We start from the raw sequence: 72,089 nt of genomic DNA, 5'->3' as shown, positions 1-72,089 counted from the left end.
CGGCGATCCATTCGGGCCATCTCTAGTTAGCAGTTTGAACTGGATCCTTTGGATGATTGGTAGCCAATAGGGGGATTGGGAAAGACGGGTGGCATCAGAGGAGTGGGAGGAGAGTTGGGTGTGACGAGCAGCAGAGTTTAATAAGGACTAGAGAGGTGCCAGTCTTCTTTTTGTTAGGCCACAGAACGGTGTAAGAGTAATCAAGATGGGAAACAATAAGACCATGTTCAAGCATTTTAGTACCCTCTTGTGTAATGCTGGGAATTCACAGCTCAATTCTGAGCCATTAAGATGGCTCAATAGATCATTTCTGACATGTCCGATTGAAGTGAATGGAAAAAGATAAGAAAAACGAGTGGAAGATAAGAAAATTGACTGTGGAATAGAGCAGCTAATTGATAAACCAGGAGAATCGAGCGGCAAAATTGAGCCACGTATGCCCAGCATAAGGAGGGGACAAATTCTGGAGGTATTTTTGAGATGGAAGTAGCAGGAGGTTGTTAATGTGTTAATATGTGGTTTAAATGAGAACTCAGAGTTCAGAGTTACCTCCAGAAAGTGAGCTTTAGGAGTTGAAGTTATTGGGGAATTTTCTACATTAATGGTAACTATTGGAGACAGGGCAAATATCACAATCTTTGTTTTGCTCATATTAAAGCGGATCTGAGATAAAAAAAAACTAACTATAACAAGTAACTTGTCTATATATCTTATCTAAAGTTTAGATAGTTTACACAGCAAATCTAGCTGCAAACAGTTTTAATAGAAAATGATTATTTCTTTCTGTGATACAATGTTAGCAGCCATGTTGTTTGTAAACATTACACAGAGGCAGGCTTATCTGTATCTTGAGCAAAAAAACCTAATCCCCCCTCCTCCTCCCTCCTCCACTCTGCCTCTGAAATCAATGGCTAGTAACACCTCCTCCTCCTCCTGCCCAGACTTAGCTCCCGTGAGCCCTTGCTGCCGCCAAGGCTCTCTGAAAACCCGTGGGTGTGCTTTATTTAGTTTATAGGGAATTAGAGTATTAAAGCAAAAACAAAAAAGTATTTGGCTTGAGGAATGCCCTATAAACAATAGGAAAGGAACACAATTATGCAATGAGTAAAAGTTCACCTCGGATCCACTTTCAGGCCTCTTGCACACTGCAAGCAAATCAGATTCAGATTCAGATTTTTAATCTGTTTTTACATCCGATTCCGATTCAGATTTTTAATCTTAACTGCATGCTGCGTTTTTTGATCCGTTTTTCTGTTGAATGTATTCAGGGAAAATCGGAAACGGAATCGGAATCGGAAACGGAATCGGAATCGGAAAACGGATTTGCAGTGTGCAGGGAGCCTAAGTTTGAGGTAACAGGATGACATGAATGCAGAAACAGCAGACAGTCAGGGAATCGAGATGATAGTGTAGAGAGGACAGGAGCTGAGAGGTAGATTTAAGTGTCACTCATCAGCCAGATACTAGAACTAAGGCCTGGAACCCACTGAAATCAGCAAACGCGAAACGCTACCGCTAGCGTTTTGTCTGAGCGGTTTGCAAGCGGATTCATGCGCGTTTTCGGTCGCGTTTTGCAACATTGTATTTTTTTGCTCAGCGGTTGCGTAGCGTTTTGCGTTTAGCATTTTTATCCTGATTGGTCCTGTGAATTATTTTTCATTTTGTTACAGTGCGCTGAACCGCAAAACGCTAGCAAAACCGCTCAGTTTAGGTTTTGCTGAGCGTTTCAATACTTTACATTGAAGCGCTAACGCTCCCAAAATGCTGCAGGTCCTGCGTTTGCGTTTCTGGGAAACGCAAACGCTCCTGTGGAAGTTGCCCCATCCATTAACATAAGCCCAGCGTTTTGGCAAAGTGCTAGCGTATCGCAGCGCTGCAAAAACGCTGCCAAAAGCGCTCCTGTGGGTTCCAGCCCTTATAGAGCGTATTACTTGTCACATGTCTGTTAAATATGTGCAGTTCTGATTTTTTTTTGTTCACTTGCAAACCTTTGCATGAGTTCATTGACTTGCTAGCCTTTGCATGAATCCATTACCCAAATGCAGCAACTATAAGAACTATATATTGCATGAAGAGGTTTAAATTATTTATATACACTTTGACCTACTATGCGTATCTTTTACAGGCCTTATGTAACCCTTTCATGGATAAAAAATATTTTTTATATTAAATTATGTAAGCCTTGTTTTTAAACTTTCTAAAACTATCTAGTTGGTTTTACACTATTATGTCACCCTTAAAATTACTCAGTCACCATTGTTTTGTTTTGGTCTTAATTTTTTCACTCACCTTGGGGTTGATTCACAAAGGTTACTTATTTTTCACCTTAAAGAAAACCTGAACTGAAAATATGAAGTCAAAATAAACATACACAGGTCATACTTACCTCCCATGTAGTCTGCTCATCAATCTCTTTATCCTCTCCTGCATCCTGTTTGTCCAGTGTGATCTATGGAATTCTTTGTCCTCCATTTTGAAAATGGTCATTACCTCATAACAGCTTCCTGGTCAGCACTCTGTTTAACTGTTATATCGCCCACTTGAGCCATAGGGAAACATGTAATTTACCTTGCACAGTCAGTTGTAACTGACAGCTGCTGATATATAACTGACAGCAACTGTAAAAGAACAGGCAAATGTTTGTGATTTCATGGGGGCAGCCAACTTTTTGGTTGAAAGGGGGTGGCAGGGAGCATGAGACACAGTTCCAACTGTCCTGTGGCCTGATAACCCTTCCCAGCTGTGCGCGCTAGGCTTCAAATCTCAAATTCAAAATGTAAAAAAAAAATTGCACCAAAACAGCAGAATGAGAACAACATCATCAGAAATCCCATCATGCTTTGCACAGCATCAGGGGAAAAATGCCCGGGCAGTTTGCTTCTGTGCTGCTAAAAATGAGATTTGGGTAAGAAAAACAAAGTTCTGAACCTGTGAAACTGTTAAAGAAACACCAAGCCTTTTCAGTGCTGCTGAGTAGATTTTTAGTCTGGAGGTTCACTTTAACTGTAAGGAGTGCTAATGCATGATATAAACAAAGAAGGAAAAATAATTCATGAGATAAATAGATAAGGAGAGCTAAACCATGATTTAAGTTAGATAAGGCGAGGTAAATCATGAGTTAAGACATTTAAGGAGAGATAAATTGTGAGTTAATAAATAAGGTGAGATAATTTAACAGAAAAGCTTTGTGAATCAGGCCCCTTGTTTTGTTTTTCCTGGGATATCTCTGGCACTTCTTTGCTCACTGTTTCCATGGACTGTATTGATCACTTCTAATTCTTGCATGCACTGCTGCGTTTTACATATGCATTTATGATGTCATGAATATACTGTACACTACTGTCCTTTTTTGTATCATTATCTTGCTTCCCAATGAATTGATGCCCACGTTCTCACATTATCCACTTGTCTTGTATTTACGAATATTCAGTAATTATTTATAGGCACTGCTGCCCTTTCTTAGGACTAATATACTGTATTGTAGGATCATATGTATCTTTGGTTTGAGTTTGGTGCTGGATCAACACCACAACGTTATGTAACCCAATTATTTAAAGTGGACTTGAACTCTTGCACAGGACTGAATAAATATGTAGATAAATGCACCCTGTATGTATTTAGAGAGTTTGGCCTGTTTAATTCCCCCTCATTTGTGTCTTATCACAAGTTGTAATCTGATCTCTCCCGTGTCAAATTGACCTCATATGGTAGAGATGGCAGATAAGGCCATTTGTAAGCACAGGATGTAACAATATGTCTGCTTCCATGAATCAGAAAGTAGAAACAGTGCAGATTTATAGCAGGATTTGTATCAGCTGTAACAAAGAAACATTTTTCTTTCAAGGTTATTATGCTGTTGCTTATCTTTTTTGAGCAGAGAGGGCGTCCTGAGTTCAGATCCGCTTTAACATATTTTGTTTGTGGTGAGATATTTTATTTTGGTCCAGCCCATTCAAAATCTAAAGTATAGTATGTACAGGTAGTTGTATCTTTGTCAGACGTATCAATTATGGTTTTCCAGGAGGACCTGGGTGGTGTCTGCCTTGATTTAAATTGTTTTTATTTGGTTGGCTAATAAAGTTTTGTACATTGTCATTATCTGCATGTTCAATACTTAAACACTAATACCATTTAAAGGGGAAGTCCTTTTCTTGTTTTTGAAATTCATATGTTGTTTGGGTCGATGACCCTACTTTCCCCTTGAGACACAGTGTTTCCCAATATGGCATAGCCAATAGATTACTGATCTAGCTGCTCTTTCTTTGCTCATTCAGTAGTGTTTTGTATAAAAGATCTCCTTGTCGGCGCTTGTCAACGTGTGTTCAGGCGCAGTAGAGACTCTTCGCTCATGCTCCAGCGGAAATAGCCGAGCCCGGTCAGCATCTTGCACCTGCACAGTAGGGTGGATCCAATCGGGTTTGGCTATATCCACCAGAGCCCGAGCGGAGAGCAGCTATGGTGCCTGCAGTGGCAGGCAGAAGTAAATATTGTTATCAGCTTCTGCTCCAGGCTGCCAGCACTGGATTGGGCTGGCGGAGGATCCAGAGGCTTCCCCCTCTCAGGCCTAGTGCACACCAAACGGTTTTGGTCGCGTTTTTACAACCGCTTATGGATATGGAAACGCTTGGGTAATGTATTTCAATGGGCTGGTGCACACCAGAGCGGGAGGTGTTTTGCAGAAACGCATACTCCCGGACTGCAGCATTTTTTGGATTTTGGAGGCGTTTCCGCCTTTAATGTAAAGTATAGGAAAAACGCAAAACGCATGGTAAAACGCGGTTTTCCAGGCGTTTTTGTTACAGTAGCTGTTCAGTAACAGCTTTACTGTAACAATATATGAAATCTGCTACACAAAAAACGCTACACAAAACCGCAAAATGCTAGCTTAAACGCTTCATAATAATAAGAAAAAACGCTTCCAAAACCGCTAGCGTTTTGTGGATCTGCTAGCGGATTTTGGTGTGCACTAGGCCTCAAGGTACGTACCCACTCAGGGGCAATTTTTCCCTTACAGGTTTACTTTAAATGTATATGTTATTGCTTTGTGAATTTGTGAATTGAAAGCATTAATTCACTTGATTATGGCCAATCATTCATAGGTCATATCTGAGAACTTCTAATTGAAATCAAATCATCTCAGGTCAAGAACCAAAATTGAAATTAAATTTATCAATTGCGAAATTAAATTAGTAAATTAAAGTGACATTACTTGACTAGATTGCCTAAATGTAATTTCACACCACTGTGTAGCAAGGAAATAAATATCATGAAAGTGAAATCTTCCAACAGAGCAAGATGTTTTATTCTTAGTAATGCATACAGTACTTTAACCATTTCAGGTTCCAGGGTTTTTCTCCCCTTAAAGTGGACCTAAACTCTTGAATAGGACAGAAGGAAAACCTAGAGAAATGCACCCTGTATGTATTTAGAGAGTTTGGCCTGTCTCATTCCCCCTCATCATTGACTAATCACAAGTTGTAGTTTGATTCCTTAGCTGTGTCAGTTGACTGCCAAAACTGAGAGAGTAATCTGAAAGCACAGGATGTTAACAATGTCTGCTTCCATGAAAGCAAGAAGTAGATACACTGCAGATTTATTGCAGGATTTGTATCAGCTGTAACAAAAACAATTTTTTGTTTAAAGGTTATTATGCTGTTGCGTATCTTTTAGAGCAGAGAGGAAATTCTGAGTTCAGACCCACTTTAAAGTTCCTGACAGTTCTGGCATTTCAACTGTGTCGCTATTAATACAATAATAACTTTTATAATAGTTTTGTGATCAAAGTGATATATATATATATATATATATATATATAATTTTTTTCGGGAAAACATAGGCTTTCTTTGGGTATTGAGTATTTTTTTCAAGAATTGTTTAATTTTATAGTCATTCTACAGAGAAAAAAATTGGTGTAAATGCAGAAATTGCATGTTTTTTTCCCCTATTTTTCACATGATAAGAGCCACTGTTATAAAACTACTCAAAACATATTTTTTGGCTTTTCCTGATTAAACTGATACCATATATTCCATATTACGATACCAGTTGTGCATGTATTGAACCATTATCTCCAGGATGTGCGTCTGTAGCGACTGGATACGATCGCTAGTGAGCACAGTGTGGGGACCACAGTGCTGTACAAATAAATTGCTAGGCAACAGCACAGTGATATATCTATACAGCATTGTGTTCCTGAACTGCCATCCTAGTGATCACATCCGATTGATATGGGCTGCAGCCTATACAGGTGTCAACAGGTCTTAACCTGCCTGGCGTTCTATTAAGATCGCCAGGCAGGCTGCGGGAGGGTTTTTTTTTAATAAAAAAAAAACTATTTCATGCAGCCAACTGAAAGTTGGCTGCATGAAAGCCCACTAGAGGGCGCTCCGGAGGCGATCTTCCGATCGCCTCCGGCGCCCAGAATAAACAAGGAAGGCCGCAATGAGCGGCCTTCCTTGTTTTGCTTATATCGTCGCCATAGCGACGAGCGGAGTGACGTCATCGACGTCAGCCGACGTCGTGACGTCAGCCGCCTCCGATCCAGCCCTTAGCGCTGGCCGGAACTTTTTGTTCCGGCTGCGCAGGGCTCAGGCGGCTAGGGGGGCCCTCTTTCGCCGCTGCTCGCGGCGAATCGCCGCAGAGCGGCGGCGATCAGGCAGCACACGCGGCTGGCAAAGTGCCGGCTGCGTGTGCTGCTTTTTATTTCAGCCAAATCGGCCCAGCAGGGCCTGAGCGGCAGCCTCCGGCGGTACTGGACGAGCTGTGCTCGTCCAGACCGCCCAGCAGGTTAAAGAGGAACTCCAGTGAAAATAATGTAATATTTACAATAATTATGTATAAATGATTTAGTCAGTGTTTGCCCATTGTAAAATCTTTCCTCTCCCCGATTTACATTCTGACATGTATTACATGGTGACATTGTTACTGTGGGCAGGTTATGTAGCTGCTTCTAGCTGTTCTGACCGTTACAGACAGCTGTAAGCAGCTATTTCCTGTCTGTGAACATTGTTACATTGGGGCAGTTTGCCCTGAGTACCGCGGTCCCAGAGCTTCTTGTGGGAGGGGTTTCACCACAATATCAGTCATACAGCACCCCCTGATGGTCTGTTTGTGAAATGCAATAGATTTGTCATGTAAAAGGGGGTATCAGCTACTGATTGGGATAAAGTTAAATTCTTGGTCGGAGTTTCTCTTTAAGGCCAAGTATAGGGGACACAAGGGATTCAATGATTGGTAGGGGTTAAAACTTCAATGCAGGGAAAAAAAATATATATATATACATACAGTGGTTTGCAAAAGTATTCGGCCCCCTTGAAGTTTTCCACATTTTGTCACATTACTGCCACAAACATGAATCAATTTTGTAGGAATTCCACGTGAAAGACCAATACAAAGTGGTGTACACGTGAGAAGTGGAACGAAAATCATACATGATTCCAAACATTTTTTTACAAATAAATAACTGCAAAGTGGTGTGTGCGTAATTATTCAGCCCCCTGAGTCAATACTCACCTTTTGCTGCAATTACAGCTGCCAGTCTTTTAGGGTATGTCTCTACCAGCTTTGCACATCTAGAGACTGAAATCCTTGCCCATTCTTCTTTGCAAAACAGCCCCAGCTCAGTGAGATTAGATGGACAGCATTTGTGAACAGCAGTTTTCAGATCTTGCCACAGATTCTCGATTGGATTTAGATACGGACTTTGACTGGGCCATTCTAACACATGGATAGGTTTTGTTTTAAACCATTCCATTGTTGCCCTGGCTTTATGTTTAGGGTCGTTGTCCTGCTGGAATGTGAACCTCCACCCCAGTCTCAAGTCTTTTGCAGACTCCAAGAGGTTTTCTTCCTAGATTGCCCTGTATTTGGCTCCATCCATCTTCCCATCAACTCTGACCAGCTTCCCTGTCCCTGCTGAAGAGAAGCAACCCCAGAGCATGATGCTGCCACCACCATATTTGACAGTGGGGATGGTGTGTTCAGAGTGATGTGCAGTGTTAGTTTTCTGCCACACAAAGCGTTTTGCATTTTGGCCAAAAAGTTCCATTTTGGTCTCATCTGACCAGAGCACCTTCTTCCACATGTTTGCTGTGTCCCCCACATGGCTTGTGGCTTACTGCAAATGAGACTTCTTATGCTTTTCTGTTAACAATGGCTTTCTTCTTGCCACTCTTCCATAAAGGCCAACTTTGTGCAGTGCACGACTAATAGTTGTCTTATGGACAGATTCCCCCACCTGAGCTGTAGATCTCTGCAGCTCGTCCAGAGTCACCATGTGCCTCTTGACTGCATTTCTGATCAGCGTTCTCCTTGTTCGGCCTGTGAGTTTAGGTGGATTGCCTTGTCTTGGTAGGTTTACAGTTGTGCCATACTCCTTTCATTTCTGAATGATCGCTTGAACAGTGCTCCGTGGGATGTTCAAGGCTATGGAAATCTTTTTGTAGCCTAAGCCTACGTTAAATTTCTCAATAACTTTATCCCTGACCTGTCTGGTGTGTTCTTTGGACTTCATGGTGTTATTGCTCCCAATATTCTCTTAGACAACCTCTGAGGCCCTCACAGAGCAGCTGTATTTGTACTAACATTAGATTACACACAGGTGCACTCTATTTAGTCATTAGAACTCATCAGGCAATGTCTATGGGCAACTGACTGCACTCAGACCAAAGGGGGCTGAATAATTATGCACACCCCACTTTGCAGTTATTTATTTGTAAAGAAATGTTTGGAATCATGTATGATTTTCGTTCCACTTCTCACGTGTACACCACTTTGTATTGGTCTTTCACGTGGAATTCCAAAAAATTTGATTCATGTTTGTGGCAGTAATGTGACAAAATGTGGAAAACTTAAAGGAGGCCGAATATTTTTGCAAACCACTGTGTATATATATATATGTGTGTGTGTGTGTGTGTGTGTGTGTGTGTGTGTGTGTGTGTATCACTGTCACTTTAATAAACATAGAAATAAAACTTTTTTTATTTTCAACTTTACTGATTTACTTGTACTGCTCCACTTGTAAAATGTGTATACGAGCGTGCAAGATCATGATAGGGTCTTATGTCCAGGAACCTACAGTAGCACCGCAAACGCATGCAAAACGCATGAAGACACTTCGCAAACGCACCAAAAACATAGTAAAAATGCACACAACAAAAGTAAAGTGTTTTATTTTATTTTTAAAAGGGAACTGAAGTGAGAGGTATATGGAGGCTGCCATATGTATTTCCTTTTAATAAATACTAGTTACCTGGCAGCCCTGCTGGTCTATCTCACTGCAGTAGAATCTAAGTAATACCAGAAACAAGCATGCAGCTAGTCTTGTCAGATCTGACATTAATGTCAGAAACACCTGATTTGCTGCATTGCTTGTTCAGGGGCTATGGCTAATAGTATTAATACAGGGGATCAGCAGGAAAGCCAGGCAGCTGGTAGTGCTTAGATGAAAATAAATATGGCAGCCTCCATATCCCTCTCGCTTCAGTTGTCCTTTAACCCCAACCTAGCCTATTAACCCCTGCAATACCTATACCTATTTATAAACTTTGAATGACTGCCACCTGTAGCGATCGGATGCCAAAGCTCTACAGATGTATCGCTCTGCCGATACATAGCGATAAATCAGCACTATGGCCCCCACACTGTCGCCCTAGCAAATGCATCCAATCACCACAGACGCGCAGGCTGGGGATAACGGTCTGCCACATGCTCAATATGGCATATATGGCATAAGGGGTATTGTTTTAACCGCGAATGGCCAAATAATTCTTTTTTTGTGCATTTTATAACTGTGGGTCATGTCATGTGAAAATTAGGAAGATTAGGAAGGGTGAAAAATAAAAAAATGGGTATTTTCTGCATTTATGCTTCATTTTTTCCCCATAAAATGACTATAAAATAAAATAGTTTTTGGGAGAAAACTATTACCCAAAGAAAGCCTAGATTGTACTGAAAAAAAGATATTTATCAAAAAGATATTTATTTCAAAAGTAATTAAAAAGTTACTGCTGTATTAAAATGACACAGCTAAAGTGTCAAAAATGTCAGGGACCTTAACCACTTGCCGACCGCACGCTTATACCGTGCGTCGGCAAAGTGGCAGCTGCAGGACCAGCGACGCAGTACTGCGTCGCCAGCTGCAGGCTGATTAATCAGGAAGCAGCCGCTCGCGCGAGCGGCTGCTTCCTGTCAATTCACGGCGGGGGGCTCCCTGAATAGCCTGCGGGCCGCCGATCGCGGCTCGCAGGCTAAATGTAAACACAAGCGGAAATAATCCGCTTTGTTCACATTGTACGGCGCTGCTGCGCAGCAGCGCCGTAAGGCAGATCGGCGATCCCCGGCCAATCAGCGGCCAGGGATCGCCGCCATGTGACAGGGGACAGCCTGTCACTGGCTGCACAGGACGGATAGCGGGGATCACCGGGGGTGGACAGGTAGGAGAGGGAGGGGAGGAATCTCGCCGCGGAGGGGGGCTTTGAGGTGCCCCCCCCCCGCAACACCCAGCAGGCAGGAGCGATCAGACCCCCCCAGCAAATCATCCCCCTAATGGGGAAAAAAGGGGGGGCGATCTGGTCGCTCTGCCTGCACCCTGATCTGTGCTGGGGGCTGCACAGCCCACCCAGCACAGATCAGCTAAAACAGCGCTGGTCCTTAAGGGGGGGTAAAGGGTGGGTCCTCAAGTGGTTAAGGAGTAAAAACCGTGGAACGCAAACCAATTAACTACTTATTTACCTAACAGCCCCAGGACCGCCTAACAGCAATTGGCATCAAGTTCTGGGGCCAGCTACTGCAGGAGATCGCACGCAGGCTGCATGCACATCTCCTGATTAGGGGGCGGAGCTCCGCCTCGCCTTCAGTCTCTGAGTGGCGATCGCCACTCGGGAGACAGTTAGACAGTGAAACCGCCGTCTTTTGACTAAGTACAGCACTGTGATCTGCGCAAGAGAGCGATCGGCTCTCATAGGCAGAAGCCTATGACAGCCGATCGCAGGGGAAGGGAAGGGTTTTAGAAAAAAAAAATTGCAAAACAAGTAGGATTTTTTTCTGGTATGGGGCTTTCTTGCATGCAATGCCTATTTTAAATCAATTCATAATATCTTAATTTCACATAGGCAATCCAGAACTCACTGTGCCATTCATTGGTGGATTTACTAGAACATTTAGAGATTGTCATGATCTCTGTGTTTCACCTAGTACCTGAACTTAGTCCTGTTTCAATTTTTTTTTTGTCTGTGCATTATCCCTCCCACACTGACAAGACAAGACAAATAACATTTATATTGCGCTTTTCTCCTGGCGGACTCAAAGCGCCAGAGCAGCAGCCACTAGGGCGCGCTCTATAGGCAGTAGCAGTGTTAGGGAGACTTGCCTAAGGTCTCCTGCTGAATAGGTGCTGGCTTACTGAACAGACAGAGCCAAGATTCGAACCCTGGTCTCCTGTGTCAGAGGCAGAGCCCTTAACCAGTACACCATCCAGCCACCACTGTGTTCATTTCTTTAGTTGTTTGTTTCCAGTTAACTATGTTTTTGTGGCCTACTCTATTTATGTCTTTTGCTCACAGCTGTGGCTCAGGTGGAATCATTAAAGGGGAACTGAAGAGAGAGAAATATGGAGGCTGTCATGTTTATTTCCTTTTAATCAATACCAGTTGCCTGGCAGCCCTGCTGGTCTATTTCTCTGCAGTAGTATCTGATTAAAACCAGAAACAAGCATGCAGCTAGTCTTGTCAGATCAGACTTATAAGTCTGAACCACTGAAACACCTGATCTGCTGCAAGCTTGTTCAGGGGCTATGGCTAATAGTATTAGAGGCAGAGGATCAGCAGGGCTGCCAGGCAACTGGTATGGTCTAAAAGGAAATAAACATGACAGCCTCCATATACCTCTCTCTTCAGTTCCCCTTTAAAGGAAACCTGAGGTGAAGTAAAAATTGAGTTTTACTTGCTTAGGGCTTCTTCCAGCTCCTGTAGTCTCTGGGTCCCCTCCATTGTGCCACTGCCCCCCTCTGAAAGAATGGCAACTAGTCGAGTCTCGGGCTGCTGTGCATGCGCGGTTCCATCCATGCACTTCCATGGCCAGGAGCGTTCTGTGCATGCAGAGTTTGTTAAGACTTGTATTCAGGGACGGGAGCGTGAACGAGGAGTCGCGTGGAAACCTAGCATTGTCCAGTTTGCTGTAAACTGAACTTGAAAATCCCTTCAATAGACTACACGGTGTAAATGGTGTAAACAGTGCATAGTATTTATAATGTTATATTAGTTTTATTCATACAGTATATATTTTTTGGAATAACGATCAAATTACTGTGTGTTAAAATGTATGGAGAATATGAAATATTTCTCTGCAGTGTACTTACTTTTTCATATGACTGAACCTCGTTAGTAGAAATTACAGCAGAATTTCAAGGTTATACATTTTGAGCTTTTATTAAAAAATGTTTACAGGAAATTATTTTAAGATTATTTTACATTTTTTTGTCTCCAATCCTCAAATTACATTTCCCATGTACAGTATTTCTATGGAAATTCCACTAACCTCTGGTGATAATGTCACTCAGATGGAGTCCCGTATTGGAATGCCTAGATAACCCACATCAAAGACAGTGAACAAGACGTTCCGCCTACAGCTGAGTGATCGGTGTCACTAAGGGCCGGTTCCCACTTACAAACCTGTTCAAGGCTTTTTTTTTAAGCTTGGTTCATAGCAGGAAACGGATTCTAATGTTAAAAAAATGATTAGCTTCCACTCAAAAAAAAAAAAAAAAAATAGATCTGTTGATTGCGTTGCAGTAAACATTACTCAGAGTTCGAACTTGCTGCATTTTTCCAAAAACAGCCAAGAAAATGTACGCAATGAAAGCCTATTCTCACTAGGCTTGTCGCTGCATCCACTTCACCCGCAACTGTCATGCAAATGTTCATGTGTCTCCCCAGTTCCAGTGTAGTTAACTCCACCTTTATTGTCTCCTATGGGGAACCACGTGCCCCTACCAGCCTCTGAGCTGTGTAGAAGGGACCGAGTGGAGCAGTCATTAGCGGCACAACCGAAAGGACACGTGAGTGGTGATTGTGATGGTTGTAAAATAGACAGAGAGCTTATTGTGGTCATATTGCATCCGCTCCAATGAGAACCAGGGCAGTTTCTAGGCTAAATTGCACCTAGGGCGAGGGAGAAAAAATTGCACGCCCTTCTTTCCCACCCCCATGGCCTTGCGAGCCCATACTCTTTAGGGACAGTCACCCAGCCACAGGTCACAAGTAGGTTTGCCTACTTACTAGTGCCCTGCCCGCACTGCCCAAGAAACGTTCCTGTTCTTGTTAAGGACAGAGGAATGTTCTTCTAGTAAACAACAGTTCTTTGTAGATGATTAATCCTATAGCTGTACATAGCAATACTTTTCAATACTCCATAGAATAAAAGGCTATCGTGCACTGTTGTACTTTCTTGTCCTTTCCTTATTAAGTCTTCATGATCTGTGCTAAGCATGTTGACAAATACAATCAATAAAGTAATGCATGATGAACCAATGAGTGGGCTCTAGATATATAGTTACCATGCAATTATTGCACAGCTACACTATCATTTCTCTTTAGATTAAAGTCTAGCGACATGTGAACTAGAATCAATACTCCAGACCTCGTTAACTAGCATTTGTTTATATTAAAAAGGGATACAATTTACTGCCTATCTATGTTCTTTAGAAAGAATGCAGCTATAAATATCTTAGACTAGGTTCACAGTGGGACATTATGGTTCCACGCTAGAAAACCTTATAACACTGCTTACTGCACTGCAATGTATGCAACGTTTACAGTGCGATGCTAGCATTGCTGTGTAACATGTTGTGTTATGGGAATGCACTGCTGCATTGCGTTACCTCTAAATGCACACGTTAACAGATACAGGGAAGCATACTTTCATTGCCTGTATGATTCACTGTACCTACTGTATACGACATTCATGCAACAGTAATGTGTGTTACGACTTTTTTGTTGCATTGCGTTATAATTTTGCGTTGCGCCGTTAACGTTGCACCACAATGCAATGGCTCACTGTGAATGTATGCATTTTTGAATGCATTTTTGTTATAACTGTGTCACACACAGCAAACCAACCCACTTCCTTTTTATTTTATTTTTTTATTTTAATTTTCATATTTTTAAAGTTTGTTTCCTTCATAAGGTGAGTAGTGCTGTTTCCTGGCTGGCTGAATAGCGCATTCAGCTACCTAAATTGAATCTTTTTATTAACCTCCCTGGCGGTAAGCCCGTGCTGAGCACGGGCTATGCCGCCGGGAGGCACCGCTCAGGCCCCGCTGGGCCGATTTGCATAATTTTTTTTTTGCTACACGCAGCTAGCACTTTGCTAGCTGCGTGTAGCATCTGATCGCCGCCGCTACCCGCCGATCCGCCGCAATTCCTCTCGCCGCGGCCGCCCCCCCCCCCAGACCCCGTGCGCTGCCTGGCCAATCAGTGCCAGGCAGCGCTATGGGGCAGATCGGAGTCCCCTCTGACGTCACGACGTCGATGACGTCGGTGACGTCATCCCGCCCGTCGCCATGGCGACGGGGGAAGCCCTCCAGGAGATCCCGTTCTTTGAACGGGATCTCCTGATCTCCGATCGCCGGCGGCGATCGGAGGGGCTGGGGGGATGCCGCTGAGCAGCGGCTATCATGTAGCGAGACTTTGTCTCGCTACATGAAAAAAAAAAAAAAAAAATTAAAAAAAAAGATTTGCTGCCCCCTGGCGGATTTTTTGCAAACCGCCAGGGGGGTTAAAGGAGTTCTTTCGCGAAAAAAGTAGGCAGTTAAAAAATGTGACAGATGACAGGTTTTGGGCCAGTCCATCTTTTTAAGGGGGGTTCTCAGGGCTTTCTTTGTTTTCAACAGCATTTCCTGAACAACAGTTTAACTGCCAAAATAGAAAGATACCAGCCGGCCTCCCTAATCACCTGCACACTATTATGTCAGTTAGATTTTGCAACTGTTGTTCAGGAAATGCTGTTGAAAACAAAGAAAGCCCTGAGGATCCCCCTTAAAAAGATGGACTGGCTCAAAACCTGTCATCTGTCACATTTTTTAACTGCCTACTTTTTTCGCGAAAGGACCCCTTTAAGTAGCTTAATTTTCAACTCTTACTATTTATTCCATATGCTTCCATATGCAACAGCCGTTCAGGAAATGCTGTTGAAAAAGAAAACCCCTCAGGGCCCGTTTCCACTAGCCACCGCTCGCGGTAGCACTCTCGGGTCTGCGGGTACGCAGACAAATCCCAGAAGCCATGCCATGCACGGCTATGGGATTCACTGCCTCCTGCACGGAAACTGATGGCAATGTCTGCCGAATCGCTAGGGCAATCGATTCGGCCGGCGGCGCCATTATTTCCTATGGCAGAGTTTCCCCGAACGATTTGCCTGCTTGGAAACTCTGCAGATTAGGCCCAGTTTCCGCGCTAGTGGAAACGAGACCTAAAGGTGGCCACACACCAAACAATTTTCATGCAATCTGGCTGTACAATTAATCACCAAGTGCTGTTATACTAAATGGATGTTGGTAAGATTGTATAAAAATTGTACAGTCAGATTGCATGAAAATTGTATGGTGTGTGGCCACCTTAAGAATACCCCATGAGGAGATTTACCAGTATCTGTATGTATGTGGGAATAAACTGAAGTGCCGGAGAAAACCCCACGGGAGAAAGTACAAAAAAAGACAGGCTCTGTCTTTTACACTGTAAGTACTCTTTACGTTTCTTGGAGTAAGTTGATTCATTGTTTGTTGATCCAACAACCACCTACTAGGCCTTTTATACAACTTTTATGAGGTTCCCTTACTATATGGCAGAGTGCCTGGCTTATATAATGTTGTACAAATATATTATTATTATTAATATTTAGTATTTATACAGGGCCGACATCTTCCGCAGCGCTGTACAGAGTATAAAGTCAAGTCACTAATTGTTCCTCAGAGGGGCTCTAAATCTAATTCCTACCATAGTCCTATATACATTATTAACTACCTTATCTGTATGTGTGAGGAAACTGGTGTGTCCGGAGGAAACTCATGCAAACCAGGGGAGAACATCCAAACTCCGTGCAGATAGTGCTCTGGCTGGGATTCAAACCGGGAACCAGCGCTTCAAGGTGAGAGTACTAATTAATGAATATTTGATCTAACCACCAACATGTTTTTTCAGGTTCTGGGCGACATTTAAATTAGTTCTTGTAGGCCCTCTGGGCCTCACACACAGTTTATAGGTTTGATAATTAAGTAGTTATGGCTGTGTCTGCATTATATCTACTATTTCTGCTCTTTCCAGTCTACCCCTGTGATTCCTGACAGTAAATCTACACAGACATACTGCACACGATTTAGACTATTTGGACTACAATTATGAGGACTGTCAACCAGTAGGGATTAGGAGTCGAGGCTGTGGAGCCTCTAGACTAGTGACGTAGTCTGTTGCTATGCTTAGGGGAGGAGGGCTGATGGAGAGAAGGGAGGAGGATGGAGGCAGGCATCAGCTTGCTTTGCAGGAACTACAATAATATTGTCAAAAGATTTGACTTCAAGGAAAAGCAGGATTTCCTGCTGAAATCCATTGAAAAGCAATGTGCTGTTTGTGGTAGGAATCAATCCATTTCTAATCAGATTTTGATTGGATGGCAATCCATGGCTAGCTTTATAGTCTCAGATCTGGACTTTTTGTTGTCCTTGGGCTTTTCCATTCAAAACACATTTGTAGCTGTGAAAGATAATATAAAAGGTAGAAAACCGAGTGCCCAATATAGTGTAGCTTGTATTGGAGGAGTGCGAATGATAATGATGAAACGTAAGTATTGTACTTACAAACCAGGGTTACCTCCAAGGCAACCACTGAAAAGGCAGGTGGGGAGACCAAGCCTGTCCCCACTCAGGATTAAGACGCCGCTCTCTGTAGATAGAGGAAAAAAAGAGGGTGTACCACCCTTCCACCAAGGGTGGATTCTTGATGTATAGAGCTGTACAGAGGCGCTAGTAGGATAAAAGTCACTAAAACGTTTAAAACGTTCGGGATGCGGTGGTGGACCAGCCAACCCAAAACAGACACAGGTACTGTCGATTTAAGTAATAAATAATTTATTTATATACTCCAAAGACAAGTTGACTTTTTGTTGTCCTTGGGCTTTTCCATTCAAAACACATTTGTAGCTGTGAAAGATAATATTCAGCAATATCATTAACATCTAAGATCTAGTAAAATGCTTCATGCTTTAATATAACGTGTGGCAGATTGTCTGCCTTAAGCGTAGAGCTGAACTGGTATTACAAGTTGGTTTGATAAATTCATGGCATTTTATGGCTGTTGAGAACTATTGCTCTGCTTAATGCAGCACTTTTTATGGGTTACAAATCAGCTAACACAGAGAGCACGGTTACTGATCCATAAAACACAAAGCCTGGAAAGGAATATCTGTAAAATAAAGGTACAAGTATTTAACAGGAATAGAGGACCTTTCATGTTCAAAACTGTTAACCATCTAAAGAAGGCGAGAAGTAGCTGAAAACCATGTGCAATTAATAAAGCATTATTATAGCTGATTGATACTTTGATGGAATATATTAAAAAGACATTTATGAGGTTTTTTTTTTAATACTAGTGCATATGATATGAATACTTTAGTATAGTAGAGATTTTTATGCAATGTTAATTTCTTTACTATGTTATTCCACTTTTTATAAAAAAAAAATAAAAAGTCACATGGTTACATGGCATATGGAATATCATTAATCAAGAAGCCATTTTGTATGTTAATGAATTACTGCTCTGATGCACTGCGGATCCAACAATTATTTTTGGATATGTCATATGCTTCAGATTATGCTTTCTTGCAACTATGGCAATGGGTCATTGCAGGGCAGTTCTTAGGCATAGGCAAACCAAACAGAAACCTGGGGTGGCACTTACAAGAGGGGACACCACAGAGGTGTTTTTACCATATAGGGCCAAATTCATTAAACTTCTGGTAGATTGCTGTGCGCAGGCAGTGCACAATTTACCATTACCTACTGTATGAAGACTACATAGAGCCTGTTGCGCACATTACCTGGGTAAAGCTCTTATTACTTGGGTAATGCGTGCTATGCACGTGCCCCCTCCTAAAGTTTACTGAATTTGGTACTTTATGGAATTAGTATATACAACTACTAGTTCCATTAAAGTGAACCTGTACTGAGTAAAATATTAAAAATAAACACATGAGGTAACTTCAAATGAACATTAAATAGTTACCTTGCCATCAGTTCCTCTCAGAAGCTCACCATTTTCTTCTGACAATAATTCCTTCCAGTTCTGACAATATTTTGTCAGATCTGAAATATATCAGTTGCTGTCAGTAAAATATCAGTTGCTGTCAGTTATAACTGAGAGGAAAACTGATGTACCAGGTAATGTCCATGTTTCCCTATGGCTCAAGTGGGCGATGTTACAGTTTAACTGTGTGCTGACCAGAAAGCTGTTATGGGTAATGGCCATTTTCAAAATGGAGGACGGAAAATTCCCTTGATCACAGTGAACAAATAGGACGCGGGACAGGAGAAAGACACTGAGGAGTAGACTACATGGAAGGTAAGTATGACTTGTGTATGCTTATTTTGACTTTTAATTTTCAGTTCAAGTTCTCTTTAAGAAAGGTATGAAAGGCAATTTTAACAACAGGTGCGCCCAGATATCCTATCAATTTCATGCTGAAAGCTATTGAAAATCTGTGAGCAGTGTGTGGAGGGATTCAATCCCCGTCAGTTCCTCTCAGAGGCTCACTATTTTCTTCTTACAGTGATCCTTTCCAGTTCTGACAGTATTTTGTCAGAACTGAAATATACCAGTTGCTGTCAGTTATATATCAACAGCTGTCAATTACAACTGAATGTTCAAGATAATGTCCATGTTTCCCGATGGCTCAAGTGGGTGATATTACAGTTTAACAGTGTGCTGACCAGGAAGATGTTAGGGGGTAACGGCCATTTTTAAAATGGAGGACAAAGAAATCCATTGGTCACAGTGGACAAATGGGACGCAGGAAAGGAGTAAGAGATTGAGCAGTAGACTACACAGGAGGTATGACCTGTGTATGATTATTTTGACTTTTTATTTTCAGTTCAGGTTCTCTTGAAGTTTTAAAATAAACAATGGTACCATAAATAAAACCAATACATTTTATTTGCCCATTTATCCTGGTTATCCCAACCTTTAAATTATGTCCCTACTATAATGTATGGGGATAATATATTATTTGGAAATAAAGGTGTATTTTTTCTATATTGGAATTTTTAAGCCCTTATTTGCATACACAACAATAATATACCCTTGTGGCATACATACGGTATTTAAAAAGCTGAGTCCCTAAGGTAACAAGTTGTGTATTCTATTTTAAATTCTGTCACTTTGTTTTCTTTTTACAATTTTTTTTTATTTTGGTACATAATATATGAAAATATTTTTTTTTATTTTGCTTTTAATTCAGTTTGTCATAGTTTGTCACTATAAGGAATTCACAAGATATAGGCCTCAACCCTAAAACACTCTAAAATGTACTCTACAACTTATCATGGTTGAAATAATACCACATAGCTCTCAGATGATGGCTAGTAAGGCATCTAGCTAATGACCCTTTCAACTTCCCTGCAGTATAAACGCTTATCAATATCTGTCTCTGACTGTTTCTTTGATGTATAGGTGTTTCAAAAAACAGAGACCCAAGTTTGGGTCAGAGACTTCAGAGAAGCTCTTTTGCATAGATAACAACTGAAGTTTCTTAAAGAGACTCTGTAACAAAAATGTCATCCTTTTTTCTACCATCCTACAAGTTCCTAAACATATTCTAATGTGCTCTGGCTTACTGCAGCACTTTCTACTATCACCGTCATTGTAATAAATCAATGTATCTTTCCCCTGTCGGACTTGTCGCCCTGTGTCTGGAAGGCTGCCAACTCTTCAGTGTGATCTGCTATGCACGCCCCCCTCCAGGCCCCTCTATGCACACTCCAGTGTGTGTTATTTACATAAGCCAGCAGCGTCTCTGCTCTCTTATCAGTGAGAGAAGAGAGCTGGATAAAAATTCTCCTCTATTAGAATGTGAAAGGAGCTGGCTGACACATGCTGAGGAATTACAGACAGGGCAGAGCTGTCTCCAGGAAGAAACGATCAGCCTGTCACTAGTATTCAGTGGATGAGAGCTGCAGGGGGACAGAAGGTAAACACACAAATGATCTCTTGAGATTCAAAAGGAAGGCTGTATACAGCCTGATTGTGTATGGATGTATTTTCTATGTGTGGACATACTGTACATCAACCTACTTCCTGTTTTGGTGGCCATTTTGTTTGTTTATAAACAAACTTTTTTAAAACAGTTTTTGACTACTTTTAATGTGGCGGGGAGCGGCGAAATTGTGACAGAGGGTAATAGGAGATGTCCCCTAACGCACTGGTATGTTAACTTTTGTGCGATTTTAACAATACAGATTCTCTTTAAAGAGGAACTTCAGCTTAAACAAACATACTGTCATTAAGCTACATTAGTTATGTTAATTAAAATAGATAGGTAATATAATCTCTTACCCACCCTGTTTTAAAAGAACAGGCAAAGGTTTGTGATTTCATGAGGGCAGCCATCTTTTTGGTTGAAAGGAGGTGACAGGGAGCATGAGACACAGTTCCAACTGTCCTGTGTCCTGATCACCCTTCCCAGTTGCTAGGCAACGAGAACAACAACATCACAAACCCCATCATTCTTTGCACAGCAACAGGGGAAAAAAGCCCGGGCAGTTTTATTTGATGGGGCGGAGCTTAGCTAAAAATGCAGCTTCAAATGATTCTTAGGTAAGAAAAACAAAAGTCTGATGCTGTGAAACTGTTAAAGAAACACCAAGGCTTTTCAGTGCTGCTGAGTAGATTTTTAGTCTGGAGGTTCACTTTAACTCTTCCTGTACTGAAAACAATATGAGACTCATATCTGTGCTACTAATGTTCTATTTCTTAGGTGTACTACACATACAATTCATTATATCATAAGTTTATTTTCACAGTGACACTTTAAAAGGAAATAAATGTGGAGGCCTCCATATACTTCTCGCTTTAGTTGTCCTTTAACTGGTTAAGCAAATGTTAGTAAGTTAACAATTGTATATTTGCACATAGGCTGTCCATGATCTTTCTGGCAATCAATTTTTATTTAATCCAGTCGAGGTTTACTGAATAACTTATGGCAGTCTTTTTGGAAATGCATGGAAATTTCTGGGGATGGTTTACTAAATCAAACCCAGTTAGTTTAAAGTATACCAGAGACGAAATATTATAAAAGATTTATACAAACCTGGGCTGCCTCCATCCTGATCGCTTCCACGCCGCCGTCCTCCGCCTTCTAGATCCTCAGTAACAGCTCCCGTAAGTTCAGCCAGTTGGCGCATGCACAGTGCGGCTGCGTGCGCCCGTCTCACTCCCATGGCTGGGAGCGTTCTGCACCTGTGCAGTAGTACTGCACAGGTGCAAGAGTGCTCCCGGCTATGGGAGCATGGCGGGGCGCATGCACGCACCGGGTCGTGCATGCACAGTGCGCCCCAACTCGCCAAACTTATGGGGCTTTTACCGGGACCAGGAGAAGGCGCAGGAAGATGTGGGAGCGATCGATGCGGTGGGGGCTGGAGGAAGCCACAGGTATGTATAAATTATTTATAATATTTCGTCTCTGGTTTACCTTAATATATAACATGCATACTTCCCCTCTTTCTCTTTGTTTTTTCTATATACTGTATATTCCTATACAGTTCATTTTACTGTAGGTAGTCGTGCAATTTATTTTACTGTACATGGTCTTATAGTTAGTTTCTTCTATTGTATTTAGTCATAAAATGACAAACTCTCTAACCAGCTTTGCAGGACATTCAGTATGCAGCTGACATTGACTTGATGTTTATTCTTTGTGTCAAGCCGGTATTTTGAAGTTGGAAAAGCCAAAGTCTGTTCTGGTTTCTTCTTCATATAAAATCACTTTGATAGATCTGCAGGAAGAGATTTAGTTTCAGAAGGCGGAGGTCACTGTATTGTGTATTCAATGTAGTCAATAATAAAGTCAGGTCTTGTGCTGCCAGCATGTTAATAAGCCACTGCAAGGACTTTGGAAAGTCATTATGTGTGGTCATTTGCTTCATTATGTTGCTCCAGCAAGACTTGAGAGGTCAGCAATAAGAGATTAAAACATTTCAGTATAAACTGGCAGCATATTGATAGAATAATACATAATGTGTTTTCCTTGCTAAATCCATTGACATGATTTAAACAAGCCGTTAGACATATTAATAACTATTATCTACAATTAATAGAAATGATAATCAAAGGGATTACTTAAGAATACTGCAAAGCTTCCATAAAGGGAACTGTGCTTTAATATATAATGAAAGTATGCAGTATCATGTGACACAGAAATTAAGAATTGGGGTGTATAAAATGTCTACTGTGCTGTATTCCAGTTGTTCTGTGAACGTTGAATATGTACTCATGCTGCAACCATTAACCAGATATTCTTGGTGAAAAGGCTACTATGTACTTATATATGGTTTTAGGTGGTATAAAATGTATACTCAAAAATAAGCCAACTTTTGGGACCAAAAAATGTCCCAAAAGTGGGGGCTCTGGCTTATATTTGAGTCACGTCATGGGCCATATACAGTGCACGCATTGGAAGTGTACACTGTATCTATAATTGCCTCTCCTCATTCTGGGCAGCCATCTTTTCATCTCCTGTGCAGCTCTTGCCACTAGAGGTCCAAGGCTTCACTCTCTTCTTGGCCTGTGCAGGCATCTTCCCGTCTCCTTTGCAGGTCTCTACACGCCACTAGAGGTCAGCAGGGAGTACAGAACTGCAAGGAGATAGAAACATGGCTGTATGGAGAACAGTGAATCTTAGACTTTTAGTGGCAAGAGCTGCATGGGAGACAGGAAAATGGCTGCCCGGAATGAGGAGAGGTAACTATATGTACACAAGCATGACACTCTGCATCACATACACCTTACATACATGCACATGGGGAGGCCCTCTGCACTACGTACATGGGGAAGGGGGGAGACAGTGGGGGTTTGGCTTATATTCAGGTCACTCATTATTTGTATTGTTGAGTGGCAAAAGTTGGGAGGGTAGTCTGGATGGATTATACTCGAGTATATAAGGCACTTCTTGAAAAGAAACAGATAATAACCTGGCATTACATGCGTCTTTATAGCATACTAATTATGCAGAGTCGATTCAATATGTACAGTATATAGCCATTTTGGAGTTCTAGCTCCTCATCAATAAATGACATGGATTATTATGGCTCTTTGTGGAGGAACTTGGGCACTTGAGTGTTACAGACTCAGTACCCAGAATGCTCATGGTGACCCAGAACCACATTTGCTCATTGCTCAACACACCTAGATATGACTTTGGAAGCTTACCAAAGTTTTTAAGGCCTGTTGTGGTCCTACTATGATGAAGCAGGAAATTATGATTTAGGTGAAATTAGGATAGAAAGTAAAAATCCATCTGTGACACAATAAACACATTCTTTAAAGAGACTCCGTAACAAAAATTGCATCCTGTTTTTTATCATCCTACAAGTTCCAAAAGCTATTCTAATGTGTTCTGGCTTACTGCAGCACGTTCTACTATCACCATCTCTGTCAGGGGCGCCTCTAGCCATTTTGTCACTCCAGGCAAGAAAACCTGTGGCGCCCCCCCCTCCCGTGGTGCCCCCCCCCCATGACAATAATCTTAAAGTACCTAGACCTTGGTCCCGATATTTTTAATATTGATTACGTTATTGGTGCGGTGCGACTAGCACACAGCACCATCCTCCCCCTCCTGTTCCCCCTGTAGACCCCATTCTGCTCAGTCGTAATCTTTGACTGAGGCAGAACGTTGAATATGGTCAGATAGGAAGTGGCAGTTCTTTGTCCCCTCTGCCCGTTCATAATGCAGCCCCCTCCACCTGCCGCTCTAGTTCCACTTATGAATCACTGCACACAGCGGGCTGCGGAGCTGGACTGTGTGCGGACTTGTGATTACTGAGGTCGGATATCCCTCCAACCTCAATCACCATAAGACCGCACACAGCGCAGCTCCCCTACGTTCTTTGTGCAGCAGATCATAACGGGAACTGAAGCAGCAGGTGGAAGGGGCTGAGTTGAGGACTGGCACAGGGAGGAGGAACTGGCACTTCCTCCCTGCCCATATGTGATGTCAGAACGGGGGCCGCAGGGAGTGCTGAAGGTGGGAGGATGACGCTGTTTGCTAGTCACACAGCACCAGGGAGGAAAACATATTAAAAATACTGGCGTCAGGGGTACATTATTGCAGCAATGTTTCACCATAAAATAATCCTAATGCAGCAATGTATGTGAGGCAGAGCAGAGACGGACACTGCCAGGTAACCTATACTGCACAGGGAACCTGGGGACACAATTTACATTACGGGATAGCATCGGGAGGTCAGATGCGGCGTCACAAGACCAATTCCTGATCAGTTTCAGCATGAAATTGATCGGGAATCAGCCTGTGGTGTATGGGCAGCTGACAGATCTCTCTCTGATCAGATTCCTTCAGAGAGAAATTTGTCTCTTGGTTGACCTACCTATCATGGCTAGATGTATGGGCACCCATAGCAAAGTCCTAGATTGTTGCTCTAAGGGGCGTAGCAACAGGGGGTGCAGAGGTAGCGACCGCATCGGGGCCCTGAATCTTCAAAGCATTATTGGACATCTCCCCCGTCAGTCAAATACTTGCCTGGAAGTTCCCCCAAGTGACATAGAGCGATTCAGAACTGCACAGGCACAAGTTCCAAAACATGTGTGCCTAAAGCACTTTATTTCACTGCCCATGTGCAGTGAAAAGGGACCCTGAGCTGCAATTAAAAAAAGGAATTTGGGCTTACCTTGGGCTTCCTCCAGCCCGCGATGTCCTCTGACATCCTCTTCTTTCTTCTTCTGGTACCGCTGGTGGCTCGGTAATCGGCGGCTTTGCGTGAAGTCACATGTGTACACCCCCACCACACGCCTCTCATGTCATCACGCCGGTCGCCATAAGCCTCCTGCGCATGCGCGCCTCTCTAAAGAAACAACCGCTCACAGCAACTGGCGAGATGACGTGACAGTCGCAGCAAAGTCGTTGATTACCGGAGCTTCCAGCCAGACCAGGAGAAGAAAGGAGGATGCTGGAGGATCTCGCTGGCTATGGGGGGCTACATGAAGCCCCAGGTAGGTCCAAATTCAGTTTTTAAGTACAGCTCAGGGTCCCTTAAAACCAGCTCTTGTGCAGTTTAGAATTTCTCAGAGGGATTTCTGGAAAGGCTCAGGAGGTAAGTGGACCGGGAGGGACTCTGAGGAGGAAAACAACTTGCATCTGGACATGTAGGAAAAGGTAATCTAGCCCACCATGTTTTCATTATGTTTTTCATGGGTCAGGTGTACTATAACGTTGTGCATTGTATAAAAGTGTAGAAAAACAGCAGTAAATAAAGTTGTCATGACAAAGAGCCCCCATAAGAAGCACAGGCATATGAAACAGTTGTAGGGCCATCGTTCTGCTTAGTCAACCACAGCCCAGGTACCAAACTCTATTTAAAGTAAATGTGAAGCGATGTGGTAAAAAAAAAAAAAAAAGCCCTGATACCTACCTATGGACAGGGAAGGTTCTGGATACTATAGACCCTTCCCTGTCCTCTCTTGCACCCCTCGTTCCAGCGCTGTCTCCCCCCTTGTGCGTACTCAACCAACTGGTCGAATACACGACTGGGAGGCTTGGGAAGCACTTGGGTCCTCAAGTGCTGTCGAAGACTGGCGGATCCATATTCGTGCATGAGTATACTGCACATGGACACTCAAACAGTACTCAAACAGTACAGAGCCGCACGTCCTCAGAAGCACTTGGGAAGGGGACACAAGTGCTTCTGAAGCCTTCCTCTGTGGCACATTTAAACGGGAGTGATGGCGCTGAAAAGAGGGGAACAAGAGAAGTCAGGGAAAGCTCTATAGGATCCAGAGAGCCTTCCCTGTCCCTCAGTATCAGTCTTTTAGATTTTACCTCAATTTACATTTACTGTAATGTACACTAAACAGTCCTTTCTCCACAGTGTTCTTTGTCTGTCTGCAATTCAAAGGCAGTGACAAGAAAAAAAAAAAAAAAACACAAGTACCGAGCTAAACTGGAAAAAGTATAGTCACTGATGAGCTTATTCAAAGTGCTGCCTCTTTCTATTGTGTGATGTTTCATTATCACACTACAGGTCTGCTGCCTGTCAGCGTGACTCCTGTGAGCTGACCTTATTGATAACGTTCCTCTCTGGGTCTCCTCTGCCCCCTCTCAGCTGCCTGCAGCTGCTCTGACTGTCACTGAGGAAGAAGATATACACTACACATCATACAGAAGCATGGAGCTTCCCTATTCTGTAGGGCGGGCTTCGTTTCTAAATTGTGTCCCTCCCTCCTCCACTCCTCATTGGATAGCCTCAAGCAGCAGCTCCAGCATTGGCTAGTGGAAAGCTGGTGCTGCTGCTGCTATTGGCTAGATCTTTCCTCCATATTAATGACACTTTCCGGCCCCAGTTTTTGAGAGAAAAAAACGACCATATACCGGCTGGGTGGCAACCGTACCCTCACCTCTGCCTGTGCTCATCACACAGGGGAAGCATGGTGGATGGGTGAGACAGCGGCAAGCCTAGGGACCCGAACTTCTGGCTGGCGGGGGGCAGAGTTAGAGGCAGCACCACACGCAGCAGTAAACAAATCGTGCGACTGCTGCTAGGGAGAGGGGCGGGACAGGGGATTAGGAGGAGGTGGAGTGGGTGGGACTCTAGTGAGAGGTTCCTGCCTGGCTAAAAGTCTATTGGCTGAGCCTGGGCGGGGGGCGTGCATACAGGCGGCAGAGCCAGAGTGTAAATAAACCAGGATTGGAAACGAGCGCAGCTGCAGCTGATTGCAATAGCGGCGATTAGCTGCAGTTCCCCCCCCCCGCAGCAGCGCGCCCCCCCCCCCCCCCTTCATGCCGCTCCAAGCAGCTGCCTTTAGTGCCAGTGGCTTTAGGCGCCCCTGATCTCTGTAATAAATCAACTTATCTCTCTCTTGTCAGACTTGTCAGCCTGTGTCTGGAAGGCTGCCAAGTTCTTCAGTGTTGTGGTTCTGCTATGAACTCCCCCTTCCAGGCCCCTCTCTGCACACTGCCTGTGTGTTATTTAGGATTAGAGCAGCTTCTCTCTTCTCTCTTATCTTTTACAAGCTGGATAAATCCTCCTCTGAGCTGGCTGGGCTTTCACATACTGAGGAATTACATACAGGCAGAGCTGTCTGCACTCTGCAGGAAGAAACAGCCTGACACTTCAGTGGAAGATAGCTGCAGGGGGAAAGAAACACACAAATGATCTCTTGAGATTCAAAAGGAAGGCTGTATACAGCCTGCTTGTGTGTGGATGTATTTTCTATGTGTGGACATACTGTACATCAACCTACTTCCTGTTTTGGTGGCCATTTTGTTTGTTTATAAACAAACTTTTTAAAACTGTTTTTAACCACTTTTAATGCGGCGAGGAGCGGCGAAATTGTGACAGAGGGTAATAGGAGATGTCCCCTAACGCACTGGTATGTTTACTTTTGTGCGATTTTAACAATACAGATTCTCTTTAAGTAGTTTAGAGTACCACTATAACTTCTGGCAGGCTTGTATTAGCTTCTGCATTTAACTATGAAGAGAACCTCATTTTCCAACATTATGCTCAGACATTAACCACTTCAGGACTCAGCCTTTACCCCCCCCCCCCCCCTTAAAGGGGTTCTTTCGCGAAAAAAGTAGGCAGTTAAAAAATGTGACAGATGACAGGTTTTGGGCCAGTCCATCTTTTTAAGGGGGATTCTCAGGGCTTTCTTTGTTTTCAACAGCATTTCCTGAACAACAGTTGCAAAATCTAACTGACATAATAGTGTGCAAGTGATTAGGGAGGCTGGCTGGTATCTTGCTATTTTGGCAGTTAAACTGCTGTTCAGGAAATGCTATTGTAAACAAAGAAAGCCCTGAGAATCCCCCTTAAAAAGATGGACTGGCCCAAAACCTGTCATCTGTCACATTTTTTAACTGCCTACTTTTTTCGCGAAAGAACCCCTTTAAGGACCAGCGCTGATTTCTAAGATCTGTGCTGGGTGGGCTCTACAGCCCCCAGCACAGATCAAATAACACGCAGAGCGACCAGATCGCCCCCCTTTTTTCCCCACTAGGGGGATGATGTGCTGGGGGGTCTGATCGCTCGTGCATGCGTGTGGGTGGTGGGGGGGGGGGGCACCTCAAAGCCCCCTCCACCGCAGGATTCCCCCTCTCCCTCTTCTCCCTCCCTGCCCCGGAGATCGAAGGCTGCACAGGAACGGATCTGTCCTGTGCAGCCTCTAACAGGCTCCTGCCCGTCATGTGACAGCGATCCCCGGCCGCTGATTGGCCGGGGATCGCTGATCTAGTACAATGTTGCTACTGTTAGCAGCGTTGTAAAAATGTAAACAAAGCGGATTATTTCCGCTTGTGTTTACATTTAGCCTGCGAGCCGCGATCGGCAGCCCGCAGGCTATTCACGGAGCCCCCCGCCGTGAATTGACATGAAGCAGCCGCTCGCGCGCTGTTTCCTGATTAATTAGCCTGCAGCCGGCGACGCAGATGTGCGTCGCTGGTCCTGCAGCTACCACTTTGCCGACGCGCATTATGAGCGGGCGGTCGGCAAGTGGTTAATCATGTAACCAGCACTGGAATCTAAAGGGCTTAAGAAAATATGAGAATATTTCAGATGTCTTAATTAGGCTTAGGTCACAAAGGCGACTGTCGGCATTCAGGGATGTCATTTACGGCCAGTATCAACTGACGCCCACATTCAGACGTCAATAAAATGTCTTTTAAAGGAAGCCTGAACTGACATAAAAAATGCATTTCTGAACTCACTTGGGTCTTTCTCCAGCCCCTCTTGGAGTCGATGAAATCCCTCGGTGGCCACTTTGTCCCCTCTGTTCTCCTGCTGGCAGCTCGGTTAACTGCACAACCCTGCCGGGAGTGGTGTGCAACTGTCATCAGCAAGCAAGAAAATATTTAGAATAATTTGACAATACGTTGTCACCTACTTTTTGATACTTTTTCATTTGCTAAAAACTAGTTGTTTTAAAGTAAACCAGAAAGGAAATAAAGATTTGATGCTTACCCACAGAAGACTCCGACTGACGTGACAGAACCAGTTACCGCCGGGGCTGATTGTGCCTGAATGGCAGACCGCGGGAGGACGGTGAGAGACTCAGATGTGCTTATGGGGCTGGAGGAAGCCCCGGGTAAGTATCAAATCTTTTATTGTTTTACATATCTGGTACACTTTAAACAGGAGATAAAAAAATTATCTCCTAGGAGATCAGGTCCCCAGTCCTTACCAGTTCGGCCTATCTGGACGAGCTTCCTCGTCCAGATAGGCACTGGTGCTGCCGCAGGCTCGTGCGCGCGATCGGGCGCGCCCCCGCGCACGCTCCCGCTGCCCGCCGCTAGCCCCCCGATCAGTGAATGGGAATATAATTCCCATTCACCGATCTAACTTCCCCGCAGAAATACCGACGCTTTCTCTCCAGAGAGCGCGGTATTTCTGCCCCCAGGAAACAACTCCTCAGCATTTTAGTTCCTAGATGCGAGCTGGTTCGCATCTAGGACTTTTTTCACTGTGGCCATCTTGTGGCCAAATAGTAAACTGCACCCACATACATTTTTGATTAAAAAAAAACATTATTTTACATTTAAAATTAGCAGTTTCCCTCCCACACCAAAAATTACCCACATACACTTTTTTTATTTAAAAAAAAAAAAAAAAAACAATTAAAAAAAAAAAAAACAACATAAATAGTTACCCAAGGGTCTGAACTTTTTAAATATGCATGTCAAGAGAATATGTTATTATATTATTTAAAATTATAAGCTTATAAATAGTGATGGACGCAAATTGAAAAAATGCACCTTTATTTCTAAATGAAATATCGGCACCATAAATTGTGATAGGGACATCGTTTAAATGGTATAATAACCGGGACAGATGGGCAAATAAAATACATGCGTTTTAATTACGGTAGCGTATATTAATTTCAAACTATAAGGCTGCTTGCACACCAAGACGTTACAGGCGCACGTTAGTGCGCCTGTAACGCTCCCCCAACGCACAGCAATGTAACACAAGTGGGCTGTTCACACAGCCCACGTTGCGTTACATGTAACGCTGCACGTTCTGTGCAAAGTGCAGCATGCTACGGCGTTGGAGCGGCTATAGCCGCGTTAGACTGTTTGCACATGCGCAGTGGGGGGCGGAGGAGGCGGGGAGAGCCAGCTACAGTAGCCGCGCACATGGCTACTTAATATTCACTGCACTGGCGGGCGCTGATTGGCCGGCGGGACCACGTGATGCGGAGTGTCTCGCTCCGCATCACGTGGTCCCGCTGGCCAATCAGCGCCACTCTGGGAGATATTATGGGCATCGAGCAGCCTAACGCGGCTCACTCTACCGTCGGCTTTTGCAGCACCATACGTTGTGTTAGGTGCACGTTATGCGACCTTAACGTGCCACCTAACACAACGTCTTGGTGTGCAAGAAGCCTAATGGTCAAAAACTGAGAAATAATGAATTTCTTCCGTTTTTTTCTTATTCTTCCTGTTAAAATGCATTTACAGTAAAGTGGCTCTTAGCAAAATGTATCACCCACAGAAAGCCTAATTGGTGGCGGAAAAAACAAGCTATAGATCAATTCATTGTGATAAGTAGCAATAAAGTTATAGGCGAATGAATGGGAGGTGAACGTTGCTCGGATGCATGAGATTTTCGGACCGCGGCGCTGAACCGGTTAAAATACATTTTTATTTAAGAATTCCATTTTTTTACATTCCCAGTTACTGTCAATTGTCTGGTCCCTTAATGTGCTGGATTGGCAGTTCATTTACTAAAATGAATATAAAATTTGGACAGAGAGGAGAAAAGCTTCTGATAATTCATTGAGAGTATGCCAATATTTTAATTAAGGAGTATTTAATTTGGCATTATACTAAGTCAATTTATGGCATCAACATTTTTTATTTAAAGTTGCTTTTACTCTCCTTTGGTAATTATTTCCCTTGCCATTTGCCGAATCTGTGTATAAAGATCTGCTTGGATTTCCCTGTTTCTGGCCACATTTGTTGGTTTTTATTATGGGTGGCAGAAAATGCTGCTCATTGTGAATATCAGTGGATACAAGTGTAGATAATCAGCTAAATATGTAACCTATAACCACTAGATTACCCATGAATGTGGGCTATGAAATTTAAATTGTAAAGATTTCCATTGAGGAAGACCTGTCACATTTGGAGTAGTCCGCTTCAGTGCAAAAGTTGTAAAATCAAAAATAAGTAACTTTTTATTCAAATACTTGGTTTATACGAAACATAAAGTCAGAACTGCTGTTAGCCAATAGGAGAGGAGACTAGCTTGCACCATTGACCTCCCTCTAGGCCCAGTTTTCTCCTGTGTAAAAAGAGGCTTTTCCCCTCTTATTGCTGGCTTTTTGACAGGCATGTAGGTCCCACATTTGTAAAATCATTTGTTCAATTTGAAAGCATAAAAAACTACTGAATATAATCACAAAAAATCGAGATTGATGTCAAAATGTGTCGATTTCACCTTATTTGCAGATCAACTTGCTGTGGAAATGGTGGTAGGTCTTCATCAAATAGATTTAAATGTTGTCACCCTATCTAACTTATTTGTCAGATTCAGTACAAATGAATGGAAGGAGTTTCATTCATCTGTTACAAGACACCAATTCCGCCTGACCGTGCTCATTAGAAATAGAGATCAGCCAAATTGGATCTTATTGATGGTTCTTTGTTCTGTTCAGCCACACCAGATAGACTTTCAGATTCAACTGCATATTAATTAAAGTCCATTCAGCTGAAAAAAGTCTGTATGTTTGTACGTAAGAGTGGGCGGCAGGTCAGGAGCAGCGGTTTATAGACGGCCCATGGAGCAAATCCTTCCGCAAACTAGGAATATATTTTTAATATATTTCAGCATGAAATCTATTAAAAATCAATTGAAAAGCAGAGGTGCACTGTTTGAATTGAAATGCAGAGGTGCGCTGTTTGATGCTGTGCAACACAGCATCAAACAGTGCACCTCTGCAGTTCAATTGATTTTTAATAGATTTCATGCTGAAATATATTAAAAATATATTCCTAGTTTGTGGAAAGATTTGATCCCTCTCTGATCAGACTTGATATGAGAGGGATCAATCTTTTGGCTAAGGCCCGGTTCACATTAGCGGCTGCTATCCGGAATTGCCGTGCCGGAGCCGTGCCGGAGCCGGACCGCATGCGGACCGGACGAAACGGACGCACGGCATAGCAATGAAAGTCTATGCGACCGTTCACATGTGTCCGTTTCGTCCGGACCGGAGCCGGACCGGATCCGGACTCCGGCGTCCGTTCCAACATGCGCTATTTTTTGGTCCGGCTGGTCCGGCTGACGTATCCGGACCGGAGCCGGAATGTTGCATCCGGCCAATGGAAACCAATGAGAACCGGAGAGCGCACAACACACTGGCTATAAAAACCGGATGTTGTACCACACTTCCTATGCTGACTCTATGGTATGGTGGCCATTTTGGATGGGGACCACATGGCACCAGCGTTCACAGAGTGGAGCAGCAGTGACTTCATGCTGGAGCTCTTTGGCAGCAATATGGAGCAGGATCTGTCTGATAGCGAGGGGGTGAGGCCCTACACATCAGAAGACCTCATCCTACAGGTGCAGCAGGTACCAGCCCTGTGGGACAAGGGGGATGCGGACCACAGCAACATCAAAAAATGCAGAGGCCTGTGGAAAAAAATTGCCAAGCTGTATGTGGAGGACTTTGAGAACTTGAGCAAGAGACAGCAAGGCACAGAGGGTATGTTGACTAGAAGTTTTTTGGGGGGGCTTGTGGTTTAAGCTTATGATGTATTCCACTTTTGCTATGGATTTGTGTCACCCACGTGTTGCCCACCCACCTGTTCCCCACCCACCTGTACCCCACCTGTGATGTATCCCACCCACCTGTACCCCACCTGTGATGTACCCCACCTGTGCTGTATCCCACCCACCTGTGATGTATCCCACCCACCTGTACCCCACCTGTGATGTATCCCACCCACCTGTACCCCACCTGTGATGTATCCCACCCACCTCTACCCCACCTGTGATGTATCCCACCTGTGATGTATCCCACCCACCTGTACCCCACCTGTGCTGTATCCCACCCACCTGTGATGTATCACACCCACCTGTACCCCACCTGTGATGTATCCCACCTGTGATGTATCCCACCCACCAGTACCCCACCTGTGATGTATCCCACCCACCTGTACCCCACCTGTGATGTATCCCACCTGTGATGTATCCCACCCACCTGTGATGTATCCCACCCACCTGTACCCCACCTGTGATGTATCCCACCCACCTGTACCCCACCTGTGATGTATCCCACCCACCTCTACCCCACCTGTGATGTATCCCACCTGTGATGTATCCCACCCACCTGTGATGTATCCCACCCACCTGTACCCCACCTGTGATGTATCCCACCCACCTGTACCCCACCTGTGATGTATCCCACCCACCTGTACCCCACCTGTGATGTATCCCACCCACCTGTACCCCACCTGTGATGTATCCCACCCACCTGTACCCCACCTGTGATGTATCCCACACACCTGTGATGTATCCCACCCACCTGCGATGTACCCCACCTGTGCACATAAAACATACACAATGACCAATTATTATACATCAATTTATTGTAAAAAATTAATACATTTAAAATCACTCAAAAACTTGAAACTCCAAAATAAACACATTTCAACAAAACATATTAAAAACCAAACATTCACCCTCGTCCTGGTGGTGTGGTAAAATAAAGTCTCAGTTGGTCCCTGTTCCGCAGTGACACTACCCTTGGCCTGGTTGCATACCTCCGCAGGGGCATTAGTGGAAGCACATTCGGGGGTTCCGGAGTCTCTCTTTCCTCCTGCCGCACAAAGTTGTGGAGGATGCATGCTGCCTTCACCACGACAACTGCGTTGCCCGGTTTCAGCAGCATGGGCGTGTGGAACACCCTCCACTTTGACACCAGGATCCCAAATGTGCACTCCACCATTCTCCTTGCACGGCTCAACCGAGCATTGAAGTGTAGCTGGCTGGCATCAAGTCCCCTGTCTGGGTACGGACGCATTACATGGTCGGACAGGGCGAAGGCCTCGTCCCCCACAAACACATAGGGGTAGGCCGGTGCCCTTGTCCCAGGCCAGGGTCTGTCACGGGGGAGACGCAGTCTGCCTTCCTCCATCAGCCGGCAAAGGGTCGTACGCTGGAAAATTCCAGAGTCATTGGAACTACCGTACGACCCCACGTCCACGTACACAAACTTGTAGTCCGCATCTGCCACTGCCATTAGAACAATGCTAAAGTATTTTTTATAGTTGAAATAATGGCTGCCACTCCCCACGGGTTTCTGAAGCCGGATGTGTTTCCCATCCAGTGCGCCAACACAATTAGGAAACTTGCACTCGGTCCAGAAGCCCTGGGCGATCTCCTCCCATTTCGTGGTGTCCGGCACAGGCATGTATCTGGCCCTCAGTCGCGTCCAAAGGATCCTCGAAGTCCTCACGACGATGCCTGCCACCGTGCTCTTCCCAATACGAAATGTGACATGTAGCGATGTATATGTTTGTCCAGTTGCGATGTACCTACAAGAGAAATAATCGAAATCAATTTTTCATGTCGTTACAGGAGAAAGGTTCAAGACAAGGTGGCGCAATATACGGGATGCATACGTGAAATGGCTACGGAAGAAAAAACTTGCCGAACGAAGTGGCAGTGGCGGGGGAAGGCGACAAAAAGACTACCAATTTGCCAAGCAATTGTCTTTCATCAATGCAAGCCTGGAACCTAGACTGTAAGTACCACTACTGTGGGCAGGAACTGAGAGCTCATTTACCATGACTTCGGCCATGTATTGCTATGGCCTCAATTCCCATGGCTAGCGAACTTTTCTCACAAGCTTTATCAAATGTTGGGTAGAAACCGGTTGATAAAGTGATTGCTAGTGTTTGCTAGCTCTGTGAATTGACGCCACATGCTGTTTGGCACACCAATAAATATTGTTTTTATCTACAGGACTGAAGACAATTTGGAGCAAGAGGAACCGACCCAGGAGGCACGGTTCAGCAGTGAGGAGAGCTTGGTGGATGATGACGTCGCCGATGTAACCTATTGCCCCGAGGAAAGGAGTAGGAGGAGGGAGTCCTTAATCCCAACTCTCTCCTTTGATGATGACTTGGCAGAAGAGAGCTTGGATGTTGAGGTTGCAGGACCGAGTGTGGAAGAAGCTGAACCTCCACAATCGACCGCTATGGAAGCTCCAGGGGAACAAGAACAAAGTGAGGAGCACCGAGAGACTGCAGCACAACCAGCGCGCAGGGCAACCCCGACACAGGCCAGAGGACGGGAAGATGCTGCCACACCACCAGTGAGGACCACCACACCAGTGAGGCGTCGAGGTACCCTCCCCCCAACAAGGAGAGAGACAGAGTCCGAGATGTCCGGGGCTGTCTCCGGACTTCTCGGGATTCTTCAGAGCCACCAAACTCTCATAACCCGGCAGTTGCAAGATGAGGACAGGGGCCATATCATGGAGCAGTACAAGTCCCACATCACTTCACTGCAATGTGAGCTCGACGCTGTACATGGGCACTACAGGGACGAGCTTAAAATGATTCATGAGATGCACAGAGGAGAAATCGACCAACTGCGTGCGCAGCATCATCAGTCGGTGGGCCAGCTGCAGAACATGATGCAGCAAATGCATCAACAAAGCAAGGAACTACTGAAATTGCAGGCACACCCGTGTTTTCACACTGTGATGTCTCTAATACCATATCTGGAAAAGGTGCCTTCCCAAAACCTGATGGCGTGCCATTCCAATTTGCTGGAGGTGATTAAACAGCACATGGACACGCCATTATTGCAACCACCAATTTTTAGACCCCCACAACCAACAGCGGTGCCCACCTGGCAATCATCACAGATGTACACCGGCTACAGAGGCAGTCAATATGGGCCACCGCTGTTAGGGTCCAGCTCATCCACGACCAGCACCCAAGAGAGTCCAGATTTCCAGGCAGCAACTCCCACCTTTTCTAGTAGTGGTGCCGATACAATTTGAAAAAAAAAGTCAAATTGTTCCTGGACATGCTCCTCTGAATACCTCCGATCCTCGGAGGAAGGATACCATCACAGGGCTTTTTAACTTTTGGTTTTGCTGGACTTGAACTTTAGGGCCTGGTGTCCCCGAAAGACACTACCTGGGTCACAACCTTGTGCCTGTTGCACTGCACCGCTGTGCCTTTGATTCCTCTTGTTCCTTACTTTGTTGATCCTAATCACTTGCACAAGACCCTTGGAGCCATGGGTGAAGGACACCTTCACTGGTCGGTGAGAGGCCTAGCCTTTTCACTGACCTGTGTCCTTCATCCATGGCTCAGAGGGTCATGTGCCAGTGGTTAGGTTTTTGAAGCACTAATAATTTAGGGCCTGGTGTCCCCGAAAGACACTACCTGGGTCACAACCTTGTGCCTGTTGCACTGCACCTGTAGTCCTGCTCCTGTGCCTTTGATTCCTCTTGTTCCTTACTTTGTTGATCCTAATCACTTGCACAAGACCCTTGGAGCCATGGGTGAAGGACACCTTCACTGGTCGGTGAGAGGCCTAGCCTTTTCACTGACCTGTGTCCTTCATCCATGGCTCAGAGGGTCATGTGCCAGTGGTTAGGTTTTTGAAGCACTTCAATTTTAGGGCCTGGTGTCCCCGAAAGACACTACCTTGGTCACAACCTTGTGCCTGTTGCACTGCACCTGTAGTCATGCACCTCTGCCATCGGTTCCTCTTGCTCCTCACTTTTTTCTTGTTCCTAACCACTTGCACAAGACCCTTGAAACCATGGATGAAGGACACCTACACTGGTCGGTGAGAGGCCTAGCCTTTTCACTGACCTGTGTCCTTCATCCATGGCTCAGAGGGTCATGTGCCAGGGGTTAGGTTTTTAAAGCACTTCAATTTTAGGGCCTGGTGTCCCCGAAAGACACTACCTGGGTCACAACCTTGTGCCTTTTGCACTGCACCTGTAGTCATGCACCTCTGCCATCGGTTCCTCTTGCTCCTCACTTTGTTCTTGTTCCTAACCACTTGCACAAGACCCTTTGAACCATGGATGAAGGACACCTTGACTGGTCGGTGAGAGGCCTAGCCTTTTCACTGACCTGTGTCCTTCACCCATGGCTCAGAGGGTCCTGTGCCAGTGGTTAGGTTTTTAAAGCACTTCAATTTTAGGGCCTGGTGTCCCCGAAAGACACTACCTGGGTCACAACCTTGTGCCTGTTGCACTGCACCTGTAGTCCTGCTCCTCTGCCATCGGTTCCTCTTGCTCCTCACTTTGTTCTTGTTCCTAACCACTTGCACAAGACCCTTGGAGCCATGGATGAAGGACACCTTGACTGGTCGGTGAGAGGCCTAGCCTTTTCACTGAACTGTGTCCTTCATCCATGGCTCAGAGGGTCATGTGCCAGTGGTTAGGTTTTTGAAGCACTTCAATTTTAGGGCCTGGTGTCCCCGAAAGACACTACCTGGGTCACAACCTTGTGCCTGTTGCACTGCACCTGTAGTCATGCACCTCTGCCATCGGTTCCTCTTGCTCCTCACTTTTTTCTTGTTCCTAACCACTTGCACAAGACCCTTGAAACCATGGATGAAGGACACCTACACTGGTCGGTGAGAGGCCTAGCCTTTTCACTGACCTGTGTCCTTCATCCATGGCTCAGAGGGTCCTGTGCCAGTGGTTAGGTTTTTGAAGCACTTCAATTTATTAGGGCCTGGTGTCCCCGAAAGACACTTGGGCAGCTATGCCCTACAACTCTTCCAGCACAAAGTTGGTGGTTGGTGTTCCTTAAAACTGACCGGGCTATACCATAGATATGTTATTTTTTTGTCTTCCATGTTGGAAGAATGTTTCCATGTTGGAAAGTGGTTGTTTTTGCAATAAAAAAATTTGTTTTTACATACCTCAGTGTGATGAGTAGTTGTTCTTGTGGTGTGACTGCTCTCCTGAACGTGGTATCCTTCTTCCTAAGGTCATCCTTCACCATCTCCAAAAGGGTATCAAACCTGTCAGGAGATGGAAAGGAAGAAGCTGTAAAGTATGTTGTGGGACAAGGTGTTGGGTGGAGGATGGGGGAGGTGTGTTTACAGAGGTTTGGGAGTGTTGTGGAGGGTGGGGGTGTACTGTATAGCTAGGTATACAGGGGTGTGGGGGTCAGGGTGGTGTGTTTAGCTAGGTATACAGGGATGAGGTGTTGTGGGGGTGAGGGTGGGGTGTTTAGGAATGGTGGGGGTTGGTGTATTTAGGCCTATATACTTACAGGGGAATAGACATCCGAGTGTAGCTGTAGAACTTCTGTGGGTGTCGTCTGAGGTCCCGGTAGAGGGCCTGGAACTCTCCCTTCCTCTGCCTCCTGGCTAGTAGAGGGTGCACCCACCATCTCCTGCGAGGAGCACGCCTTCTCCCCACATAGTAGTAGGTAAACAACAGGAAGGAGAGAATTCCCAGGTAATAAGCGTAAAAAATGACTGGATCCATGGTCCCAACTGCTGTCTCTGTATCCAAGGATGGTCTCCACACGTCCAGCTGTCTCCAACAATGACCCCAGAGCTTCTGCTGACCTCCCAGAACCCCAGGTATTTATACAGGTTGTTATCTCTTTAAGAATCCGGATCCGGACCGGAACCGTGTTCATACCGCACGGAAACCGTATGCAACCGGACAGGAACCGTACGGTTCAGGTCCGATCCGGCTCCGGTGCGGTCCGGACATCCGGTGCGGTTTTTGCAAAACCGCAAGTGTGAACGGGGCCTAAATCTGGTGCCCATCTTTAAGAGTATGGGTTCCTTAACTTTTCAGATGACCCTTATTGTTTAAGTTCGACAATTCAATCAAATACGTCAATTGAATGTGATTTTTCTCTTCATCAACAGCAAGAGTACTTTCAATCAATATTTTCTGGACAGTGTTTCTGTCCAGAACACTGATCAGAACATTTGGAAAATTCTGACTGTTTGATAGAACAATTGTGACCACATCTGCGATCAATAACAATGATCTTTCAGACTGAATTATTAGTTGGCTTATAGTGAAGTCATTATATAGTATTTTATATAGAAATCTATATAGTTTTTGTATAGTAATCAGAGTAATAACAAAAAAATAAAAGTAGCTGTTTTAGCTTCTAGTTTCCTAGTTTAAAAAGGGGGGGAGGGAGAGAAGCTGAGGTTGCAAATAATGCATTTTTTTGCAGTCTCATATAAACATACTTCATATTAAAATAAGGTTTATAAATGAAAACTATTAAGCTGCATCTGCTAAGTACGATATAGTCACAAATGTGTTTGTCCCAGATGACTTTTATCTGTTATTCCTTTTGACTTTTGTTGTAAGGGTAAAACATGTTTATTCACATTTTATTTTAGTAAATATAAATACTATTTGTAATGCCGACGGAAAAGTATTGTTAAGGATTGAGAATATGCACATTTCTTATTTCCAATCATAGTAAAGGCACAGGATTGGAGGAACTGAACTGTGCTGACATCTTCAACAAAAATATTTTTTTTCCACAGAATAGCTTTGACAAAAGACAAATGTTTCATTCAAATGCAGCAGTTCCTATATTGGAAACTGTAATGAATTTGTTGGTGCCTTACGCATAGTTCACCGTGTCAGCCTTGTGTATTGAGGTAGTTGTAGCTTTTTCCCAAAAATTAAATTTAGTGTTCCACCCACTATTGTGGCTCTGCATAAATCAATGATCTGATTTGCATGTACTTTAGAGATCGGCCAGTTTTCGTTGCACATATAAACCCAGCTTTGAATATTATGTCAGGCCTGGGAGCAAAGCAATCTGTGAATTTCAATAGATATCCTGATAGAACTGTAATTCATATTTGTAATATTCTGTGCTTGTGTCAATTCTGTTATTAAAACTCTTGTTTCTGACTCCTTTTTTCATTTCGTAGGAATTCGTTTTTTCTGACCTTCTTGTACTAAAAAATCAACATGCGCCATAACTTCTTTCCACTGACAAAAGTGTTAGTTCACACTCTGAACCCGTTGCCACTCAAGGCAATAAATTATTGTGAGAGATAGCAATGCTAAAGGCACATGAAACCTTCTATAGTATATTATGGCCGCTGTTCAGAGACTAGAAATATTGAAGCATTTGCATAATATTCCACAGTTTCATGTCAGACAGTCCTTTTTCCATGTTACCTAATTTAACTAGCAACTTCTGTGCTAGAAACAAAATACAACAAAATAGCTAATCCCGAAAAGTAAAATTAAATTATGGTATGTTGATTATTTTAACCCTCTCCCGACCGCCTCATGCAGGTCGGTGGTGGAAGGGTGGCCCTCTGAAGACCGCCTTACGCCGATTTACGTCAAAGTGTGGTGGGCGGGATTAGCAGCGAACATGCGCTCACACACGTGTTCCCTGCAGATAAACACAGCAGGAATCTGTCAACAGCCTGCCAGCCGCAATCGGAGCTAGCAGGCTGTAATTTTTTTTAAAAGCCAATAAACGTGTACAGCGCTGCGATCTAGCACAGCGCTGCACAGGGGACAGCCTTGTCACTTAACTGTCCCTCCTAAAGGCTCATAATCTAATTCCTATCATAGGCTGATACCTATGTACAGTATGTAAGATGTAGTATATGGATCGCAGTCTAGTGCCAATTTAATGGGGAGGATAAAAGAAAGAGGTTTTTGTTATTTTTTATATAGATTTTTCTATTAATAAAAAAAAAAAAAACACGCAACAGCAATCAGAGACCACCAAAAGACTGCTCTATTAGTGGGAAGAAAAGGAAGTAAAATTCATCTAGGTAAAAATTATTTGGGAGGTAAAATTCAAGTTGTATGACCGAGCAATAAACTGTTAGACTTGCAAAGTGCTGAATTGTAAAAAATGGCCTGGTCACTAGAGGGGTATAAACCTGTGGTCCTCAAGAGGTTAAATCAGGCCTGGACTCTGGATGTGCTCTGGCTCTGCACTGAATTGAACAGTAGGGATGCTCAAAGAGATGCAAATTATTCAGAGTTCATGCAAATGTATGCACATTTTTATGCATATGTATGCAGTTTGAAAATGGACCAATCAATTTAAACCCAGGTTTAAATTGATTGGTCCTATTTCAAGCTGCATTTATTTGCATAAAAAATTGCATAATTTTGGAAGTATTTGCATCTCATTGATCATCCCTACTGAACAGCCCTTTTTATTTACACGGTCACAATCATTATTCCAGTCTTGGGAACTGAATCCCAACCCTCATCCTCAAAAAGGAAGAATTCATGTCTCTCTTTGGCCCAGCGCGAACGCTAGCCTAATACCTAGATTCGTCCCTAACACTATCTTCATACACATCATAGCTAGACAGAATAAAAAGCGCATACCTCCATTTAACAATTCAGTGGGGGGCAATATAAAACAGACTGGACAACTGAAGTGAGAGGGATATGGATGCTGCCATATTTATTTCCTTTTAAACAATACCAGTTGCCTGGCAGTCCTGCAGATCTATTTGGCTGCCGTAGTGTCTGAATCATATCAGAAACAAGCCTGCAGATAATCTTGCTAGATCTGACAATGATGTCAGAAATACCTGATGTGCTGCATGCTTGTTCAGGGTCTATAGCTAAAAGTGTTAGAGGCAGAGGATAAGCAGGATAGCCAGGCAACTGGTATTGCTTTAAAGGAAGTAAAATAGATATGGCAGCCTCCATATTCCTCTCTCAGTTGTCTTTTAAGAGCATTGAATTCAATAGTGGGAGCAACATTAATCTATGTAAAAGCCTCAGTGCTTCTTAAATAATCTTTGGGCCTGGTGAAAAGTGAAACAAAAAAAATCAATGAAAACTTTGGATTTTATATTCCATTGAGGGAGTCTGAGAGTCTTCTTTTTACTCAAATCTTCTAATGTAATTTTCCTCTGTATGCTTATATCTTCTTCAAGCATTTTCAACTTTACATTTCCTGACTGACAGGACACCTACCTGCTTACACTTCCATTGATTAGAAATAGCAGGGTGGATGAACATTGGTGGATTGGGATGCTTGCTGAATACTTTACAGGTGGTGCAGGAAAAAATCCGCTAAACAAAGAAGAAGGCCAGCGGGGTTCTTCCTGAGGAGGTGAGTGTGCTTTTCTCTCTACAGGTTTATTTTTTTTTTTATTATGTCAGGAGATAGATATTGAAGTATATTTGTCACCGAGGCAGATGTACAATTTATGGGACAAAGTTATTCAATACAGAATACACAAGCAGAACAGAAAAGAAAACTGCACTCCTGCCCTGATAAAGTTAGATTGTGAAACTGTTTGGGCAAAGATGCCCCAGCTAGGGATGGTCGGAAATGCCAATTTACAATTACAACAAATTTCTACTTTCCTATAAGTGTCTTTTCAATATCATGGAATACAACAGAATTCAGAATTTCTGCATACCGATTAACGCAGAATGTCATTTTTTTTAGTTACCGTATTTTGTCAATAAAGTTAGTTAATTGTAAAAAAAAATGTTTGCCCAATCTGCTATTTTATGAATGTTTGCTATTATGCCGAATCTGGATTTGTGATCAGCAACTGCAGTAAGCTTCTGCATTCTCTGATTGGCCTAATGCTTCAGAGTTCTCTGAGTGGCCTAAAATGTCTGCGGTAATCCAATTTCCATGGTACAAATCTGTATCTGATTGGTGAAATACCTCCGAGTCTTGGGATTGGCCTAAAATTACAGAGTCTCGGTAATACGCCATGTTCACAGAATTCATATTCGCCGCATACCGATTTCTAAATACCGATTTCCACCCAGGGAAAGCCAATATTCGATCAGCAACTTGAAAATCAGAATTCCTTGGAATTCAGAAGCTTATCCCTAGTCCCAGCTCGAGGACACAGACATGGAGCTGCTAATCACTCCGTCTTATGCTAGGTACACACCATACAATTTTCTGGCAGATTTACCTGCCAGATCTAATTTTTCCAACATGTCCAATCTGAATTTCGATCGATTTTTCAATTTTTCGATAATATTTTAATAGTTTTTTTTTTCAATCTTTCTGTATCATTTTTCATAGAACTGAACAAAAATCGATTGAAAAAACGATTGAAAAAAATTGAAATAAATTGGGAAATCAAAAAAATCTATTGAAATTCAGATCGGACATGTTGGAAATAATAAATCTGCCAGAAAACTGTATGGTGTGTACCTAGCATAAATAAGATCTATTTGTATAGATACCTATTTAGTTCAGCATATATGTTTTTGAGTATACAAACATTAATTTAAAGCTGGTTGCCCTGGTTACAGCAATACATTTAAAGAGACACTGAAGCGAAAAAAAAAATATGATATTATTATTTGTATGTGTAGTACAGCTAAGAAATAAAACATTAAGATCAGATACATCAGTCTAATTGTTTCCAGTACAGGAAGAGTTAAGAAACTCCAGTTGTTATCTCTATACAAAAAAGCCATTAATCTCTACGACTTTCAAAGTCGTGGAGAGGGCTGTTTTCTGACTTTTATTATCTCAACTGTTCCTGGACTATTTACTTTTTCTCTGCTAGAGGAGAGGTCATTACTTCACAGACTGCTCTGAAAGACTCATTTTGAATGCTGAGTGTTGTGTAATGTGCACATATTATAGAATGATGCAATGTTAGAAAACACACTATATACCTGAAAATAAAAATATGAGAATATTTTCTTTGCTGCTAATCTTCTAGTAATTATTCATAGTACACAACCAATTCATTATATCATATATTTTTTTTCGCTTCAGTGTCTCTTACATTTAAGTACTGAAAAGCTACATTGAGCACGCCATTTTGATCAACCACTGTACCACAAAAGCCAATTCCCACCTTTTATAGATCGAAGGTCTCACTACATATGTGGATATTAGGTAGCATATAGGTTTTCACAGGACTAACTGTGGCGAAATCTTTTTGGGGAGGCAGTTATGGGAAATAGTTAAGGGAAATAATGTGGAGTATTATTGGTCCCTAAACAACCAGTGCTGTTGATGAAGATGTAGTTAATTCCTTATATGTATAATATGAATTACTTTTTAATTTCAAGTGTGCATGGTCTTTGTTTATATTTCTTAATACTATTTTTCTTTTTAATCTCATTCCAGGCATAAAATGTGGATTAACATTTATATTATGCTGGATCAGCATGCTGAAATCTCTGTACTTGGCTGTTAGCCACCTTTGGCCACATGCCAGTTTTGGCCCACAATTATATATTAGATATCTGTCACTTGATTATCCATTAGTTCAGTGCTTACCAAGCCATCACCTTGACATTTCAAACATAAGAAGTATTATTATCTGTTCTTCACTCAAATAATGTACAGGTATTTCATTTTCAGTGCTCTTTAACCTTCCTTTAGCATTGATATTATAAATGCTATATAATTAATGGGATTGCCAGAAAATTGCTCGGTAATTGTTTGGACATTGAAGGTGAACTTAAATAAGTTTTCCACTTGGCTTGACGTAAAAAAGCATAGTAACAGTTCCTGTTTAACTTGGAGAAGTTTTCATACTAGACAAATATGTATGGATCAAATGAAAATAGAAATTAACTGAACATACAGGGCATTCTGAAATAGAATGTTTCTTTCCTCTGCACAATTTACATAATTTTGTTATTTTATTTAACCACTTCACTCCAAGGCAGTTTTTACCCTAACGGACGAGAGCGATTTTCACCTTTCCGTGCTCATCCCATTCATTTGCCAATAGCTTAATCACTACTAATCACAATGAAATGATTCTTGTTTTTTTTCACCACCAATTGGGCTTTTTGGAGTTGATATTTGTTTTCAGTAATTACTTTCTTTTCTATGCATTTTAAAGGGAAATACAAGGAAAAAATGAAAAAACAAACAAACACTATTTCTCCAATTCCACCCCCTATAGTTTTAATATAAACACTGCTACTGTACATAAAACCCACACATTTTAGCTGCCTATTTGTCCTGGCTATCACAAGATTTTAATTATGTCCCTAGTACAAAGTATGGTGACAATACATCATTTGGAAATAAAGGTGTCATTTTTTGGGGGTGGTTTTTTTCCACTATTTTCACGTGCACTCGCGGGAGCGCGCGTGCACGCACACAGCGCCAGCACCACTGTCTGACTTATAAAAATGTCCTGGAGCCATTAAGAGGCTCTAGCAAGTCAGCATGTCATTAAGTGGTTAAAACACATACCAAGAACAAGCTCACTTCTTTTTATATTAATACAAGGGTTTACCAGAATGTAACAGCCATTTGCTTTTATCTGCCACACAAGGTGTGTGATTTAACTTGCATCTGTCAGGTTAACCTCTTCTCTTCTTGCACCGCTTGTCACATGATTGCAGAATGCCAGTAACTGTTTTTTTTTTTTTTACCAGCGATAACATGAAGCCCCCCATTTCCATCCCTCTAACCCATAGGTGAAGACGCTAAAGCAATTATAACAAAGGGATTGAAAACCTTGTAAAATAGGATACATGCTAAAATAAAGAAGGTGACTATGTGAAAAAATAATCAGAAGATATGCAGTAGTGTGTCTAAAATAAAGTAATGTAATGTTTTCTTAATTCATTAAATGAAAATTGGCTATTACTTTCCAGATGACCCTTGTTTTACCTCTATAGTGTTTAATAGTGGAACAAAATGTGAACTATGTGAACTATGTTTCTGAACTTTATCTATTTAATAATATAAAATAGACCTGATACTTAGGGTAAAGCAGTGGGTAGAGGCTGTTTTCTTGAAAAACAAAATGAAAAAAGATGGGTTGATTGAATTTATCTCCTATCTGTAAGGCCCCTTTTACACTTAATCAGTTGCTCTCAGTTATAACTGATAGAAAACTGGTTTTCAAAGTAATGCCCATGTTTTCCTATGGCACCTTTCACACTTAATGCGTTTTAACTGAAATCTTTCCAATGCACTGCTATGGAAAAAACACGTACCAATGAGCACTAACGCATACTAACGCATACTAACGCATACTAACGCACACTAACGCACACTAACGAACACCAACTGATTATATGTAAAAGGGGCCTAAGTATGAGCACTCTGTACAAAAGAAACAGAGTTATGGAAGTTGCCTCTGTATTTTCATATTAAAGTGAACCTCCAGACTAAAAATCGACTCAGCAGCACTGAAAAGGCCTGGTGTTTCTTTAACAGTTTCACAGCATCAGAACTTTGTTTCTCTTATACAAGCCTCATTTTTAGCTGCACAGAAGCTAAACTGCCCAGGCATTTTCCCCCTGATGCTGTGCAAAGCATGATGGGATTTCTGATGTTGTTGCTCTCGTTCTGCTGTTTTGGTGCAATGTTTTTTTCTTACATTTTGAATTTGACATTTGAAGCCTAGGGTGCGCAGCTGGGAGGGGTGATCAGGACACAGGACAGTTGGAACTGTGTCTCCTGCTCCGTCACCTCCCAACCAAAAAGATGGCTGCCCCCATGACAAAGATGGCAGCATCCATGAATAACAAACATTTGCCTTTTCTTTTAAAACAGGGTGAGTAAGAGATTGTATTACCTTTACCTATCTATTCTAATTAACATAACTAATGTAACTTAATGACGGTATGTTTGTTTAGGCTTAAGTTCCCCTTTAACAATAAGGATATAAATATATATACCCACTGCCCACTTTATAAGTTACACCTTACTAGCACTGCTTCCCTTTTCCTCTATAACTGCCTTATTTCTTCATGGCATTGAATCAACAAATTGTTGTAAACCTTCCTCAGAAATGTTGGAGCAAATAAAGCAATGTTAATGCCATGTGCAGACAGAGCACTGCAATTTTAAAGTTAAGTACACCAGTTATGTGGTGTGTGTTGTGCAAATAGCGCAACTGACATTATTTGGGCAGCACAGTGGCGTAGTGGTTAGCTCTCTCGCCCTGCAGCTCTCCAGTTCAAACCCAGCTAGGTAAGCATCTGCAAGGAGTTTGTATGATCTCCCCGTGTCTGCATGGGGTTCCTCCGGGCACTCTGGTTTCCTCCCACATCCCCAAAACATACAGATAAGTTAATTGGCTTCCCCTTAAATGGGCCCCAGACTATGATACATGCACTACATGATACATACAAAGACACATGAATATGGTAGGGACTAGATTGTGAGCCCCTCGGAGGCACAGTTAGTGACAAGACTGTACTCTAGAAGGGTAGAGGAAAAAGAACACAGGGAGGTCCGGGAGCCCAATCTGGTGCAATAACGTTAGTGGATCAGGAAATTTTTCTTAAGTGTAAAAATAGGATACTCACAAAAGTGGGTTGCTGGGTGAGGCAAACACTCATTCTCGCATGTGAGGAAGTACCCTCCCCACTCAGCCTTGGCTGTTGGTCGCTGCTCCGGAAAAATAGATCTATCGGACACCTTCCAATGCCGATCTTCCCCTAAGCATAGGGGTACTACCTAGTTAACCACTTGAGGACCTAGGGCTTTCTACCCCTTAAGGACCGGCCACTTTTTTTCCATTCAGACCACTGCAGCTTTCACGGTTTATTGCTCGCTTATACAACCTACCACCTAAATGAATTTTGGCTCCTTTTCTTGTCACTAATAAAGCTTTCTTTTGGTGCTATTTGATTGCTCCTGCGATTTTTACTTTTTATTATATTCATCAAAAAAGACATGAATTTTGGCAAAAAAATGATTTTTTTAACTTTCTGTGCTGACATTTTTCAAATAAAGTAAAATTTCTGTATACATGCAGCGCAAAAAATGTGGACAAACATGTTTTGGATAAAAAATACCCATTCAGTGTATATTTATTGGTTTGGGTAAAAGTTATAGCGTTTACAAACTATGGTGCAAAAAGTGAATTTTCCCATTTTCAAGCATCTATGACTTTTCTGACCCCCTGTCATGTTTCATGAGGGGCTAGAATTCCAGGATAGTATAAATACCCCCCAAATGACCCCATTTTGGAAAGAAGACATCCCAAAGTATTTACTGAGAGGCATAGTGAGTTCATAGAAGATATTATTTTTTGTCACAAGTAAGCAGAAAATGACACTTTGTGACAAAAAAAAAAGTTTCCATTTCTTCTAACTTGCGACAAAAAAAAAATGAAATCTGCCACGGACTCACCATGCCCCTCTCTGAATACCTTGAAGGGTCTACTTTCCAAAATGGGGTCATTTGTGGGGTGTGTTAACTGTCCTGACATTTTGGGGGGTGCTAAATTGTAAGCACCCCTGTAAAGCCTAAAGGTGCTCATTGGACTTTGGACCCCTTAGCGCAGTTAGGCTGCAAAAAAGTGCCACACATGTGGTATTGCCGTACTCAGGAGAAGTAGTATAATGTGTTTTGGGGTGTATTTTTACACATACCCATGCTAGGTGGGAGAAATATCTCTGTAAATGACAATTTGTTAATTTTTTTTACACACAATTGTCCATTTACAGAGATCTTTCTCCCACTCAGCATGGGTATGTGTAAAAATACACCCCAAAACACATTATACTACTTCTCCTGAGTACGGCGATACCACATGTGTGGCACTTTTTTGCACCCTAACTGCGCTAAAGGGCCCAAAGTCCAATGAGTACCTTTAGGATTTCACAGGTCATTTTAGGTTTCAAAAATCTCTTTATTTGAAACAGCAAAGTTAGCACTTTACATTACAGATTCGTTAACTTAGCAGTACATTAATGAACCTAAGAAGCCAGGGGACCTTACAGGGTCCACTGGTTCAGTTAAAGATAGCATTAAACAATTCAGTTGCTTCAGGATTATAGTGGACGTTTTCAAAGCTCTTACATATAGACCAGGTAGAACAGACACAGATTATATACGTTAGCTTGTATGAGAAAAGCATTCCCATATGATATATATCCTCATACCCAATAGCAGTAATATCTTCTATAGCAGTGGCATTGGTTTTGGTTTTGGTTTTGTTACCATCACTGTTAGTATTGTCATTATTGTAGTAATGAAAGGTTTAAGCGTGGCAAGGGTATCCCATATAACTACAGGTAAGCATGATGAAAGTGAGATAAGCACCAGGGCCTCCAGGGCGCACTATATTTTTGTGTTATGGGGTCTCCTAAATATAGCCCATGGTTCCCAAGTCTTTTCAAATATTTCTACCTTATCAGCAATTCTTGCATTGATGCGTTCAGAGATCATGGTTGAGTCAATATTTTCTAAGACTTTTTGAAATGATAGCAGTCTAGAGCGCCAGGAGGTCACTATATGTACTTTGGTCGCATTTGCAATATGTTGTGTAAGTCGATGTTCAGCGTGTTGATTTGTCTCAGGTTTGTAACCTAAGAGGAGGGTTCGGGCGTCTTTGACAATAGGTTTCTTGAAGACTCTGGTAAGCAGAGTGTTTATTTTTGACCATAACCTGGAGGCTCTGGGGCAGGACCAGAAAATATGATGTATTGTGCCATCTGCTTCGCATCCCCGGAAGCATGACTTGGGTAAAGTAGGATCCATTTGGTGTAGTCTAATTGGAGTATAATAGGTTCTATGGAGGATTCTAAGGGAGACTTCGATATGGGTGCTATTAAGGCTCCCCTTATTCACAGGTCATTTTGAGAAATTTCGTTTCAAGACTACTCCTCACGGTTTAGGGCCCCTAAAATGCCAGGGCAGTATAGGAACGCCACAAATGACCCCATTTTAGAAAGAAGACACCCCAAGGTATTCTGTTAGGAGTATGGTGAGTTCATAGAAGACTTTATTGTTTGTCACAAGTTAGCGGAAAATGACACTTTGTGAAAAAAAAACTATTAAAATCAATTTCCGCTAACTTGTGACAAAAAATAAAATCTTCTATGAACTCACTATACTCCTAACGGAATACCTTGGGGTGTCTTCTTTCTAAAATGGGGTCATTTGTGGGGTTCCTATACTGCCCTGGCATTTTAGAGGCCCTAAACCGCGAGGAGTAGTCTTGAAACGAAATTTCTCAAAATGACCTGTGAAATCCTAAAGGTACTCATTGGACTTTGGGCCCTTTAGCGCAGTTAGGGTGCAAAAAAGTGCCACACATGTGGTATCGCCGTACTCGGGAGAAGTAGTACAATGTGTTTTGGGGTGTATTTTTACACATACCCATGCTGGGTGGGAGAAATAACTCTGTAAATGGACAATTGTGTGTAAAAAAATCAAAAGATTGTCATTTACAGAGGTATTTCTCCCACCCAGCATGGGTATGTGTAAAAATACACCCCAAAACACATTGTACTACTTCTCCCGAGTACGGCAATACCACATGTGTGGCACTTTTTTGCACCCTAACTGCGCTAAAGGGCCCAAAGTCCAATGAGTACCTTTAGGATTTCACAGGTCATTTTTGTTTCAAGACTACTCCTCACGGTTTAGGGCCCCTAAAATGCCAGGGCAGTATAGGAACCCCACTAATGACCCCATTTTAGAAAGAAGAACCCCCAAGGTATTCCGTTAGGAGTATGGTGAGATCATAGAAGTTTTTATTTTTTTGTCACAAGTTAGCGGAAATTGATTTTAATTGTTTTTTTCACAAAGTGTCATTTTCCGCTAACTTGTGACAAAAAATAAAATCTTCTATGAACTCACCATACTCCTAACGGAATACCTTTGGGTGTCTTCTTTCTAGAATGGGGTCATTTGTGGGGTTCCTATACTGCCCTGGCATTTTAGGGGCCCTAAACCGTGAGGAGTAGTCTTGAAACCAAATGTCGCAAAATGACCTGTGAAATCCTAAAGGTACTCATTGGACTTTGGGCCCCTTAGCGTACTTAGGGTGTAAAAAAGTGCCACACATGTGGTACCGCCATACTCAAGAGAAGTAGTATAATGTGTTTTGGGGTGTATTTTTACACATACCCATGCTAAGTGGGAGAAATATCTCTGTAAATGACAATTGTTTGATTTTTTTTACACACAATTGTCCATTTACATAGAAATTTCTCCCACCTAGCATGGGTATGTGTAAAAATACACCCCAAAACACATTATACTACTTTTCCTGAGTACGGCGGTACCACATGTGTGACACTTTTTTGCAGCCTAGGTGCGCTAAGGGGCCCAACGTCCTATTCACAGGTCATTTTGAGGCATTTGTTTTCTAGACTACTCCTCGCGGTTTAGGGCCCCTAAAATGCCAGGGCAGTATAGGAACCCCACAAGTGACCCCATTTTAGAAAGAAGACACCCCAAGGTATTCCGTTAGGTGTATGGCGAGTTCATAGAAGATTTTATTTTTTGTCACAAGTTAGTGAAAAATGACACTTTGTGAAAAAAAAACAATAAAAATCAATTTCCGCTAACTTTTGACAAAAAATAAAATCTTCTATGAACTCGTCATACACCTAACAGAATACCTTGGGGTGTCTTTTTTTCTAAAATGGGGTCACTTGTGGGGTTCCTATACCGCCCTGGCATTTTACGGGCCCAAAACCGTGAGTAGTCTGGAAACCAAATGTCTCAAAATGACTGTTCAGGGGTATAAGCATCTGCAAATTTTGATGACAGGTGGTCTATGAGGGGGCGAATTTTGTGGAACCGGTCATAAGCAGGGTGGCCTTTTCGATGACAGGTTGTTTTGGGCCTGATCTGATGGATAGGAGTGCTAGGGGGGTGACAGGAGGTGATTGATGGGTGTCTCAGGGGGTGGTTAGAGGGGAAAATAGATGCAATCAATGCACTGGGGAGGTGATCGGAAGGGGGTCTGAGGGGGATCTGAGGGTTTGGCCGAGTGATCAGGAGCCCACACGGGGCAAATTAGGGCCTGATCTGATGGGTAGGTGTGCTGGGGGTGACAGGAGGTGATTGATGGGTGTCTCAAGGTGTGATTAGAGGGGGGAATAGATGCAAGCAATGCACTGGCGAGGTGATCAGGGCTGGGGTCTGAGGGCATTCTGAGGGTGTGGGCGGGTGATTGAGTGCCCTAGGGGCAGATAGGGGTCTAATCTGATAGGTAGCAGTGACAGGGGGTGATTGATGGGTAATTAGTGGGTGTTTAGGGTAGAGAACAGATGTAAACACTGCACTTGGGAGGTGATCGGACGTCGGATCTGCGGGCGATCTATTGGTGTGGGTGGGTGATCAGATTGCCCGCAAGGGGCAGGTTAGGGGCTGATTGATGGGTGGCAGTGACAGCGGGTGATTGATGGGTGGCAGTGACAGGGGGTGATTGATGGGTGGCAGTGACAGGGGGTGATTGATGGGTGATTGATAGGTGATTGACAGGTGATTGACAGGTAATCAGTGGGTTATTACAGGGGAGAACAGATGTAAATATTGCACTGGCGAATTGATAAGGAGGGGTCTGAGGGCAATCTGAGCGTGTAGGCGGGTGATTGGGTGCCCGCAAGGGGCAGATTAGGGTCTGATCTGATGGGTAACAGTGACAGGTGGTGATAGGGGGTGATTGATGGGTGATTGATGGGTAATTAGTGGGTGTATAGAGGAGAGAATAGATGTAAACACTGCGCTTGGGTGGTGATCTGATGTCGGATCTGCGGGCGATCTATTGGTGTGGGTGGGTGATGAGATTGCCCGCAAGGGGCAGGTTAGGGGCTGATTGTTGGGTGGCAGTGACAGGGGGTGACAGGGGGTGATTGATGGGTGATAGGTGATTGGCAGGTGATTGACAGGTGATCAGTGGGTTATTACAGGGAAGGACAGATGTAATTAATGCACTGGCGAATTGATAAGGGGGGGGTCTGAGGGCAATCTGAGCGTGTGGGCGGGTGATTGGGTGCCCGCAAGGGGCAGATTAGGGTCTGATCTGATAGGTAACAGTGACAGGTGGTGATAGGGGGTGATTGATGGGTGATTGATGGGTAATTAGTGGGTGTTTAGAGAAGATAACAGATGTAAACAATACATTTGGGAGGTAATCTGACGGCGGGTTTGCGGGCGATCTAATGGTGTGGGTGGGTGATCAGATTGCCCGCAAGGGGCAGGTTAGGGGCTGATTGATGGGTGGCTGTGACAGGGGGTGACAGGGGGTGATTGATGGGTGATAGGTGATTGGCAGGTGATTGACAGGTGATCAGTGGGTTATTACAGGGAAGAACAGATGTAATTAATGCACTGGTGAATTGATAAGGGGGGGTCAGAGGGCAATCTGAGCGTGTGGGCGGGTGATTGGGTGCCCGCAAGGGGCAGATTAGGGTCTGATCTGATAGGTAAAAGTGACAGGTGGTGATAGGGGGTGATTGATGGGTAATTAGTGGGTGTTTAGAGGAGAGAATATATGTAAACAATGGATTTGGGAGGTGATCTGATGTCGGATCTGCGGGCGATCTATTGGTGTGGGGGGGTGATCAGATTGCCCGCAAGGGGCAGGTTAGGGTCTGATTGATGGGTGGCAGTGATAGGGGGTGATTGATGGGTGATTGACAGGTGATTGACAGGTGATTGACAGGTGATCAGGGGGGATAGATGCATACAGTACATGGGGGAGGTCTGGGGGGGGGTCTGGGGAGAATCTGAGGGGTGGGGGGTGATCAGGAGGGAGCAGGGGGCAGGGGGGGGATAAAAAAAATAGCGTTGACAGATAGTGACAGGGAGTGATTGATGGGTGATTAGGGGGGTGATTGGGTGCAAACAGAGGTCTGGGGGGTGGGCAGGGGGGGGGGGTCTGATGGGTGCTGTGGGCGATCTGGGGCGGGGGGGGGGGAAATCAGTGTGCTTGGTGCAGACTAGGGTGGCTGCAGCCTGCCCTGGTGGTCCCTCGGACACTGGGACCACCAGGGCAGGAGGCAGCCTGTATAATACACTTTGTAAACATTACAAAGTGTATTATACACTTTGTATGCGGCGATCGTCGGGTTAACATCCCGCCGGCGCTTCCGTATGGCCGGCGGGATGTTGCGGCGGGTGAGCGGAGCCAGGCGGAGGCGGAGGATCGCGTCACGGATGACGCGATCGCTCCGCCCATGCCCCTACAAGGACCGCCGCCATTTTTCTATACGGCGGTCCTTGCGGGGTGCACTTCCCGGCCGCCAATTGTATATACGGCGGTCAGGAAGTGGTTAAGGTAGGATTAGGAGGCGCCCGGTCAGGGCCGGCCTTAGGTTTCACAGCGCCCTGAGCGAAATCTCATTTTTGCCCACACACTTACGCGCACACCCGCACACACACACACAGGCCCATATGCAATTCACCTTTTCTACTAAGTTACCTCCTAGGACAGTGATTCCCAACCTTTTTGAAGTCGTGACACATCACACCAAATGCTCAGATCTCTGTGACACATCACATATGTATAATAGAAAAAATACTATTAATAACCACAAAATGGATGGAAACAGTGCATTATCCTGAATAAACTTAAAAAATGAAGGCTAGAACCTTTCAGGAATATTAATAAAAACAATCAGTGGGACAGTTAGCCCCACCCCCATTTGGAATGATAGCACAGCACCGATAATTAGCGGCACACGTTAGTGCTGCAGTGCGCCCCCCCAAAAAAAATGCCATTAGACTAAGTATAGGTAGGTAACCAGGTATAGGTGCCCCCAGTATAGGATCTCATGTGTAGGTTCCCTCAATATAGGTAGCCAAGCATAGGTGCCGCCAGTATAGAAAGTCAGTTGTAGGTTTCTCCCCCCATAGGTAGCCAGGCGTAGGTGCCTCCAATATAGGTAGCCAGCTATAGGTGCCCTCAGTATAGGTAGCCAGGAGTAGGTGCACTCCTTCAGTATAGGTAGCCAGCTATAGGTGCCCCCAGTATAGCAAGTCAGGTGTAGGTGCCCTCACTATAGGTAGCCAGCTATAGGTGCCCACAGTATAGGAAGTCGGGTGTAGGTGCTCTTAGTATAGGTAGCCAGCTATAGGTGCCCTCCTTGGTAGCCGGCACCCTGAGCGACCGCTCCGGTCGCTCATGTCAAAGGCCGGCTATGCGCCCGGTCAAGGTAATGATATGAATACACTCTATATGGTAGATACAACAGTAATGATAAAAAGCTACGGTCCTACCTTATAGGTGTCCCATTATGGAAAGTATACAGATGGAGATAAGTAATTAAAGAGTTCGTTTTTATTGGCGCACAGTGACAACGCGTTTCACGGCTTAAGCCGCTTCCTCAGGTCAATAGTAGTGCCTTCAAGAACAAAAAGCAGCACTCAGACACGACTGGAGTCGAACAAACAGTAAAATATCATATAACATAAAACATAACACATAGACCATAACCCCTCTGGGGTATCCAATAAACAAAGATAAAGTTCGAGTATGAAGGAATATATATGAATTATTATAAAAAATACATATATATATATATATATATATATATATATATATATATATATATATATATATATATATACACACACAAAAAAAGTAATAAAAATACATAAAGAATACACCCTCAAGTAAATCATGTGGAGTCATCACATTTAAAAACTCATAATAATATCATAATTATATTGCCCAGTGTGAGCATATCTTTGATAATACACTGGGTCCATAGGGTATTAGTGTATGAGCAAGTTAATAGTATCAAGGGATTTATATGTTTCTCAGGAAGTGCAGGGCTGCATGCACACACACATCCACACACATCACCACTAGTGTATGCATGCGTGTATGCATACATATCCCACCTGTCCCCCCAGGGCGACGTAGTGGCTCAATACATATATGTGTGTCCCCCAGGTAAGCACAGTGTACACATGCTCATATATCTTCCTGGAGGTATAAATAGGTGGAATAGGGGTAAAAGGTAGTAGAAGCGTCAGGTCTATATCTTTATCCCGCTTTATGTTAGCGGTAGGATACTAAGGGAGGAGAGAAGTTTGCCTCCTATTACAAACGATGTACATTCTAGGTCACATAATCCTCAACATCACCCTAACCACGACCATCCCAGTAGACTACTCCAACCTAGACCAAAATATGAAAGACCTTTCCATCAGAGGAGAACCCCCTCAGAGGGCAAAGAAGACTACATAAAGATCATCCCAACCGAAACCCATGGAAGAGACCTGAGAATGAGCCCTCAATACAAAAGAAACATAAAGAAATACCCCAACCGCCACGTCAAAATGTGAAAAATCTAGCAGATAAAGTCTCAGAAAGAGAAACAACGCTGAATATCATAGGCCTCCACGAGACCCCGAAATCAAAAACCGATGGAAGACAAACCAGATTAAGTCAAATCGTATGGGGAATTGAGGAAGAAAAAGAAGTATTCCGTACACCCGTGGGGAAAAATCCAATATAAAACAGACACAATACGAAAAGTCCAGCGGAATTAGCTGTCTCTAGAGATCTACTTAACCTGAGCTCACAATCAGAGGACTCATACGTCGAAAATACTGATCCTAATGGCGAACTAGGTAACCCCACAGCTTCCCCCCAACCCTCCACATCCACAGCAGAGAGTGAAACCACTCCTACCAAGAATCCAAAACTGCGAAAAGACATGAGAAAAGAACAACTTCCCTCAAAACATATAACTGATTACTACTCTACTAGACAGAAGAAGAGCAGCAGCATATACTCCAATTTGACTGGAAAAACCTCATTCTCTTCTTTTTTAGAACTCTCTACTGTTATGGGGGAAAAGCCACGTATCCCAAATCCTATGGGATGCTTAACCATTTCCTTCCCCAAGAGACCGCCAAAAAGACTACCAGAGAGGTGGTAAAAAGACCAAACCGCAAACTATCAGTTTAACTCAAAAAACCACAAAAATTTCCAGAAAGCCCGCACACTCTAAAGTACCACGTTCTGTTTATTAAAACATGTGACAAACCATTCCACATGTGACAAACCATCCCGATTTGTCAAGGCTACAGTACAGAATGGTAATCGTTACCATTCTGTACTGTAGCCTTGACAAAGTGGACCCCACGGGGCCCCATAACGACTCGTTGGTTTGTGGAATGGTTTGTCACATGTTTGAAAAAACAGAACGTGGTACTTTAGAGTGTGCAGACTTTCTGGAAATTTTTGTGGATTACAAACACTGGTCCAGCACCTCCCTAGTGGTGTGCGACTCCTCTCTCTGTGCACTATAACTCAAAAAACCATCCCCAAGAAACCCATATTCAACTTATCTTCATATAAACTCAATACAGCAGAGGAAGAGGTACTGAGCAAAGGACTATCCTTCTGTCTAACCAAACCTGCTAGTCTATATGAATAATTTATAGATTTTAATGCCTTTACAAGAAAACTGACACTCAAGCGATATTTAAAAAAAAACTGAAGGGAACCTACCTTACCAAAGAAAGAGCCACTACACCAATTGTGTTGAACACAGAATTTCCCGAGGAAAACATCTATATTGATCATGAGGAGTTGGGCTTAGAAAGGTATATCCATACTAAGCTAAAAAATAAATCAAGCTTCTACCCAACTAACCATAGAGGGCCTTATATAGAAAGCTTCTACAAGTACTGAAGGAATTTAAAGAAATGCAGATCAAAGAGGAAAAACGGAATTTGACTAGAACAGAAGAAAAAGCCCTTAAAGCGGAATATAACCCTGCATTTCAACTTTGCTCTAAAATATTATTTACAGCATATTATATGCAAAAAGCATTTTTTTTTTACTAGACCAGCATTGGAAGGGTTAAACACAGAGGTTTAAAGGTCCTGGAGAGATATGCAGAAGTTCAGATAGATACATTCTATTTAGTTACATGTATCTATTGATAAACAGTTACACACTCTTTGGCTGTCGTCCAAGCTCCTTCTCAGTGAGAGAGATGAGTCACATTCAACACTTAGATACATTATGTAAACAAAATGTATCTTTTTCAGCTTCGGATGCGTCTGCAGAAATCTAAAGGAACTTTAAAGCCCTGTGTAACCCTTCCAATGCTGGTCTAGTAAAAAAAAATGCTGGTTGCATATAATATACTGTAAATAATGTTTTAGAGCAAAGTTGAAATGCAGGGTTATATTCCGCCTTAAGAATCTGAAATCCAATGATGAAATCATCATCAGAGCAGCAGATAAGGGAGGAGTAATAGTGCTCATGAACAAGATTGACTACATCAGGGAAGCAGACAGAATATTACAGGACAAGGACTACTATATCAAACTTTAGGACAATCCTATTAAGGAATACAAACCAGCTTTGAATAATCTTATTAAGTGGGCTCATGAAGAAGGCATTATAAATAAAGCAGAAAAAGAGTACAACAAAGCATAGAAAGAGTACATCACTATACAAAATCTCCCAATGGCACATTTTTATAATTTACCCAAGATCCATAAATCACTCACGAACCCACCTGGACGCTCTATCATTACTGGGAGTGACTCTCTGACGTCTCATCTGTCTCAACTGGTAAACCTTCATCTAAAACCACTAGTACACAGACTTCCATCATATCTAAGAGATTCAACACAACTACTGGCTGAACTGGAGAATATTAAATGGAAAAAGAACTATAGATGGGTCACCCTAGATGTTAGCTCCTTATATTCTAACATCCATCACCATATAGGGTTACAGTCTATATGGTACTTTCTCAACTGGGAAGGAGAATTGCCATTGAAACAAAGATTTTTTATTATCCAAGCGATTTCTTTTATCCTAACGCACAACTTCTTTGAATTTTTGGTAACAATCTACTTAAAAACAAGGGGGACAGCAAAGGGGGTCGGGTTCGCTCCTAGTTATGCCAATCTAACTATGGGTCTGCTGGAGATGCTACTACTTGGCCTCAACAACCCCTATAACAAACACATCATCCTATATGGAAGGTATATTGATGACTTGTTCTTTATCTGGGATGGAGATGCTAATTCGGTTGACAACTTCAAACAATATGTGAACGGGAATGGTTGGGGTATCACCTTTATGAACAACCACAACGAGACAGAAATTGAATATTTGGATATAGTGCTCTATCATGAGCAAACTAAGATCAAATCTAGAAACCACTTCAAATCAGTAGATTCTAATGCTTATATTGACTTCCACAGTTGCCATCATAAACCATGGAAGCCTAATATCCCATGCGGCCAATTTTTGAGGATCAGAAAAAACTGCACCCACATAAAAACATATAACAACCAAGTGAACATTCTGAGTGAGAAGTTCAAAGAAAAATATTTTCCTAGAAGACTCATCTCAGAAGTCAGAAAAAAAGCTGGAAATACGAAGAGAGAGGGATTACTGGAAAAAAGAAAAAACAAAGAGGTCAACAATAAAGAGATTGAACTCAGCTTCATAACTCGCTACTCTAGCAGCCATAAACCCATAAAGGATATCATAAACAAATACTGGCCATTAGTATTGAATGATCTCTTCCTCAGAGCTGATATACAATCCAAACCAAAATACGTGTTAGGCCCCGTTCACATCACAAACGCGGATGGCCATGCATGCAGAACGCAACGCATGCGAACGCACGCCATCCGCGTTTGTGTGCGTTGCGTGGCTGATCCCATCACTGAAAAGTGAATGGGACAGCCACGCGTTTTTACAAAAAATGCGTGCAGCATGCGTTCACGGACCGCACAGGTCCGGAACGCATGCAGTGTGAACATCAGACAGTGCACTCTATGCACTGTCTGATGTCGTGCGTGTCTTCCTCCTGCACGCTTTTCCAAAACGCGGCTGGAAACGCGTGCAGTGTGAACGGGGCCTTACGCCGAGCGAAAACACTAAAAAATCAACTTGCACTGAGCAGGATCACACAAAACAAAAACCAGGGCCGAGACCACGATGGTAAGAGGGGAGAAATCAGAAGGTGTGAACAACCCTGATGCCTATGTTGCCCTAACTACAACCACACCAGGATGTCTTCACCTCTACAGTAACGAAAAGTTCTTATCCTATCACTAGTTCTCTGGACTGTTCCAGCGATTTTTTAATATACGTAATCATTTGCCCATGTAGACTTTAATACGTGGGCAGGACAACACAACCTTTCAGAATACAGTGGGGCCAGCATAGAAGAAACATTCAGAGAGGATTTCCAAAGTATGGCTTATCTCGACATTACAAATATCACCATAATCAGTGCATAAAAGGTACAGAAATTAGCCCCATCGAATGAATTACAGAACAAACTCCCAAAAGAAATGGAATTGTGAAGATAAGGGAAATGTACAGGATATCCCAACTGAATACCCTCCAACTGGAAGGGTTGAACATACAGTATGTCTTGAACATAACTTCTAAACCTTATGAGTTTGATATTAAATTACCTCCTGTCGGCCAATCCTTATACTCCACATTATACAGGTGGGTTCCCATCAAGCTTCCCCCGTACTCTAACTTCCATCTCCCATACAAACATATACACATGAGCCTCCACTCACCCTCCTTCCCTATCTCCCCCTATACACTAGTATACCCTGCCCTCCCTACCAGCCCTCCTAGCTATTACACCCTACCATTCCAAACTGCCCTCCTCGATAGTTTGCTAATGTCCTCACCCCTCTCCTGCTTCCATTATGGGCCATTTAAAAGTATAGGTATAAGAAGAAGTGCCCCCCACACATGCAACTTTCTACATTGGTACTCCTAATACCACCAAATGTAAGATATAAAGCCCTTTCCAATATAATAATTATCATCACATTATATATATTTTTTGGGGGGAAGGTCAGTATGTTATGATGAACTCAGGAGAGCACTAGAGAGCTATATACTAGGTCCTATACATATGAACATATGAACATTGATATATAATGAAGACGCCAATGCTCTATACTTGTATTGTCTTATTGTTTTATTGATGTATTTATGAAGCATGTTTTCTACAAGCTTTATATTATATTTTTATATATATTTTTTATTTATCTTATATATATATTTGTTTTATTTAATTATTTATAATTTTTTACTAATTTCATGTAGCCATAGCTAATATGATATAGACCAGCTACTCTGTAGCTGGTCTATCCTCCTCATTCTAAACAGTATACACTACTGGGAGCTACACCAATTTGGCTTTCTCCCCACCCTCGCCACAACAAATATGGCCTGGGAGCTTCACCAATAAGGCTATCTCCCCGTCCTTGCCACAACAAATAGGGCCGAAGCTCTAAATCTACTATCTGAGCCCTGAGGCTCTCCGTAGACAACGCGGCGTCCCGCCCCATATGACGCTGTGACGTCAGCGGCAAATCCCACGCGAATACCCGCGCAGCGTCACGATAATGAATCTATATTTCAAGTACCGGCGACTGCCGTCCATGTAATGGCGCCCGAACACCAGTCACTATCGGAGTCAAGGTAAGCTCCATCCTATCAGGTTTCTTTATAGGAGGATCGATTTAAATCAAGTGAAGCCACAAAATAGCGATCTGTTTCCAAAATTTTTTGTTTCACACTTTATTATATTCACAAAAAAATTATTTTTCTTCTTCAAAAAGGTAGAAAAATTCTTTGTAAAGCAGCAGAAGAATTTGTGATACAGACATATAAAAAGCAATACAAAAAGCAGATCATAGACACTGTGTGCTTTGTTTGATGAAAAAAGGTAATTTTAGTTCAGGCGACGACACTAGTCCGTTTCGGATTATTGACCCTTCATCAGGCCTTTACAAAGCATAGAGAATTATCTTAACCAGAGAATATGTAGTCATAAAAGACCAAAAATGAATTTGATTAGTAAAGAGGTATCTGTTCCAACCAGACACAACACGGCACCTGACTGATGGCTGACATAGGGAAACTCAGCTGCAAACACAGTGTGCTCCATCCTATCAGCATAATTATACTGCCGCAGCCTGGCCCCCCTTTCACATACTTTCCCAATTTAACGCTCCTATCCCATATTTTAATATTTTTGTACAACCTCAGCCTGGCCCCCCTCCGGCATACTTCACCTCTGAGAACTTAAAAACCCACCCCTCTGGTACTATCCCCTCAAGGGATTTAACACCTCCGTAATAGGAGACAAACTTCTCTCCTCCCTTAGTATCCTACTGCTAACATACAGCGGGATAAAGATATAGACCTGACGCTTCTACTACCTTCTACCCCTATTCCACCTATTTATACCTCCAGGAAGATATATGAGCATGTGTACACTGTGCTTACGTGGGGGACACACATATATGTATTGAGCCACTACGTCGCCCTGGGGGACGGGTGGGATATGTATGCATACACGCATGCATACACTAGTGGTGATGTGTGTGGATGTGTGTGTGCATGCAGCCCTGCACTTCCTGAGAAACATATAAATCCCTTGATACTATTAACTTGCTCATACACTAATACCCTATGATCCCAGTGTATTATCAATGATATAATTATATTATTACGAGTTTTTAAATGCGATGACTCTACATGATTTATTTGAGAGTGTATTCATTATGTATTTTTACTACCTTTTTGTGTGTATGTGTATATATATATATATATATATATATATATATATATATATATATATACAGTATATATATGTATATTTTTTTATAATAATTCATATATATTCTTTCATGCATTAACTTTATCTATGTTTATTGGATACCCCAGAGGGGTTATGTTCTATGTGTTATGTTTTATGTTATATGATATTTTACTGTATGTTTGACTCCAGTCGTGTCTGAGTGCTGCTTTTTGTTCTTGAAGGCACTACTATTGACCTGAGGAAGCGGCTTAAGCCGTGAAACGCGTTGTCACTGTGCACCAATAAAAACGAACTATCTTTAATTACTTATCTCCATCTGTATACTTTCCATAATGGGACACCTACTGTATAAGGTAGGACCGTACCTTTTTATCGTTACTGTTGTCTCTATCATATAGAGTGTATTCATATCATTACCTTGACCGGGCTCCTCCTAATCCTACCTTAACTAAGACTGTACTCTGTACTATGTACAGCGCTGCGTGATATGGCGGTGCTATACAAATACTTAAATAAATAAAATAAATACTTTGTTGCTATGGATCTGCCAGCTGCACATCCATGATGAAAGTCTCCCGTTGCACCACATTACAAAGGTGCTCTATTGTATTGAGATCTGGTGACTGTGGATGCCATTAACATACAGTGAACTAATTGTTGTGTTCAAGAAACCAGTTTCAAATGATATGAGCTCTGACATGGTACATTATCCTGCTGAAAGTCAGAAGAAGATGGGTACACATAAAGGGATGGACATGGTCAGCACCAATACTCAGGTAGGCTGTGGCCTTTAAATAATGCTCAGTTGGTACTAAGGGGCTCTAAATTACACCACCAGCACCAACTTGAACTGTTGAAATTGATATGTGCAGAAGAGGCAATGTGTTTTCAATAATCAATAAACAACTAGTTTAGCACTCACCAAATAGCCACAGATAAAGTGACAAACACGATAAATTGCACCAGAAACAATTGTTCGTATAGTCTTTGTGGAGTGCTTCCCAACTAGGTGTTATAACTAGCATCAATTTAGACACGAGAACAAGGCTGGGATTCAAAAGCGCTGCATACACTTAGATTAGCAAATATAAAATTACAGGTGGTTCCCAGCTAAGCGTATCTTGCACTAGTAGGGTTAAATTCCACCATCAGGGTTAAACAGACAAGCGGATCACATCCAAATCGACTTCGTTCCTCAACTCACTGATTGCTGCAGCCTATAGCTGGCATGTGCTCGCTTCTGGGGTATTGGCCACCCCACTGCCTCTCTGGCAGTACTGCTCACTGGATTCCCACTCTTTAAAGAGAACCAGAGACGAAGCACCCTCATGTATTTTATTACATTTATCAGTGGGAACATGACAGTAAACACCTACCCTGCTTTTAGTTTTATTCTTCTCAGTCTAATCTATCTGTTATCAACTGTGATAAGAATCCACCGACTATTCAGTCGAGGTTTGACCTGGAATCATTATAGCTGAGTCACTCTTCTGTGAAGTCTTTTCAAGCCCAAGCCTTCCCCCTCCTGGCTCAAATTTCATGCTTTACATACTGAGAGCTGTGATGATATGGGAGGGGCTGATGCTGCAGGAAAAATCTCTGTCTAACAGACAAGTGTGGCTGTGTGATCTGTGTGCTCTGTCTGTGCAGCCTGTCATTATTATCTACTGTATGCAGTTTCATTACTATGAGAGACACTTCCTACAGGCAGCCACAAAGCATACCAGAATAATAAAGTTGAAAACACACAGATGAAAGCCTACAGCAGCCCTTCTTGTCTATAGTCTCATATAGCCTATACAGCACATCCAGAACACCTCATAACCTGGAACAGAAGGAATATGAGCCGGCGGCCATATTGGATATTTCCTGGAGGAATAATGGATAAACAGCACTCAAAAAGGCACACCAGAGTGGCAAAATTATCGGGTAGAGCATTTATTCTTTACAAGCTATCAACTGATATGTTTATTTTGTGTGAATCGTTCATCTCTGGTTCCCTTTAGGATGTTATCCTTAGAAGAGTGTCCCCTTGACTACCTGTGCTGTAGGCAGACAGCAGAATCTTGACTTGCAGAGAAAACTCCTAGTCTGATGATTAGTGATCCTCCCTGTAGCAGCTACTTGTAGTAGGGATTAGGAATGGTCAGTGAGATGAGATTTGCATCTCATTGACCATTCCTAATCACATTGATTGTGATGCAGTACGTTTTATCCGGATGTGATGTGTAAGTTTACCATGGCAGTGAGGCATATTTTATTTACTATATGCCTCACTGTATGGTTGCACTGCAATGCTATCTTGTGATGCAACTTTTCAGCTCCATTGCGTTTCAATCTTATATCACAACACAAAGTGCACAGTGTGAAAGGAGCCTCAGCCTTCCTTATCACTGCCTGCTCTCTGTGTGTAGGGCATTGCACAATGCTGCTAAGACAGCAGACTGGCAGACTTCCCAGCCACATTGGCATAAAAGAAGTTTTCATACCTGAGCAGTTGGATGGCAGAAAAACTGACCACAGGGAAGCCATCCATGCAAGTCAATTTTGTTAACAAAACTAAAGTTACGCTTTACAAAATAGTAGACTAATGCAGAATATATTAACAACATTTATACTATTATTGCATTACCAATAATAGGAATGATGCCATATAATATAGTTAGCTACCTATACACCCTCAAAGAAAATATTTGTCATCTTCATTCATAATTAAAGTACAGTGTTATTTTTGAAAGTGGCATTCTTCCAAACCAAGAATATTGCTAATAACCTAATTGTTTCACAGCTCTGTCTGATCCCTGACTTGATGTATTGTATGTTATATTAATCTACAAAATAAGTGCAATATATTCTAGCCCGTGTGACTCGATGCTCTTTCTCAATTTAATCATAAAGAATAATGGATAATTGACTGCAACAATTGTAGCATTTGGATGCTGGTATTTGCTGTCCGATTAATGAGAAGAAAATATAGTACACTACTGGCCTAAAGGTTCTTTCTTGGCAGTTTATAGTGCATTAAAAAAAAGCTTCAGTCAGCAGGATAAGTTAATCTGATGTAACCTTTTGAGCAGTTTGAGTCTGCAATGTCCCTTAAGATTACATTTTTAAATCCTTTTAACCAGCATTACCTAGACATTTCTTGTATTTCTCCTTTAAAAGAGCTATATAAAAAATCAATCTAAAATTTTGTTTGTGGCTCTTATTGTCCAAGTAATGATTGGTTAACATGGTGCTTTTAGTTTTAGTGAGCTTGTGTTTACATTACTAATCTAATAGTGCTAACTTGGTTTCAAGTACTTTTTTTGCACTTGTATTAGGAGATCAGATACTTTATTATCAACAGTCAGTACTGTATGTACCGTATTTCAGATTTTATCAACATTTTTTTCAGAATGATGACGTCATTTTTTAAACATGGCTTACATTTTATATGTTTGAGTAAGAACCCTATGTTAGGTGGAAAAATAACACAGGGAACTTTCCAGAGGAGTTTAAATATATGGCACTTGAGCAATACAAGCTTACATACATAAGCACTGTAAGACCTATGGGAGAAAAGCGCTATAGAAATGTTATTGTTACATGAGCTAAAACATCCGTGGCCAATCTGCAAAAGAAGGGTGACAAAGCCTCCCTCTTTGTAAATCAAACTTGTCTTGATTTTACGGAAAAGCGGTTCATCCCACATTTTGGTGCGAAGGAGTATGTGTAGCCTATGAAGGTATGGGCTATCGACTGTGTGTTCTAGTTGTGCTTTGTGGACAGAACCCCTCAGCATGTGGGCTCCAAATTCCCTGGTAAATATCAGCTCTTATTGCTTTAAATTTGACTTTCTATTTAAAGCTGGCCACTAACGGTCCAATTTATAGCGAAAAAGCATTCGAGCGATCAGAAATTCTGATCGGACGAAACATCGTTCACTACACCATCAACTAACCAATCATTGTTTCCTATCTATCACGACCACTAAGAAAATCCAAATTTTCGTTCGACAAAAATTCATTCGGGCGACATTTTTTTCACTCGTTCATAATCGATTGTGTCCACCAATGGAGATTATTTACAACCAATCCGATCAGAATTTCTGATCGCTCGAATGATTTTTCGCTAGAAATTGGACCATTAGTGGCCAGCTTAAGACTCCCTTTTACTCCTTCCCTTTCAGACCATGCTGATTGAATGAAATATATGCCCTGTTTGTGTCCTTTTATTCCTGCCCCTTACACACTCCTAGGAGTTCTGGTTCACCATGAGCTTGCTGGGTACTCTGTATGTCTGGGTGTTTCAAGTCCTACTCCATAGAGCTACATGAATCCATGCCATGCACTGATGAGAATCAATCAATCAATCCAAAACAGTCTGTATGCATGTTGGATTATTGTGGCTCTATAATATTAACAAGCTGACACATCATTGCATTCCAGCAGATCTGAATGTGTGGCTAGCTCACAGGGACAACAATGGTTAATTTGCATATATACAGCAGTGACACACTGGGGGACATCTTGGAGCTCACTCCAACCAGAATTATTGCAAATACTTTGTGTTTTAAGAAAGAAAACTTTTGTTTTCAATATTTTAAATGTGGGCCCATATGCATTTAACTTTTTCTCCTGAGTTTTCTTTAAGTAATATTTTCAAAGTTTTAATAAAATGTCTCTTAAACCACCAGCAAGCAAGAAAATACTTAATAGTTTTGATAGTACTTTTCTACCTACTTTTTGGTACCTTTTCAATTGTAAAGTGCTGAAAAGTTATTCTAAATAGACGATGAATCATTATCTCCAAGGACAAAACTCAGGATAAAAAGCTAATTGCATATGGGCCGTTAAGTTGACGTCGTTTTGTTTAACCACTTGCCGACCGCACACTCATAACGTGCGTCGGCAAAGTGGCAGCTGCAGGACCAGCGACGCAGTACTGCGTCGCCAGCTGCAGCCTAATTAATCAGGAATTCACGATTAATCGTACGAGCGGCTGCTTCCTGTCAAATCACGGCGGGGGGCTCCGTGAATAGCCTGCGGGCCGCCGATGGCGGCTCGCAGGCTAGATGTAAACACAAGCGGAAATAATCCGCTTTGTTTACATTTGTACGGCGCTGCTGCGCAGCAGCGCCGTAAGGCAGATCGGCGATCCCCGGCCAATCAGCGGCCGGGGATCGCCGCCATGTGACAGGGGACGTCCTGTCACTGGCTGCACAGGACGGATAGCGTCCTGTGCAGCCCAGATCTCCCAGGGGAGCAGGTAGGAGAGGGAGGGGGGAGAATGTCGCCGCGGAGGGGGGCTTTGAGGTGCCCCCCCCGCCACCCACAGCAGGCAGGAGAGATCAGACCCCCCCAGCACATCATCCCCATAGGGGGGAAAAAAGGGGGGCAATCTGATCTCCCTGCCTGCACCCTGATCTGTGCTGGGGGCTGCAGAGCCCACCCAGCACAGATCAATCAAACCAGCGCTGGTCCTTAAGGGGGGGTAAAGGGTGGGTCCTCAAGTGGTTAAATAACATTTTATGGCCATAGTAGTTCTGGAACAAAGTTTTGAGCAGCTTTTATGTTTTGTTAATATTTTAGGCACTGAATACTGGCCTGAGGAAGCTGGCTTCTTGTCCCAAGAAATGTGTCGCCACACAAGACACACTTGTTCAAACAAGCCTTTAATTTGCTATAGCTATAATTTAAAGTTTACTGCCTCATCTGCTAACCCCTTTGTCTACTCCCCCAGTGTCTACACTCCACTGTCCTCTAGATTGTAAGCTTGCTAGGGCAGGGACCTCTCTCTTATGTTTTTTTTTTCTCTCTCTCTCTTATGTTTTTCTGTTTCTGTGCATTTTATCAAATGAACATCCATCATTGGTGATGTTTTTCAAAATACACATCAATTGCATGTATCTGTACTCGTATCACTGGTTGTCCTGATTGTATGGTATCTTGAAATGCTCTCCATTATTGTATGGTTTTGTACATTGTACAGCGCTATGGAAGATTTTGGTACTATCTTAATAAAAAATAACAATAATAATCCTGAGATGGTGTGGAAGTCTATGATGCATGCCATAGTAAAATCATGTAAAAATAATTATTGATATTAAAACTAAAAACAAACCCTGAAGGAAAACCAGAAGGTGCTAGCATTTTAAACCCCCAGGCTGAGATTGCTCAGTCTATAACATACCTTGTGCTGCAATCACAGATCAAGACGGGGAGTGTACTACACAATATCCACAAGTCAGTAAACCACACTTATAGGTCTCCACTGTCGGGAGTATATGACCCCCCCCCCTTTACCTATTTGAAGAATGGGTATCTGGGGTCTTCTTAGTAAAGGAGGCTCCCAGATGCTACCTTAAGCCATTGGCAGATGAGTGAAATGGAGTTGCAAAGTAATGCTCATCTGACTTCATCATGTTTGATGGGAGCATTGCTTCTTGGAAAGGGCAATTGTGTGTGTGTGTGTGTGTGTGGGGGGGGGGTCTTTCTGGGCTATAAAATCCCCTAAGCAAGTTTTTTACTGCTTTTCTGGGAGCTAAGTAAAATAGGATAAAGTAACTGTAACATTGCTTGGAACTCACCAGTGCTTAACAGTTTAGGGAACAGAATAGAGCCGATAATGAAGGATTTGGATAACAGCTGGTCAGATTTAGAGGTGGTTGGATCCTATAACTGTATTTTTGTAATCAATGTATAAACATTTATATTGGTTAATGGAAAAATGAACAAAAAAACTAAAAAATATATATTTCTGGCCAACTTTCTAAAAATTCATTTTGTTGAATGTATGGTAACAATTGGAAGTCCTACCTGTCATCAAAGCCCTATTCTTGGAATGTTTGTATTGTAATCCCTCCTGCTCTGCTATCCTAATAATGTACAGTACTCCCATGTCTCAAAACTCCTTCATACTCACCTATGCATGACCCCACCTTCTGAATGCCTAAATTCTCTTGGCGGTTGAATATCTTTGTCCTGAGACCTTGCTTCTCTCTGTGGTGCACCCAAGAAACTCCCACAAATCCATTAATATCCCTCAGCTGTAGTAATTCCCCAAAACAGCAGCAATGGGATGCAGTGATTGGTGGATGTTCCGCTTCTCCTCCCAGAAGTGATGGTGGGAGGCCAGATTGTAGTGATGCAATATCACTGCTCCTGAAGTTGATGGAGTTTTGGGTGAAATCCCAATGGGATCTCACTGCTGAAACAAACAAAGAAATCATGTGAATATAATAGGGATGTTTGAATGTGGAAAGCCCTATAATTATAAAATATCTGCACTGGGCATATGGTTCTGTAGCTGTGCCACAGTATTTATATTTTATTTGTATCCTGTTTACCTATTTAGTGAACTACAATAGCACAACAATGTTTGAACATTCAGCTGTCCTTAGCTTTAGGTGAGGGTTCATTATTAGATCACAGCAGTCTGCTGTCACTAGAGATGGCCCAAACTGTTCGCTGGCGAACGGGAACCGACGAACTTCCAGGGTTCGCGATCGTGGAGAACCGCAAACTTTTCCAGAAGTTCGATTCGCCCCCATAGTGCATCATTACGGTCAACTTTGACCCTCTACATCACAGTCAGCAGGCACATTGTAGCCAATCAGGCTACACTCCCTCCCGCAGCCCCACCCCCTTATAAAAGGCAGGCAGCGTCAGGCATTGGACTCACTCGTGTGCCTGCAGTAATTAGAGGAGGGAGAGCTGCTGCTGCTGCTGCTGCAGAGAGAGCTATAGGGAAAGCTTAGTTAGGCTCTTGTAGGCTTGTTAGCTTGCTCCTTGCTGATTCTTATTGCTAAAAAGCACCCCTCAACAGCTCTTTTAAGAGCTAATCTTGTTCTTTTGATCTATTTTTTTTTGTGTGTGTGTGTCCCACAGACACTTGTGTTGCATAGACAGCCTTGGTAATTCCTACTGTGCCACTGCCAGGCCCAGCACATTCAGTGACTACTTGTGTGTGTGACAGGCAGCTGCACATTTGTAATCCCAATCACTGCACCTATTCACTGTTCAGTGCACCTACCTACCTACGTGAGCGCACACAGTTTTATATACCACCACCAGTCGCTGCACCTGTTCACGGTACCTGTGTGTGACAGCTGCACATTTGTAATACCAGTCATTGCAACCTGTTCACTGCACCTGTGTAACCGCACATTGTTGTACCAGCAGTCACTGCATACTTGTTCACTGCACCTGTGTGACTGCACGCTGTTTTATATACCAGTCCGTACATACCTGTTACCTGCACCTGTGTAACCGCACATTGTTGTACCAGCAGTCACTGCAACCTGTTCACTGCACCTGTGTAACCGTATATTGTATTAGTCAAGTCAGTGCATACCTTTCACTTCGTCCCCCCAATATGGACAAAACAAAAGGCAGAGCCAGAGGCAGGCCACCTGGCAGGTCTGTTCGAGGTCGCGCTGTCGTGATTTCGTGCGGCCCTCGACCAAAGTACAGTGTTCAGAAGAAGGCATGTGCCATCAACCTCCAATATTGTCAGGACGTAGTTGACTATTTAACACTGAACACCTCATCATTCTCAGCTTCCGCATGGAAGCGGGACATATCTTCCTCCTCCTGCTCTGATTCTGGCACCCCACTTAACACTCAGTCGGCCGCCACCACCAAAGTGCCATCACCCCAGGGCTCAGCGGTGTGGGAAGTTTTTTGTGTGTGTGCCTCAGATGAGAGCAATGCCATCTGTACTCTCTGCCACCGAAAATTGAGCCGTGAACCAAGACCCGCGTAGGGACAACTACCTTACGAAGGCACATCACAATGTGATCCATTTTGACTGTTGTTAAAAATAAAAACTAATGCTCGTTGTATTTCCTTTGCTGCCTTTAACCATTGTTTAGCGAATTTTCATTAAATAATGTTACACGTAGAGATGGCCCGAACTGTTCACCGGTGAACGGTTCCCGGCGAACGTCCGTGGTTCACGATCGTGGAGAACCGCGAACTTTTGCGGAAGTTTGGTTCGCCCCCATAGTGCATCATTAGGGTCAAATTTGACCCTCTACATCACAGTCAGCAGGCACATTGTAGCCAATCAGGCTACACTCCCTCCTGAAGCCCCACCCCTCCCTTATAAAAGGCAGTCAGCGTCAGGCATTGGACTCACTCATGTGCCTGCAGTAATTAGAGAAGGGAGAGCTGCTGCAGACTTACATAGGGAAAGCTTAGTTAGGCTCTTGTAGGCTTGTTAGCTTGCTCCTCGCTGATTCTTATTGCTAAAAAAGCATCCCTCAACAGCTCTTTTGAGAGCTAATGTTGTTCTTGTGATCTATTTTTTTTTTTTTTTGTGTGGCCCACTTGCATTATATACAGCCCTGTCAGTCAGTCGCAGCTGGCCTTTGGCACCTTAATTCCTACTGTGCCACTGCCAGGCCCAGCACATTCAGTGACTACCTGTGTGTGTGACAGGCAGCTGCATATTTGTAAACCCAATCATTGCACCTGTTCACTGTTCAGTGCACCTACCTACCTATACCTACATTGTTGTACGAGCAGTCACTGCATACCTGTTCACTGCACCTGTGTAACCGTA

At 43.0% G+C, this 72,089-nt stretch overlaps 1 long non-coding RNA gene across 1 annotated transcript; it reads right to left on the bottom strand.

Moving 5' to 3' along the window:
- Positions 1–21,914: 21,914 nt before the first annotated feature.
- LOC137547952 (uncharacterized) lies at positions 21,915–46,037 on the bottom strand. The gene is made up of 3 exons (XR_011026648.1): positions 45,962–46,037; positions 28,975–29,093; positions 21,915–22,033 (listed from the first exon to the last, which is right to left on the bottom strand). It is a non-coding gene; the product is annotated as an uncharacterized lncRNA (long non-coding RNA).
- Positions 46,038–72,089: the final 26,052 nt, after the last annotated feature.

The sequence above is a fragment of the Hyperolius riggenbachi genome, chromosome 1, assembly GCF_040937935.1.
Source record: "Hyperolius riggenbachi isolate aHypRig1 chromosome 1, aHypRig1.pri, whole genome shotgun sequence".
NCBI classification, from domain to species: Eukaryota; Metazoa; Chordata; class Amphibia; order Anura; family Hyperoliidae; genus Hyperolius; species Hyperolius riggenbachi.
Note: the sequence above shows the minus strand (reverse complement) of the source record. Positions and strands in the feature narration are given on the sequence as shown.